Source organism: Bubalus kerabau, chromosome 14 (genome assembly GCF_029407905.1).
Source record: "Bubalus kerabau isolate K-KA32 ecotype Philippines breed swamp buffalo chromosome 14, PCC_UOA_SB_1v2, whole genome shotgun sequence".
In the NCBI taxonomy this organism is placed as follows: domain Eukaryota; kingdom Metazoa; phylum Chordata; class Mammalia; order Artiodactyla; family Bovidae; genus Bubalus; species Bubalus kerabau.
The window spans coordinates 13,989,878-14,061,966 of record NC_073637.1 but is presented as its reverse complement, the minus strand read 5'-3'; positions in this window follow the sequence as shown (position 1 = coordinate 14,061,966).

Here is a 72,089-nt window from a genome sequence, read left to right as displayed (position 1 = left end):
ATATAAAGATTAAGGATAATAATAATCCATAGAGGTTTGGAGAAGATTTACAGAGATAGTAATTAAGAGTGCTTAACATTGTAAAAGGCCTATAGTCTATATATATTAGCTATTTAATTATAGACTGTTACCTCTTACTATATTAAGCACTCAATGCTATCTCTGTAAATCCTGTCCAAGACTCTATGAATTAGTAGTATCCCTAATCTTCACATTAAATGAATGAGGCTGTGGAAGGCTAACTTACCCATAGTTAAAAAAATAAAAGGCAGGAAGGTTAGACTTTGCTGCAGATCTATATGATTTCTGGCAGGAAAGCTGAACCTCAGCTCACTATGTTCTTTTCATCTTTTTATTCACTCAGCTAGGCACAGAATAGGTCAGAGCTCCTTAGTGCTAGGCACCCGAGAAGCAAAACTGCTTTGTTATTTTCAAAGCATTATTCAAATGATGGTTTTTGGATCAAGAGTCACATTTCCATAGACCAAATGCGCTCATCAGCCCCTTGTGCAAGACAGTAAACAGATATCTAACACCTCTGCCTTTTTATCCCTGGGAATTTGTAATAATAAATCCTTTCTGTTGTTATTCAGTTGCTAAGTCATGTCTGATTCTTTGTGACCCCATGAACTGCCAGGGTCCTCTGTCTTTCACTATCTCCCAGAGTTTGCTCAAATCCATTGAATTGGTGACACTATCTAACCATCTTATCCTCTGCCACCCCCTTCTCCTTTTGTCTTTAGTCTTTCCCAGCATCAGAGCCTTTTCCAGTGAGTCAGTTCTTTACATCAGGTGGCCAAAGTATTGGAGTTTCAGTTTCAGCATCAGTCCCTCCAAAGAATATTGATTTCTTTTAGGGCTGACTTATTTGATCTCTCAGAAGCCCAAGGGACTCTCAAGAGTCTTCTCCAACATCACAAAAGAGTGAGGGTTAAGTGTGTGGCTGTTTGGAGCCAATACTTGAGTATTCCAAAGATTTATTCAGGCTCTGTTTAACTTTTAGCCTATGATGTTAAACCAAATTACAACTACCATAATCTTCAATTTATCCCCCAATATAATTTACACTAATAAAGGATAGAGGTTTAGAGGTTGTAAGATGAGAAAGGAAGTGGCAGTAAAAGCCAGTGGAAGTATAAAGCATTTAGGCCCCAGAGGCCACTTTTGGCAGTCTTCAAAAGTCTTCTAGACACAAACCCTCATGTAGCAGAGAAGTGTATCTCATATCCTGGGCTATACAACAATGTTTGGAAATTTATTTGGAATGGAGATCTAGAATGCACCCTTTCTCAGTTTCTTAAAAGGAAAGACCAAAGTTAACTATGCGTTTATAAGAGATATTGAGACCAGTATTTGCAACCAGTATTTCAAAGTATTGATTACTTAATTTTTTCTCAACTTTAATAAGACAAGTTGTTGAATCTTCACTAACCCTTATTAATGTTGTCTCTAAAAATTATTATTTTTATTGTGATGGAAAGAGATAAGACAAGAAGAATTATGAAGTGAAAGATCTAAACACCCTGGTCATTAGAACTAGTAACTCCATTGGAAATGATATTGGTCTTGCAATTTCAAGGCGTCTTCTACAATGAAATTTAAGCTGTTCCTGGGATAAAGAAAGTAGATTCAAACCCATTGAAAATGTTACAGTTTGCTGCAGAAAAACATCTCAAGTGCATGAATTTGGCTATCACAGGATTGAAAGACAAACAGAAAAGTTCTTCTTTTTTTTTTTTTTTTTCATTTCAAGGGGGAGCAAAATACCACTTTAAAATGGGCTCTTGGTCTCCAACTTCCATAAAGTGGTGTTTTTTTGAGCAGTAAGCTCATATAAATTCAGAAATATTCATTCTCTACAAGAGAGAAAATAAAGAGTTCAGGTTATTTCTCCTACCACTCCACTAAATGTAACAATGTACAAGAATAATCTTCTAGATTGCTGTATACAATGCAAAGTACAGAAAGAAGGATATGTCCTTTGCTGGGGGGGAAAAAAAAAGAACTACTGATACTGGTTCTATTGTCCTTGAGTGAAAAATATTTGTCTTCAAAATGGCCTTTAACCTTTCTAATCTATTTTCATGGCAATTTTGATTGTACATTAAAAAAAATCTCACATACTCACATTAGAACTTTTCCAGAAAGATGTATTCTGACTCTACAAAATTATATTCTAAAGGTCAAGTTGGACCATAACGCTCCATAGTCAATGATTCTGTATTTGTTCATTTCACAAATATTTAATAGGCACCTACCATTCTGGTACAGGTGCTAGAAAAAAAGCAGTAAATAAAGGAAGTGAAATCTGTCTGTTGTTGAACTTTTATCTCAGTTGAGGAAGGCAGAAGATAAACACGTACTTAACCAAGGTGAGTCCATGTAGTAGGAAGCACTAAGGAAAAAATAAAACAGCGGTGAAAGTAGAGGTGGATCAATTTCAGATTGAGCTGGGAGAGGTGTTAGTTCTGAGATGATATCTGAACAGAGATTTAATTGGTAGTTGGTGGGAAGGAGCCAGCTATACGAATGCTGGGGAAGGGGGACTAGAGCTATGAATTCTTGTAAAGGCTCTGAGGCAGAAAGAAGATTGGCATGTTTGAAGAACAGATAGATCAGCAGCATTGGAGATTCAGAAGCATTAGCGATTGGTAAATGCTTTTTCTGCATACAAAACAATACTTGATCTGATACTAGCTGATTTTCCAACCTCAGCTCTCAACACTGCTCTACTCAGTTCTCTAGTTTTACTGGACTGCTTGGGGAGTTTGGTGTGCACATACCGGGCTGTTCACGTCTCCCTTTATTAGTACATGCTGTTTTCCCTGCCTGAAAGTGCTTCTCCACTTTGTCATCTGGTAAACCTTACTCATCTTTCAAGATCAATCTTCCATCCCATCCCTGTGGAGTCACAGAGAAGGAATGACTAACTGCCTGAATTATCCAGGCCTCTATAGATATCAGAATATTCTGTCATTTCTTTTAGAGCCTGTGTTCTAATGCAGTACCCATCTCTTCTGCTCAACTTTGATCGTCATCAAATTCAGTATAACATTTTAGATTGCAGACTCCAGAAAAACATGCACCTTTCCTGTGTCTAGTGCAGAATTAAAGCATGTGTGTTCAATCACTAAGTCGTGTCTGATTCTTTGCTACCCCGTGGACTGTAGCCCACCAGGTTTCTATGTCCATGGGATTCTCCAGGTAAGAATATTGGAGTGGGTTGCCATTTCCTCCTCCAGGGAATCTTTCTGACCCAGGGATCAAGTCCACGTCTCCTGAATTGGCAGGCAGATTCTTTACCCAATGAGCCACCTGGGAAGCTGCAGAAATAGAGATTAGCACTCAAATGAATCAATCATTTCTCTGTCCTTCTTTCCTTTCAATTTATTTTAACTGATTTATTTTAACTAATTTTTACTAATTCAGTCATTTGATACCTCCTTTTCCCTCTTCCCTTGCAGCCATGTTATTAGAAAATCACACTGAATCTACCTGACAACACACGCATCATCTATCCAGCTCTGCAAACCCTCACTGTACCATCCCCCTCCTTCAAGAGAGATGACCCTGGCAGTCTGGTCTCCTCACTCCTTCTTGTGCATCAAGAAATTTCTCACCAGGCCTTAACCTTGCTCCCTCTTCAGGCCTCACACAGAGACGGTCCTAGACCACCCTGTCGCATGCAACATACTTTCCCATACTCTTTATTATATTACCATTTATTGCTGTCATAAGATGTATCAAAATACTGGATTATCTGCTTATATATTAGTTTATCATTCACCCTCCCTCATTTTACTATAAGGTCACTCACCTTGTATATTTTACTCACAACTGTGTCCAGGACCCAGCATATGTGGCACATGTACAGCTTTAACAAGTGAATGAATGAATGAACCTATACATGAGCAGCTGTAATGGGCCAGGCTCTGTATTAGATAATAGAATACAAAGAAGTTAATTCATTGACTTTAGCACAGATGCCCTCTTTCCTTCTTTGTAAGTCCAGTTTTTCTTTCTTCTGTTCTCATGCATTTTTGGAGAGAATATTTGTTTAGTGCAGTGAGCTGGAACCTTGTGATAAAGCCCTAGAGCAGAGGTCATGGCTCCCATCTGGAGGAGAACCAGTTATATGTGTTCTTAAAGGAGTCCCTAACCTTGAGAACTTACTTTGCAGTCATTTGAGCTTGATAATTAGGTGACGTGAATGGGTTAGGGGCTTCCCAGGTGGCGCTAGTGGTAAAGAACCTGCCTGCCAATGCAGGAGATAAAAGAGACACAGGTTTGATCCCTGGGTCGGGAAGACCCCCTAGAGGAGGCAATGGCAACCCACTCCAGTATTCTTGCCTGGAGAATCCCATGGACAGAGGAGCTTGGTGGGCTACAGTCAATAGGGTCACAAAGAGTCAGACATGACTGGAGCAACTTAGAACAGCAGAGCACTATGGGTGAGGTTGAATATATTTCTCTATTAGCACTCATCACAAATACTGTGGTTAATAGTTTAAATATCTACCTTTCTTACCAAATTCTGAGATACTCAGTAGCAAGCAGTGCATCTTACTTATTTTTTCATTCTCTTCATGGGGTCGCTAAGAGTCGGATACGATTGAGCGACTTCCCTTTCACTTTTCACTTTCATGCATCAGAGAAGGAAATGGCAACCCACTCCAGAATTCTTGCCTGGAGAATCCCAGGGACGGGGGAGCCTGGTGGGCTGACGTCTATGGGGTCGCACAGAATCGGACACGACTGAAGCCACTTAGCAGCAGTAGCAGTAGCAGCTTCATCTAGTACCACCATAGAAGTGCTCATTTTTCCCTAAAACAACCATCACAATAATTAAGGCACCTATTTAATCATTTTTCAGAGCATATAGGAAGCTTTAGAGATTGTGTTTCCTACTTTCTAATATTTCAGATGAGAAAATGATGGGAAAGATTATGTTCAAATTAAATAGCACACACAAAAATGTGATTTGGGTCCATGACTCCAAGCCTTGACTGCTTCTTTGGTCCAAAGTCACGTATTTATCAGAGACAAAAAGCAACGTTCTTGGGAATCATGCTGGGCTGATAAAACCTCTGCTCTCATATGGCAAGGCAGCAAACAAGTGATTTAGAAATGAGTGCTGAGTTGGCATAGAGAGCTGATGTTTCATTTACAGAAGACTCAAGGCATATGCCACTTTGGCAGCAAGGAAATTCTGAATACTCTGGGACTGTCACTGGCAAGAAGGAGCTGAGAGCTGTCACTGAATTAATATATCAGGTGATGCTGGAGAAAAACACTTCCTTCTGGAGGATGGTCTACTTGCAGTGACAGCAAAGAATTAGACCTACCCTTCGAGGTAATATCTGTTTACTGGAACATTCAATTAACCAGAACATTGCTATTTTGGAGAATTTTGAGAAAATCCTTGTTTAATTGCCTTGAGTTTTTCAAGTTACTTGAGGAGTAAAGATAAAAAGAGAGACCGTAAGCAGTCAGGATCCTAACATTCATTGAAAGCCTCTGTTGGGGATTACTGACTTCCAACAGAGCCTGATCATCATGGTGGTCTTAACTGTTTATGTAACATCTTGGGTAATCAATTCCTCATCCAAATTTTTAACGTCAATTCCCTGTGTAGTTAGATTCCGTTGATATCTCAACAGTCCATACTCTAGACTTTTTATCATCTGAGCTGCAAACATATTCCTAGGTTCTTTGTAATGTCTTTTTGATAATTTAACTACGGTTTGCACACAAAGGTTAGAGAGCAGGGCTGTAGAGACCTCTTATCTGATCTGAGCAATCCTGACTTCTCAAAAACTGTTGTATTAGCTCAAACAATGTTCATACCTTATGCAAAATGTAAAGATAAATTAAAAAGCCACTTTATTCTCTATGGGACTTCCTTGGTGATCCAGTGAGTACGACTCTGTGCTTCCAATGCAGGGGGTACAGGTTCAATCCCTGGTTGAGAAAGTTCTAAATGCTGTGTGGTGAGGCCAAGTAAGTAAATAATAAAATAAAACAGCTCTACAAATAAAGTATATAAAAATTAGGATGATCACTGGGTCTATGGGAAAATAAAGGAAGTGAAGCTGGAGGGTTTGTTACATTTGCTAGATGGACTGTAAGACCAGTCATGCCTTCCCTAGACCATTGGGTCATATTGTGTGGAAGGCACGTTGGAGTGAAGTAACCGTTTTAGAGGGAGCTTAATGGACAAGAGTCCAGCTAGAGACACTTAGAAAGGCTTAAGTAGAAAAATCGGGGGTTGAGTTGACCCAATCCCCCTCTGGTCAACTTTTCTAACATCCTGATCTTTGTGAGTCATCACTTCCCTTCACCATTTAGTGACATGCTGGATGGTTTTTTTTTTTAAAGAGTAAAAACAACTCAGAAAGATGGATGTGTGCAGCTGAGCTAAAAAATTAATCAGCCTTAAGCAGAAGAATCACTTATGGACATCTCATTCATTAGAAAACCACTAATTTGACATCTGTACTCACTTTGACTTTTATATAGTCACTCTCTATAAAGACAGCATTCAAAACATATACACTGTAGCCACAGATGTAAGAAAATGTTTAACCTCCATAAGAAAATTTACTGTATTCAGTACGATATAGTGGCAGAGTAAGAACTAGATTCTAGACCTCCCATTTCCCAATCTAGTAATTTTTCTCCCAGTTGATAGTGTAAGATGTTCTGGAAAACAAATAAAAAACTCATGCATTTCTGTATAAATGTTGCATGGGGGCTATTTGTATACAGAGGAACTAAAACAACAGTTATTTTTTTTACACAATTGATATGTCACAAGTACTTCCCTAAGTACTTCAGATACACAAAGTCATTTAGTCTTGCAAACAGCTTTATAAGGTGTGAACTACTGTTAGGCCTGTTTTAAAGATGAACAAACTGAAGCCCAGAGAAGTTAAGACTTAACTAAGGTCATACATATCCTAAAGAGTCAGGCCTGGGCTACAAATCCTGGACATTGACCCGCAAAGCACTGCACTATACAGCCATTTTTATGCTCTTGTGGCTATTGAGCATGGAACTTGGAAATTTAACAAATAGTCCCTGACTAATGATGTGCTATAAGGAATCACCTTGGCCTATTTAGGGGTGCTAAGATCTCAAGGTCTCTGGAATTTGGATGAAAGAAGGCAGATTGAGAATACTGGAGTTCCTGCTGCTGCTGCTGCTAAGTTGCTTCAGTTGTGTACCACTCTGTGCGACCCCATAGACAGCAGCCCACCAGGCTACCCCATCCCTGGGATTCTCCAGGCAAGAACACTGGAGTGGGTTGCCATTTCCTTCTCCAATGCATGAAAGTGAAAAGTGAAAGTGAAGTCACTAAGTCGTGTCCCACTCTTAGCGACCCAACTCTTAGCGACCCGACTCTTAGTGACCCCATGGACTGTAGCCTACCAGGCTCCTCCGTCCATGGGATTTTCCAGGCAAGAGTACTGGAGTGGGGTGCCATTGCCTTCTCCGGGAGTTCCTGAAGGTATTACAAAGATGAAAAGTCATCATCGTTACAAAGTGGAGTCTATTCCAGAGTACCCCTGCAGAGTTCCAAAGGTAGAAACTGGGTCATGTGTTGATACTGAATTCAGGGGTAGAGGATGAAATTGGTGCCCTAAGACTTTAGGAAGACAAACTATTTGAGTGGGTAGACTAACAATGGAAATAGTGACGGACTTTATTTTCTTGGGCTCCAAAATCACTGCAGATGGTGACTTCAGCCATTAAATTATAAAACACTTGCTCTTTTGAAGAAAAGCTATTACCCTCAACTCAAACAGCATATTAAAAAGCAGAGACATTACTTTGCCAACAAAGGTCTGCTAGTCAAAGCTATGGTTTTTCCAACAGTCATATATGGATGTGAGAAGTGGATAGGAAGAAAGCTAAGTGCCAAAGAATTGATGCTTTTGAACTGTGATGCTGGAGAAGACTTTTGAGAGTCCCTTGGAGAGCAAGAAGATCAAATCAGTCAATCCTAAAGGAAATCAGTCCTAAATATTCATTGGAAGGACTGATGCTGAAGCTGAAACTCCAATACTTTGGCCACCTGATGCGAAGAACTGACTCATTGGAAAAGACCCTGATGCTGGGAAAAATTGAAGACAGGAGAAGAAGGGGATGACAGAGGATGAGATGGTTGGATGGCATCACCAACTCAACGGACATGAGTTTGAGCAAACTCTGGGAGTTGGTGATGGACAGGGAAGCCTGGCATGGGGTCGCAAAGAGTCGGACACAGCTGAGAGACTGAATTGAACTGAGGGCTGCAATAGAATGGATATGAGGGAGAAAGAGAATTGAGAGAAGTAAGAAAACTTGCAAGTATGTAAATGAGGTAGAATGATTTCTTGGGACAAGAAGGTGCGATTGCTACAGACTTTGAGGTCATAGGCAAATATTTCAGCGGAAGTGGATTTCCACCAAAGTATATGTCAATATTCTACAAATATCACCAAGGGGCCTTGGTGTAGGAGCCAAGCCTAATTTTGAGAGGTGAGTGGAAATTCAGAGAGCTTGGATAGGCTAATTCTCTGGCTTTCCTTCAAAACTACATTTGTTACATATTGTTTCAAAGTTCATTTGGAGAGGTTCAACCTCAATCTTATATACCCACTTGAAAACACAAACATCTTGTCCTTCACCAAATCCATACTTATTATAGGGCAGTTTAGATACCATCTTCTGTGATTTGAATGTCTTATAAAGTGTATACCCCATAAAGTTTACTTTATAGTGTCTTATAAAGTGAATTCCTCCTCTTATACACCATGAAACTTACCAAAGTTTTTGTTTTCTTTTTTTTTTTTCTCAATCTTGTATAGTAGTCTCAGAAGATAGTTATAATGAATACAATTATATCTGGTGACATTTCCAAAGAGGTTGGAATTCCCAGCAAGTGCTTAGTTCAGTTCAGTCACTCAGTGGTGTCCAACTGTTTGTGACCCTATGGACAGCACACAAGGCTTCCCTGTCCATCACCAACTCCCGGAGCATGCTCAGACTCGTGTTCATCATGTTGGTAATGCCATCCAACCATCTCATCCTCTGTCATCCCCTTCTTCTCCTGTCTTCAATCTTTCCCAGCATCAGGGGCTTTTCCAATGAGTCAGTCCACACCAGGAGGCCAAAGTATTGGAGTTTCAGCTTCAGCATCAGTCCTTCCAATGAATATTCAGGACTGATTTCCTTTAAGATGGACGGGTTTAATCTCCTTGCTGTCCAAGGGACTCTCAAGGATCTTCTCCAATACCACAGTTAAAAAGCATCAATTCTTCAATGCTCAGCTTTCTTTCTAGTCCAACTCTTATATCTATATATGACTACTGGAAGACCCGTAGGTTTGACTATATGGACCTTGGTTGGCAATGTAATGTCTCTGCTTTTTAATATGCTGTCTAGGTTGGTCATAGCTTTTCTTCCAAGGAGCAAGCATCTTTTAATTTCATGGCTGCAGTCACCATCTGCAGTGATTTTTAGAGCCCCAAAAGATAAAGTCAGTCACTGTTTCCATTGTTTCCCCATCTATTTGCTATGAAGTGATGGGACCAGGTGCCATACTAGCTAATACAAGTGCATAGCTAGTATTCTGCTAAATAGAACTCTTAAAACTTTTGAGTTCTGGATATGTCCAGTAGAATCCATGTAATCTGGGCAATTTGTTTCCTGAGCACAGACCTACTACCTTCTCCATAGAGTAAGGCTACTAAAATAAGCCAGACATATAATGTATGACAGTTTCTGTGAACTATCCAGAAAGGCCAATTCATATAGACAGAAAATAGATTCTTGCAAGAGTCTGGAGGGAGAGGGGAATGAGAAGTGGCAGTAATGGGTACAGACTTACTTTTTAGGGTAATAAAAATGTTATATGGATATACTAAAAAGAAAGGGATTATACACATTAAAAGTATAAATGTTACAGTATGTGAATTATATTTGTATTAAAAAAAGGAGATACAAAGGCTCTTTCTAATGCTGACATTTTACAAATTTTCACAAATGAGGTTTCCTTTTTTTTTCTTTTCTTAAATTTATATTTTTAATTGGAGTATAATTGCTTTGCAATGTTGTGTTATTTTCTTCTGTACAACATGAATCAGCTATATGTCCCTCCTTCTTGAACCTCCCTCATACCCCACTCAATTCCACTCCTCTAGGTGAAGTGTCTTTTTTTTTTTAAATAGAACTCAACCTGGAATAGAGTACAAAGTCAAAAAAAAAAAAAATTGATGATACAATCTTCTTTTTGCTCATGGGCGTCAGACTACAATTTTTGCAGCTCCATCCAACTGCTGGCTCTCCTAGCAGTGAGAACTTGATTGTTCTTGGCAAATTTGCCAGATGGGCAGGTTCAGGAAGAAAAGAGATTCACCTGAATTGGGGCCTTAAGAAATGAAAGATAAATGTATTTATCTCAGTGGGCTTCAGTCCCATTTCAGTGAGCAGTTTGAACTTGAATTCTAGTGATTTGGCTAACATACAAATAGCATACATTATATGCAGATTTCCCAAGCACATGAACATAGTCACATTCACAGTTGGAAGAAAGTGAAACAAAATCTATATATAACTGTAGGATCACGCACTAAGCTAAAAATACCCTCTCTTTCAGGACACAGCTTTGTACTATACCCTCTGTGACACTAATGGTCAATCACAAAATTATAGCATAAAATTTTAATCTGCTCTTTCTCCCCACTTCGAGCAATTGATTCTTAAAAGCCTGTCTCCTGTTTTCCGGACTTTGAGCAAAAGTGATAATTTTGACCACCTGTTTTTGTTTTAAAATTTGTAACATTTGGGAATACGTGTGATGACACAGGATGCCTAGCTGTGCAGTTCTTATTCCACTTGCGTCTTAATGGTATCACCACTTAGCTGGAGGCTGGGAAGCCTTTATTTGTTGTTTCTGATCACCATCCATAACTGGAAATTGCTGCAGTTGAAGGAAGAGGCAGTGTTTGCTCCTTGGTGCTGTGCAAGTTGCTTCAGTCGTGTCCAACTCTTTGCGACCCTTTGAGCTGTAGCCTTCCAGGCTTCTGGGTCCATGGGATTCTCCAGGCAAGAATACTGGAGTGGGTTGCCATTTTCTCCTCCAGGGGATCTTCCCAACCTGGGGATTGAACCCTTGTCTCTTACATCTCCTGCATTGGCAGCAGGATCTTTACCACTAGTGCCACCTGGGAAGCCCTTGCCCCTTAGAGCATGCCTCAAAGCCTCCGCCGATAAAAAGATGCAGCACTGAGAGAAGAAGAAAGCAAGATGAATGTCAGGCTTTTTTCTTTTTAAGACTTCCATCACCCATTTGATTTTATCTTCCTTCTTTTGTTGAAGGCAATCAAAACAACTTTATAGCCAATAAAGTTATTTTCCATGCTGTTTTTTTAAAGGAATACTTGGTATATATGAGGGTTTAGAAATGTATGCTGCTGCTAAGTCTGCTTGTAAGTCACTTCAGTCGTGTCCAACTCTGTGCGACCCCATAGACAGCAGCCCACCAGGCTCCCCCGTCCCCGGGATTCTCCAGTCAACAACACTGGAGTGGGTTGCCATTTCCTTCTCCAATGCATGAAAGTGAAAAGTGAAAGTGAAGTCGCTAAGTCGTGTCCGACCCTCAGTGACCCCATGGACTGCAGCCTTCCAGGCTCCTCCATCCATGGGATTCTCCAGGCAAGAGTACTGGAGTGGGGTGCCATTGCCTTCTCCGTTAGAAACGTATATATATTTGGAAAAGAGTATTTTCCTTGTCCAAAACAAAAACAAAAAACTGTGAGCCTAGAAGCCTGTGAGAGTGCAAGGTAGGACGTATTGGGAGATAACTGGGTGCTGGTGATGGATCTGAGGTTAATAATATTCCTTAGTGTATTAAAGACCCTGAGAAGCCTACATTCAACTATCAGTACAGTTACATGGAAGTACATTTCACTGGTTGTCCAAAAGATCCTGTTTGGGAATGTGACCTACAGATTAAAAATATTGACTCTTGGGTTTCACTGGTAGCTTAGTGGTAAAGAATCTGCTTGCCAATGTAGATGACACAGGTTGGATCCCTGGTCTGGGACGATCCCACATGCTGCAGAGCAAATAAGCCCATGCACCACAACTATCGAGCCTGTGCTTGGGAGGTACAACTACTGAAGCCCACATGCCCTGGAGTTTGTGCTTCACAAGAGAAGCCACCACAGTGAGAAGCCCAAGCACCACAACTAGAGAAAAGCCTGAGCAGCAAGGAATACCCAGCACAGCCAAAAATAAACAAAATTATATTTAAAAAATTAACTCTTACCCTGGCCTTATCTAATGCCTTTAAAGACGTTAAAACTCAAGTTTCTTACCGTAACACACACTTATTTGTAAGAATCGTTTTCAGATACTATATTGACTTCCTATTTTCAATTGAATACTTTCCCTGGAATGGAAAAAGTTCTGTTTTTTGTGTCTCTTCTGGGTATTCTTATCAACTCTCCTAACTTGAGGATCACATATGAAGCCACATTTCCTGCATGCTGCTGCTGCTGCTAAGTCGCTTCAGTCGTGTCCGACTCTGTGAGACCCCATAGACAGCAGCCCACCAGGCTCCCCCGTCCCCAGGATTCTCCAGTCAAGAACACTGGAGTGGGTTGCCGTTTCCTTCTCCAATGCATGAAAGTGAAAAGTGAAAGTGAAGTCTCTAAGTCGTGTCCGACCCTCAGTGACCCCATGGACTGCAGCCTTCCAGGCTCCTCCATCCATGGGATTTTCCAGGCAAGAGTACTGGAGTGGGTTGCCATTGCCTTCTCCTACATTTCCTGCATAGCTCAGGTTAATTATTCCTATTTAAGCTAAAACAATCCCCAGCTTCAGTGATTTGAAACAGTGGTTTATTTCTTCCCCACATTATAATCCAGTGTGGGTTGGGTGACTCCCCTTGAGTGATTTAGCTCTTCAAGCTCCTTCTATCATAAGGCTGCACCACCTTGAGTCTCTTTCAGATTCAATATTACAGATAGAATGAGAGGGCATATTGAGATTCATATGGGAGATTCTTAGGACAGATATATGACGTCTCCTTAATCTGGGTGGGTGAAGAAAGTTCCACTTTAGGCTCTGATTTTGCTCTCTGATGAAGAAAGTTCTTTGTTCTTTGCATTTCATTGTCTGTGGCTTCACCCTTGGAGGTCTTATGTTTGCCCAACAGTCTCTTAGGGACCTCTTAAGTGGGTGTTGGAGAATAGATCATTCTTCTTAGGGGCTTGGAGACTTGCTTCTGCCTGTGATGATAGGGTCCCAAATGTTGCCTCAAATGTTAATGTCAAAAGACTTCTTGAATGAGATTGTGATTTCTTTGACAACACAATTCTTTCAACAGTTCCATAGCTTCTAATCTCTAAGTTCCTAGTCATTTCTATGTTCAGGAACCACAACGTGAATATTTTTTTCTATACATAGTTCTCAGGTCTACTTTATTGCTTTGTTTTGTAATCTCCTCACTTATTTCTCTGAAATAAAGGTAAATTAAGGTTATCAGGATTGAATTGGGTTGATTGAATCAGGATTGATCATTGCCCCCAGTCACTTCATTCTGAAGAGTTTTTCAAAGAAGAGCTTTTCTGAGACTTTGCATTTCAAAGTATTTAAAAATCTTCTATATTAGTTTTGGGAGTCTAGAATCTTTTGCAACTCTAAATTTCTGGATTTTTCTCTATTCCTTATCATTTCTGCCTGAAAATATTTAATTCTCCTGTGAGTTCATATCTTACAATATCTTGCCAAAGGCAGCCATTGGTAGCCAATACGCACTCCTAAGGTTCTGCTTTCCAAGCTTTTCTGTTAGAGCTGCTGGTTGACTAAACACGTGATCTGTACCTCAAATGTGCGTGCATGCGTGCACACTTGTAGTTGTGTTCAACTCTTTGTGACCCCATGTACTATAGCTTGCCAGGCTCCTCTGTTCATGGAATTTCCCAGGCAAGTGGGTTGCCATTTCCTTCCTCAAATAAACAAGGCAAGAATTAAGCCAAATTCTTTGCGATTTGTACTGCACCCTCTGGAGTGCTAGTCCTTCAGCCTTCTGTGTTAGCTTCCTTGATGCCTATGTCTTGCCCTTGTGCATGCGTGCTAAGTTGCCTTCAGTTGTATCTGACTCTGTGAGACCCTATGGAATGTAGCCTGCCAGGCTCCTCTGTCCCTGGGATCCTCCAGGCAAGAATACTAGAGTTGGTTGCCATGCCTTCCTCCAAGGCATCTTTCCAACCAAGGGTTCCAATCCACATTTCTTACATCTCCTGCATTGGCAGGTGGGTTCTTTACCACTAGAGCCACCTGGGAAGCCCCATCTTGTGCTAACTAATGTCAATTGTTTTTAAACTTTTTGTTAAGGCAGCCCCTGACCTGAAAGTACTGACTTTTGTATGAAGTTACATAACCAATGATCTTAAAATTGCAGTGACTTTGCTTGCAAACATGTTGAATTCTTGCTCAGACCAGAGCATTTTGCAGATTGGATGGCTTTTCCTAGGTTTTCCTCAAAGAGAAGGATCCACGATTCCTTCATGTGACCCTCATCTCTGAGTCCTTTTATTTTGTCATTTGGGCAAGTAGAAAGCATGAGTTGAATATCTTGAGAAAATTTTAAGAACTAGGTTTGGAAGCGGTGGGTATTATTTCTGTCAGGTCTCTTTGGCCCGAAGTAGTCATGGGACCAAAAAGGATTCTAGTAAACATCAGATCAGATCAGTCGCTTAGTCGTGTCCGACTCTTTGTGACCCCATGAATCGCAGCACGCCAGGCCTCCCTGTCCATCACCAACTCCCGGAGTTCACTCAGACTCACGTCCATCGAGTCAGTGATGCCATCCAGCCATCTTATCCTCTGTCGTCCCCTTCTCCTCCTGCCCCCAATCCCTCCCAGCATCAGAGTCTTTTCCAATGAGTCAACTCTTCGCATAAGGTGGCCAAAGTACTGGAGTTTCAGCTTCAGCATCATTCCTTCCAAAGAAATCCCAGGGCTGACCTCCTTCAGAATGGACTGGTTGGATCTCCTTGCAGTCCAAGGGACTCTCAAGAGTCTTCTCCAACACCACAGTTCAAAAGCATCAATTCTTGGGCGTTCAGCCTTCTTCACAGTTCAACTCTCACATCCATACATGACCACAGGAAAAACCATAGCCTTGACTAGATGAACTTTTGTTGGCAAAGTAATGTCTCTGCTTTTGAATATGCTATCTAGGTTGGTCATAACTTCCCTTCCAAGGAGTAAGCGTCTTTTAATTTCATGGCTGCAGTCACCATCTGTAGTGATTTTGGAGCCCCCAAAAATAAAGTCTGACACTGTTTCCACTGTTTCCCCATCTATTTCCCATGAAGTGATGGGACCGGATGCCATGATCTTCGTTTTCTGAATGTTGAGCTTTAAGCCAACTTTTTCACTCTCCACTTTCACTTTCATCAAGAGGCTTTTGAGTTCCTCTTCACTTTCTGCCATAAGGGTGGTGTCATCTGCATATCTGAGGCTATTGATATTTCTCCCGGCAATCTTGATTCCAGCTTGTGTTTCTTCCAGTCCAGCGTTTCTCATGATGTACTGTGCATATAAGTTACATAAACAGGGTGACAATATATAGCCTTGACGAACTCCTTTTCCTATTTGGAACCAGTCTGTTGTTCCATGTCCAGTTCTAACTGTTGCTTTCTGACCTGCATACAAATTTCTCAAGAGGCAGATCAGGTGGTCTGGTATTCCCATCTCTTTCAGGATTTTCCACAGTTTATTGTGATCCACACAGTCAAAGGCTTTGGCATAGTCAATAAAGCAGAAATAGATGTTTTCCTGGAATTCTCTTGCTTTTTCCATGATCCAGCAGATGTTGGCAATTTGATCTCTGGTTCCTCTGCGTTTTCTAAAACCAGCTTGAACATCAGGAAGTTCACAGTTCACATATTGCTGAAGCCTGGCTTGGAGAATTTTGAGCATTACTTTACTAGTGTGTGAGATGAGTGCAATTGTGCGGTAGTTTGAGACCTCTTTGGCATTGCCTTTCTTTGGGATTGGAATGAAAACTGACCTTTTCCAGTCCTGTGGCCACTGCTGAGTTTTCCAAATTTGCTGGCATATTGAGTGTAGCACTTTCATAGCATCATCTTTCAGGATTTGAAATAGCTCCACTGGAATTCCATCACCTCCACTTGCTTTGTTCGTGGTGATGCTTTCTAAGGCCCACTTGACTTCACATTCCAGGATGTCTGGCTCTAGGTCAGTGATCACACCATTGTGATTATCTGGGTTGTGAAGATCTTTTTTGTACAGTTCTTCTGTGTATTCTTGCCATGTATCCTCTATCCTTGGGAAAAGGGAGAGAGATTGGGTAGCATTATATTACTTGCTTTCATGCTCCCAAATCTTTGTATTTCTAACCTAGGTTTTTCTCTGAATTAAAAATAGATACCAAGGAATAGCTAAGGTGGGTCCATGGTAAACAATCTGCCTGCAATGCAGGAGACACTGGAAACACAGGTTCAATCCCTAGATTGGGAAGAACCCCTGGAGGAGGGCATGGCAACCCACTCCAGTACTCTTGCCTGGAGAATCCCATTGATAAAGGAACCTAGCAGGCTATAGTCCATAGGGTCACAAAGAGTTGGACATGACTGAAGTGACTGGGCAAGCACCCAGGCACATGAAATTTCAGTTTACTAGGTGCTTTCACATGCATTACACTATTTGTTTCTCAAAGCAGCCTTGTAAGAAATGCTTGTTTATTCCTCTTTGACAGAAGATAGTGGTGAAGTTCACAGATATAATTTTTTTAGCATTTATTATCCAACTTCTACTATATGTTTTTGAATTGTAGTGCTAGAAAAGACTCTTCAGAGTCCCCTGGATGGCAAGGAGATCAAACCAGTCAATCTTTAAAGAAATCAACCCTGAATATTCACCGGAATGACTGATGCTACAGTTGAAGTTCCAATACTTTGTCACCTGTTGCAAAAAGCTGACTCATTGGAAAAGACCCTGGTGATGAGAAAGATTGAAGGCAACAGGAGAAGGGGGTGGCAGAGGATGAGATGGTTAGAGAACATCACTGACTCAATGGACATGAATTTGAGCAAACTCTGGGAAATAGTGAAGGACAGAGGAGCCTGGCATGCTGCAGTCCATGGGGTCATCAAGAGTTGGAGATGACTTAGCGACTGGACAAGAACAACCGTATGCTAAATACTCTGCTGAGCATTAGTGACAAAAATTTGACCTGGAAACAATCTCTGTTCTATTGCTCAAGTTCTAATGTAAGAAACAGATACTGACTGATTAATAACATCCGTAAATGTGCATTTACAAATGACATCAGTGCTCTATAAGAATCATGCATGATTGTGCAAGAAAATGTATTTAAAAAAAGAACATAGCCTACAAAGTTTCTTTTTGGAGTAATGAAAATATTAAAAATTAGATTATGGTAATGGTTGCACAACTCTGTAAATATGCTAAAACCATTAAACTGTATACTTTGAATGAGTAAATCTTATAGTATGTGAATTATATCTCACAAAGTTGTCAAGAAAGGAAATATATACTGGAAAAAAATACCTGACCAATTTACCCATGTTATATGAGTCATATGGACTGTAAACACTTCAGACAATCAAAAGAGTGAAAAAGTACTTAGGTTTTACAATCACGTCTTCAGGTAATTTCTCTAGGCCTCTTCTTCTTTGATTAATCAGGAAATGTAAAGAAATGTTACTTAAAAGGAAAATCCATGCCAACTCATTGACTTTTTATCTTTAAATTTTGCCCTGTTCTTGGGGAAAATTATGTTAATGAAACAATCGAAGCCACATTTTCCCTTGATGACTTCTTCTGAAACAGAATTATAGCAGACTGTCTGTTGTTTTTCAGAGCTACAATAGACATTTGAAAGATAAAGCAAAACAAAGCACACAAAAATGTGGTCTAAACAGGGGTCCAAGGAGAGCTTCCCAGGAGAACTCAAACCCTGATATCTGAAAATGGATAAATGGATTGGAGTGAATAAGGGAAGAAGGAAGGACGAAGAACATCCTGCAACAAGGTGCTGTGTGTATGCAAAGGATCATTTAAGGTATCAAGAGGTGGCTTACTCATCAGGAGAACAATGCATAAGCAGATATCAGGCTGGAGGGCCCAGGGAAGCTTAGATGGTGTCAAGTTCAGACTTTTTATTCCCCTGTCCCCTAAACAGTGGGAAGCTATTGAATACTTCTGAAGAGGAGAGACAAGGTTAAATTTTTTTGCATTGATTTTTATTTTATTTATTTTTATTTATTTATTTATTTATTTTTAATTTCAGACAGTTTATTTTTAGAGCAATTATACATTTAAAATGATATTTTATTCTATTTCCAACATTCCTTATTTATTTGTGAAATTTCATATGTTTGACAGATCCAAGTTCTTTTGCTGAAGAAAGTATTTTAAAATTTCTTGTGGAGTAGGTTTGTTATCAACAGATTTCCTTAGTCTTTGTTTACTGAGTGAGTTTTTTCATTTAAAAACTTGTATGTATGTATGTATATACATAATTTCTGCTAGTCTAGAATTCTGAGTTGATGGATTTTCTTTTTTTTTATTTTTAAATTTTAAAAATTAATTAATTTTTTTAATTGGAGGGTATGCTTTACAAGGTTGTGTTGGTTTCTGCTGTGCAGCAATGCAAATCAGTCATAACTGCGCATGCGTGTGTGTGTGTGTGTATAATCTCCCCTCCTTTTTGAGCCTCCCTACCATCCCACATTCCGCCCCTCTAGGTTGTCACAGAGTGCCAGGTTGGGCTCCCTGTGTTATACAGCAGCTTCCCACTAGCAATCTGTTTGACACAATGGTAATGTATATAGAGACAAGTTTAATTTTAAGAAGAACTTTTTTTTTCTATAGCGGTCATCTCTATAAATTTCTTACCTAATTTCAGCTAGAAATAGTTGAGCTGGGCTCTGGAAATCAAGTCATCAGACTGTGGAGGCTACCAGATAGAACAAAATGCAGCTGGCACAGGTTTGTACTTGGGGAGGCCTTGGTCAGACCTGACCTACCAGGAAGCTAAGTATTCCTGGTAATGCAAGAAATATATTCAAAGTATATAACCATCAAATTTCTTTTTTAAATTAATTAATGTAATTTTAAAATTTGAAGCATAGTTAATTTACAGTTGGGTGTTAGTTTCAGGTGTACATCATGGTGATTCAGCTATATATACATACAGTTATTCTTTGGTAGATTCTTTTCTCATATAGGTTATCACAGAGTATTGAGTAGCGTTTCCTGTGTTATACAGTAGGTCCTTGTCTATTATCTATTTTACATATAGAATAGCATATATAAAAGTGTGTGTTCATCCCAAGCTCCCGATATATCCCTCCTCTAGCATACCTCCTGGAGGTATGGATCCATACCTCCTTGGTATTCATAGTTTGTCTTCAATATCTGTAAGTATGTTTCTGTTCTGCAAATAAGTGCATTTGTATCATTTATTAAAAATTAGATTCCACGTATTAGTGTTATTATATGATATTTGTCTTCCTCTGTTTGATTTACTTCACTTAGTATGATCATCTCTAGGTCCATCCAAGTTGCTGCAAATGGCATTATTTCATTCTCTTTTATGGCTGAGTAATATTCCATTTTATATATGTATCACATCTTCTTTATCCATTTCTCTGTCAATGGACTTTTAGGTTGCTTCCATGTTAAAATTTCTTGATTATGCCAACAGTATGGAGATTGGAGATTTGAGGTTGCTTCCATAGAAAGGTAGGGAGCAGAAGGTTCTGGAGTGTACTGATTATTGATTCATCATCCAGTATGGACTGTTCAATCATGAACCCAGAGCACATTTCTGAGGAAGCAGGGTGGTGTTGAAAGCTGCATATCTACCTTCTGGTATCTAAATTTCTTCTATATCCTTTTCACTGCTTGCTGGCCAGTTCAGTATTAAACTGAAGCAAAGGTAGTTTCCAAATCTACATCTCGTTCTAGCCACTACTGACAGGTGACTTGTTCAAGGTGGCATGACTGCATTGGTCATTTTCAGCTGGCATCAATTTTGACAAATTAGTGCCCACACTATAGCATTCTACTTTCACCCCTGGTCTTGGCAGGTCTTCAACCTGGAAATAATAAATAGGCTTTTTGAATTAGCCTAGCTCAGCCAGACTGTGCTAGGCCATGATATCTATGTCAGAGCATAGATACATTATTTGGTAAAAGATTCTTCTTTCTTTCCCTCCAAAAACCCAAGTGTGGACTGGCAGAGACCTCTGCCATGGTAGGTATGATGAGTAGAACAATTTGAGATGAGTGCAGAGGAAACAATGGAAATCATGTATTAGTCAAAAACCCTGAAGAACTTCTCTGAATTAAGATCTTATAGTTAAGCGTACAGTAGAGGGGATTTCCCACTTCTACCCCAGCAATCCTGGGAAATTCTCCAAAGTTGCTCAGTCACTTCAGTTGTTCTTCATGAATGAAGTCTATAAACGTGGGAACCATTTTTCCTTCACATGCAATTCAATGAAGAAGACAATTTGCCTTCTACCTATAAAGATCCCATGGTAGATACTGAGGTTGGAACATTGCATATGTGATCATATTTAATTTTAATAACAAAGCCATGTGAATATATGTTTGTCCTAATTTTGCAAATGAGAAACTTGAGTGTGGGGTAGTTAATTATTACAGTAAAGATTATGCAAGTGGAAAGTGGCAGAATGCAGTTTCAAAGCCAGATCTTTCCTAATATCATAGGACATGCTCCTTACTTATTCAACACTGACTCTTGAATATATTTTGATAAATGAAGAACCTTGAAACACAAGTTGTATATGTCTTGCCAAGATTGTAGTTCTGATTAGATATATAGCTGGGCTTCAGTTAATATCTGTTGGGTTGTCTCTTCTTGAAGAACCATTTCAAGTATTTTAAGAACAAGAGAAAGAAACTCAAGGTGAAAGTGACTGACTGTCACATTTAAACTGTTGAAATTTAAGCACAAAAGAACAGGGCTCATTTGTAAACAAACCTATCTGAACTTACCAATATCAGTGGGAACCAAGTCCTCACCAGACTAATTCTTTTGGAAATATGCCCACTTATCTCAGCAATGCTGAGTGGCAACAGAGAATAAGCATGGACTTTGAAATCACAGGACCTGTGTCAAACTACAAGTTCACCACTTTCCAACTGCTTGAACCTGGGATAAACTTTTCTCTCTCTGAATCTGGATCTAGAGAAACATGCGGTTGCATACTCATGCTGTCCTTTATAGTACTGCTTCTGATCATCTTCTTCCCTTCCTCTCACAGTCTTTCTCTCTCTTCCCTGCCTGTCCTTCCTTTATTTTTCTTTCAACCATGAGTATTCAAAGCCCTTTCCAGCCACATCTTCCCTGATATGTTTTATCATGACAATACTGTTTCCTAGCAGGATGGTGTTTCTCATCTTTGTGCCTCCTTTACCTCTTTTTTTTTTTTTTTTAATTTTATTTTATTTTTAAACTTTACATAACTAAGCAAAAATAAACAAATGGGACCTAATTAACCTTAAAAGCTTCTGCACATCAAAGGAAACTATTAGCAAGGTGAAAAGACAGCCTCCTTTACCTCTTATGGCTGGAATGGCTTTCATTTCTCATTGTCTTCATGAGATTTTACTTGTCCTTGAAGATCTAACAGAAGTATCACATTTTCATTGCCATTATTTCTATTTCCCTCTTTCCTCTTCTCCAAATACAACTGCTTTCTTCTCTCTGGTCAAAGATTCCATCTTCAAATATTGAATATTTAACATCTCATCATGTCTGGCTCATTAATGGGGCAGAACTGTTGTCAGATATCTTATAAGAAGGATTGAGATATCTTATGGAAGATAATGCAGCAGAGTAAAAAGGTCAGAGAAATAAGTCTGTTTGAGCCTTTAGAAGCAAGGAAAACAGTGTGGTGTCTACCAGGAGGCTCGATCCTACTCTCTTCCCATACCCCTGTTCCACTCATTCTTTGGTTCTAGACTGGATTTAATCAAAGATAGATTTCATCTTAATTGCAATATAATACTGATTGGTTGTACTTGCTTAGGATAATGACTTAAATGGAGTTTTGCATCTGTAGCCAAGTTTAGTGATTGATTAATGATGTCTCATGATTGATTAATGATGTCTGTCAGAATCTTAGAAAATTAAAATGGCCACACACATATGCATGTTCACTCTCCCTGGACTAGACAGCTTCTGAATATACCTCTAGTGCTGAAAGTTTATAAATAAGAATTAATCAAATCTGACCTCTATTTAATGCTTCACAAATTATTCTGATGTCTACATTATGAAGATCAGTGCCAGTGAAGTGTTAACAAAGATTTCAGTGTTCTGGACTGTTGTATAACTAGTTGTGTCTGTTCTTGTTCTTAGGCTGCTTCATATTTAGCACTTCACAGAACAGGCTTATTAACTAAAGTTATCTAATATTATTATTTTCTTCTATGCATGATGAAATCCTATCTGTTTCATTTTGGTTTGACCTGAGAGACACTAGGTTCTCTTCAGTATGAAGACTCCTAAGGACACAGATGAATAACACTGGTGACTTTACTAATGTGTTCCCCAGCATTTACAGTAAAACAGGTGTGAAAACAAATTAACAAAATACAAGGTGAGGCGTACAATCGCAGACGTTTCCACCACTGCTTTTCCAGCTTTTCCACCAACATTGAAGAGACAGATTGCCTTTATCAAAGAATCTGAAGCCAGAATCCATAATAGGAAGTCATAAGTGTAAACGGTGTCTAAGGATTCTCTATTGATATAATTTAAAAAAATTTTAAACCCTATACAGCAACGTATCTTTTTGTTGTAATTGATAGTGTTTTTCTCTTAAAGTCTTTACATCTAATTTGTGAACAAAAAAAAAAATGTGCCAGGTATTCTACATGGATTCCTGGGACTTTTATATATTTATAGGGACAAATGTATCAACACATATATGTGTGTTATAGAAAAACACACATATATAGAAAAGTACTATAGATGAATGTATTCACAAGGCAAAAATAGAGATGCAGACATAGAGACTGGGCACGTGGACATGAAGAGGGTGGGATGAATTGAGAGACTGGGATTGACATATATACACTATCATGTGTAAAATAGTGGGAAGCTGCTGTACAGCACAGGGAGCCCAGCTCAGCACTCTGTGATGACTGAGAGGGGTAGGATAGGGGTAGTGAGAAGGAGGTGCAAGAGGGAGGGGAGATATATATATATATATATATATATATATATATATACACACACACACACACACACACACATATTTATATGATACATGCATATATATGCCTATATTATTATATATGGCTGATTTGATTTATTCTACAGCAGAAACTAATACAACATTGTGAGGCAACAGTACCCTAATTAAAAAAAAAAAAAAAAGCAAGGATGATTCCAGTAGAGAAAGATTATAAAGTATACAGGAAGAAGCTATTCACCTTGTTTTGCAAAGGATAATAAGGAAAAGCTTCATCACTGAGGTCAAACCTGAGTGGGGAGCAGGAAAGGAAATGGGGAGCAGAAAATTCATTCCAAAAAAAACCCAGTTTGTGTAAAGAAAGAGATTTTAAATGACACAGTTTGCCCAGGAAACTGAGACTCGTTTTATGCTATTGCATATGAAGTTTCCAGATTGAGCAAAGTGTGAATAAGTCTGGAGAAAGAGGGAGGAGCCAGAATGTACAATAAGCAATTCTGTTAGGAACATTACATTTTTCTAAATATGCATTTTTCATTAAATTTATAATTGCTCTTTTCCTTCTTGCTTAAATTCCCACTCACAGACCGAAACCCAGATCAGGTGAAAGCATTTTTTCCTTATTTCATTCACAAACCGTACTTCAACATCAAATCATCCGTGGCCAACCTCTGTTTGGCCTTGGCCGCCTATCAAAGTCCCCCTCTCACGCGTGATCAATGGTCCTTTCAGCCCTGGAACTGAGCCAAAAGGAAACAGCCCATTGATGAAAGAGTGAGGTAGCAATGCAGTGAGACCAAAACGTTCTGACCAGAGAGCAGGCTGAGTATTTCTTCTTAATAAAAAGCTTTCTGCTGGCATAGGGATTGTTCATGAAATGACCCGCAAAGGGGTGGCAATGTCCTCAGAAAGTCATTAATAACCACCTTCTATGTTTAACCTCCAGATCCTTTTGAAGAAATACTTACAGTAGAAAGATGTAGCAATAGGTGTTGCTGCAGAAAACCAGCTTATTTTGAGGGTCTGCAGAACCAGAAACCTTTGAAGATGACCTTCCAGCATCCTTTGGCAGCTTGCCATAAAGGTACCCTTCTTATGTACTGGTCCTGGTTCTCAGCAGAAAGAACTGGACGAAATCTTCACATGCACAGGATCAGAAGCAATGATATTTATTTTCCTGAGAAGCAAAGGGATTTTAACTAATATTTGTAATGTGCATTACCTTTGAAATCCCCTGTGAATTTTTCTCAGTTGGAATAATGGACTGTATTTCCAAATTCTTTTGGGTAATGCTTGTATCTTATGCAGTCTTGAGATTATTTAGTCAAGGTGGTGCTGAGAGTAATGGAAATTGTTAGTAAGAGGATTTCTGAAGTATCAATACCTTAAACTACATAATACTAGCAAGAGCTACTCAGTTACCACACCTTGATCTCCAACTTCCAGCCTCCAGAACTGTAAGGAAATAAATTTATGTTATTTAAATCACTCAGTCTATGGTGGTTTGGTGTGATACTCCTTGCACACTAATATAGCTCTCATTTACTAATCTTAAAATATGTAATTAATTGCCAAATTGTGTCATTTCTACTCCTTAAAAACTTCATGAATTCACCTACTTCTTTTGGTCCATAAGGTTGTGGTCATTTCCAAGATTATTACATGTTTTTTCTTACCTGGACAAGAGAGAGTCGCTCAAGAGGTCAGGAAGCATTCCATCTCATGTCCCTACAATTGATTCTTTCTAGTAATAATAAGATTATTTAAAATCCAGCAACAAAAACTTACAGGATCTAAAAAGTCTCCTTAGACTGAGATCTTGACTGAATGATGTAACATAGCTTTTGCCTCCATCTCCCTTTCTGATTTTGTTTCTCTCCAAAGGCCCCCTTGGTCTCTGTGCTGTATCTTCAGGATTCTTTTTTCAGGCCCTCTAAGGGCCATATACTTTCACTCTTAGGTCTGCATTGCAGGAGAGCCAGGTTTGATTACTGGGTAGGGAATATTCCCTGGAGAAGGAAATAGCAACCCATTCCAGTATTCTTACCTGGAAAATCCCATGGACAGAGGAGCCTAGCGGACTATGGGTCATGGGGTTGCAAGAGTCGGACATGACTTAGCAACTAAACCACCACATCAAACTTTGGTCCATTTTCTCTGCCATTAGAATTTCTCCATCCCTGAACCTCACAATGAGGTTAGTCTATTGTATGATATACTTCCAGGACATCTTTTGTCTCCCCTATAATAATATTCATGATATATTGTTGTAATCTACATTCAGTGATGATAACCTTAGCCTGGCTGAGATCCCAGAAAACAAGGAAGTTATCTGTCTTACTCACAGTTGCATATCCATTACTTACAGTGCAGTGCCTAGAGCATAGAACATATTTAAAAAGTATAACTGAATGCTGTTGGTTGAATCATTTAACTTGGATTTTAAACCTCACTAACTGGACCTCTTCTCTATACATGGTTCTTGTCTTTGTTTCAGTAGCACAAAAATCGAAGTCAGATCTAAAAAAAGGTCAATAGAAATAGACAGAGATATAGATAATGAATTTATCAGTTCAGTTCAGTTGCTCAGTCATGGCTGACTCTTTGCAAACCCATGGACTTCAGCACACTACGCTTCCGTGTCCATCACCAACTCCCAGACTTCATGTCCATCACATCAGTGATGCCATCCAACCATCTCATCCTTTTTCATCCCCTTCTCCTGCCGCCTTCAATCTTTCCCAGCTTCAGGGACTTTTCCAATGAGTCAGTTCTTCACATCAGGTGGCAAAAATATTGGAGTTTCAGCTTCAGCATCAGTCCTTCCAATGAATATTCAAGACTGAAAATATATATATATATATATATATATATATACACACACACATATATACAAACACACAAGTTTAACTTGAGAATCAATACAAATTCAGTTAAATCCACTCTATCTACCATTTGGGTGCTACAAAACCATCACCAACAATTTAAATGATGAACCTGAACAGATACAGAGAGATTCCCTGTAGCCTATTCTCGTCCCAAATGGAGATTTGGTCAAATGAAAGGTGACCAAAGGGTGAAACCTGGGAAAAATAAATAATACTATGGCCTGAGGATTTTCTGGGAAAGTGAGGTAAACCACAAGAGTCAAAAGGAGTCTGTGTTCTCTTTATGATGAAGTGGCCTGAAGAACATTTCCCTTGGCCCAAGGAGTAATAATCTGTGATTTTGTTTTCAACAATACATCATATTATGATTGTTTATAATTCTGCCTTCCAGGGTCTAGAACTTTCTCGCTGTGCTTTTAGATCAAAATTACAATCAGTCATTCAGTTGTTCAAATAAGCAAAAATTCTGATGCTCTATTTTTGTGTCAGGAACTCTATAAGGAATAGAGCAATAAATGAAAGAGACATGATCCCTGGGCTCTGGGGAATTTACTCTTTATAAAGCATTTTATAAAGGTATTGTTTTATGTATTCTTCAAACTACCCCAGTAAGCAGATGTTGAAAGTGAAGCTAAGACAATTCAAGTGAATTGCTCAGGATCATAAAGATATGTAATGAAAGGAGCTACCGGAAGGCAATGGCACCCCACTCCAGTACTCTTGCCTGGAAGATCCCATGGACGGAGGAGCCTGGTGGGCTGCAGTCCATCGGGTCGCTACGAGTCGGGCACAACTAAGCGACTTCACTTTCACTTTTCACTTTCACTCCTTGGAGAAAGAAATGGCAACCCACTCCAATGTTCTTGCCTGGACAATCCCAGGGATGGCAGAGCCTGGTGGGTTGCCCTTTATGGGGTCGCACAGAGTTGGTCACGACTGAAATGACTTAGCAGCAGCAGCAGCAGCATCTACATGAAGTTCTTCTGACCCAAAGTCCATGTTCTTTCCACTGCCCTCTGCCTTTGCATAAGTGAATTCCATCCTTCCTGAGATTACAGTGATTTCCACCTCTGCTGAAAACCAGAGAGGAGGAGTAATATGGTGAAAGATGCTAGAGCATGGATTTAAGTGTGACATTCTGAAGAATCAGAACCAGATCTGGCTCTCTCTCTCTTACCAGTCAAAAAAAAAAAAAAAAAAAAAAGAAAGAAAGAAAGAAAAGCTCTAATTTGTAATTCCTGGAAACTTAAGAAAAACTTTTGGCAGTTAGGTTGGGACCAGGAGACTAGCTGTGTCTAGTGGGGCTGAAAGGGAGAGTGACAAACGATATATCCTACCGTAGCAGTGTCCTGAAGAAGAACCTTTAGTGGAGAAAGAACTTGCTTTGTAAACAGAATAACCATAGCATCAGCTATTATCATAGAAGAAAATTGACAGGGGTTATTATAACCTAGATAGTATATTGAAAAGCAGAGATATTACTTTGCCAACAAAGGTCGCTCTAGTGAAGGCAATGGTTTTTCCAGTGGTCATGTATGGATGTGAGAGTTGGGCTGTGAAGAAAGCTGAGTGCCAAAGAATTGATGCTTTTGAACTGTGGTGTTGGAGAGGACTCTTGAGAGTCCCTTGGACTGCAAGGAGAACCAACCAGTCCATCCTAAAGGAGCTCAGTCCTGGGTGTTTATTGGAAGGACTGATGCTGAAGCTCTAACTCCAATGCTTTGGCCACCTCATGAGATGAGTTGACTCATTGGAAAAGACCCTCATGCTGGGAGGGATTGGGGGTAGGAGGAGAAGGGGATGAGAGAGGATGAGATGGCTGGATGGCATCACCGACTCGATGGACATGAGTTTGAGCGAACTCCAGGAGTTGGTGATGGACAGGGAGGCCTGGCGTGCTATGATTCATGGGGTCACAAAGAATTGGACACGACTGAGCAACTGAACTGAACTGATTACTAAAATCTGTGAAGAACTTTTGAAAATATACATCTATTAATAACTGAGTATAGGAGCCAAGTCCTTAAAATATTCATGCCAGGCTGGGCTTAGCAAAGTGAGGTTGTGACTATGGTGGAAATATTTCCAATTTTCTAAAACTTTCTTATTCAAAATATACATTTAATGTATAATTCCATCAGGTATAGAGTCAAAGCATTTAATATTTGAAAGTACTCTTGTTACATAGAATAGGTAAACACAAGCTTTTATGAAGGAAATAGCAAGTAATTACTTTTACCAATAGGATACTCGTTTTGTGAGCACACAATTAAATTTTTTTAATTAAGCTTTAATTTTGAGATCATTGTAGATTTACATTCAGTTGGAAGAAACAGACTCACAAATATAGAAAACATACTAAATGTCTAAGTGTTAGTCATTCAGTCATGTCCCACTCTTTGCTATCCCATGGTCTGTAGCTTGCCAGGCTCCTTCCTCTGTCTACGGAATTCTCTAATCAAGAACACTGGAGTGGGTAGTCATTCCCTTCTCCAGGAGATCTTCCCAACCCAGGGATTTTATCAATGGTTACCAAAGGGGAGAGAGATAGGAGGAGGGGCAAATTAGGGGTATGGGATTAAGAAAAACAAACTACTATGTATAAAATACATAAGCATTAAGGATGTGTTGTATAGCACAGGGAATTATAGACACTATCTTATAATAACTTTTGCGTAGAATCTGTTCACTGTGCTATACACTTAAAACTAATATAATATCATCTATACTTCAATAAGAATAGATAAATCAAATGTATCTCACGTAGCTGTTACCAAGTTATCTCATTTGTAATCACTTGAAAACTATAGAAAAATATTAAAAATACAGTATTGACATTGGTACAAATACAAAACATTTTCATCATCGCAGGGGTCCTTCATGACTCCTTTTTATAGTCACACGGATTTCTTTCCAACTTTCACCCAGTCCTTAATTTGTGGCAACCACTAATCTGTTTCCCACTTCCGTAATTTTGGAGCACCAAGGCTCAGGTATATTTTCCTGCTTGAAAATACTTCACACATGTCACACATCATTGCTGGGAGGATTAAATACCTCCCCATGCAATGTCTCTAGCAGGAGATACTTGCAAATTTGTGTCTGGTTTCCCCTGGAATTTGTCCAAGTACCTTTTTCGTTTTCTGACTTTTATCTATATCCATTTGCTATAATACACTGTAATGGTGAGTACAACAGTTTTCCTGAGTTCCAGTGATAATCAGTCATGAGGGTGGTGTTGAGAACCTTAACATAGTAATATTTTTATTTTATTAAAGTCAGTGTATTTTAAAAATTTCCCCAGAGACTTCCTATTTGATTCATGGATTATTTAAAAGTATGCCGTTGAGTTTATATGTACCTGGAGATTTTTCTGTTATCACTGTTTTGAATTTTAATTTCATCCTACTGTGGTCTGAGAACAATTATTTTCAATTTGTGAAGTGTGTTGAGTCTTTTTTAAAAAAAAAAAAAACTGTCCCAGGGTATGATCTATCAAGGTATGTTTTCCGTAGATAATTGAAAATAATGCATATTTTACTTTTGTTGGATGGTGTGTTCTATAAATGTAGACTAGATTTCAGTGGTTGGTGGTGTTCTGAGTTCTTCTATAATCTTGTTGGTTATTGGCCCAATTATCTTAATAAGTGGTGAAGGAGAGGGTGTTGAAGTTATCAAATATAACTATGGGCTTGTCTATTTATCCTTTGAGTTTCAGTTTTTGTTTCATATGCTTTACACTCTGTTTTTTGATTCATGCACATTCAGGAATACTGTATCTTCTTGGTGGAGTAACTCTTTTATCATAACGCAATGTCTCTTTCTGTCTCTGATAATTTTCTTTGCTCTGATTATACTTTATCTAATATCTATCTAGTCACTTCTGTTTTCTTTTCATTAAAGTTAGCACAATATGTTTATTTCCATCTATTTACTTTCAACCTCCCTAAAAATTTATGCTTGAAATGAGTTTATTATAGACAGTATACAGTTGGATCATGTTTTTAATCACCTTGTCATCTTTATCTTATAATTGGTATATTTAAATCATTTACATTTAATGTAGCTATTGATTTGTTAGGGCTCAAGTTATCCATTTTACTCTTTCTTTTGGTTCTTTTTAACTTTTCTGTTTTCTTTCTCTTGCCTTTTTGTGAGTTGCTTGAGTATATTTTAGAATTTCATTAAGATTTCTTTATAGTGGTTTGAGTGCATCTCTTTGGATAGCTACTGTTAGTGGCTGCTCTAGTTATTACAGAACTTGACACATACACATATCATTACTTAACAAAGTTCCTGATGTTACCAGCTAATCTGAAGTGGAGATATCCTACCCTCTTTTATAAACTTTATCTTCCCCTGTTTATAATATAATTGTCTTAATATTTCCTCTACATACATTTAGAACCACCTCAACGGTACTGCAGTTTTTGCTTCCACCATCAAACCCAAATTGGTTCCCTAGCTGATCTGTCTTCTCTTCACCTTTTCAAGTAGACTTGGGTTTGTTTCTGTATGTGACATGCAGGGGAGTGGCGTGTGGTTTGTTGTTGTTGTACTTAGCAGGAGGAATAGGGAAGATATACAGCTACTCCACCTTCCCAGAAGTGGCTTCACACCATTTATTTTTATGACAAAGAGGTTATCAATGTTTTTTTTTTCTTCCTTGCTTAGTTTTCTTTTTTCTTCCCTTTCCTTCCATTTTTTTCTCCTCCCCTTTCTCCTCTCTTCTTATCTGTTCTTTCCTTTTCTGTTTCCCCTGTGCTAGTCATTCTTTATGTTTGCATTTTATATTTGTTCTCTGTATCAATCTTAAATTTCATTTAAATACTCATTTTGTAACTAGCTAATCGAATATCTAAGCAGAGTCATTGGTGGTATTCTAGCTCTTTCTTCTTCTTTGCCTCAATATGTATAAAACTGAGTTGCTGCTTGGGGAGCCACAACCAAATTTTTTTTTTTTTTTTTTACAAGCCTCTGTTGGTGTTCATTCCCTTCTTTGAGATGTAGTCAGAACATCTTAGGTTTCTTTTCCAAAGCATTCTGCAGAAGCCTTCAGCACAATAATCTTTTCTGACATGGTAGAAAAAAAAATGGGTTTTGGATTTATATTGTGCTGGGTTTGAATTCTGGATTTATGATTTTTGTGTGTGTGTGTGTGATTGTGGGCAAGTTATGTAAAATCTTGGTTAGATTTCTTCTCAGTAAACTGGATATTTAGTGAGATAATGATGGCAAATGATAAAACACAACTCCTATTACATAGTAAGTGTTCAATAAATCTTGGTTAAGTCTACAGTTATTCATTCTCGGTGCTCTTCAGCCCCCAGAGATCACTTTACCCACTTTGGCTATCAACTTTATTTCTCAAGGTCAGTATATATCTCTCACTATCTTTGTTGTTGTTATTTTTTTTTTTTTGGAAGGGTTGTCTGTGTGTAGGGTGAAGAAGTTTCTGAGATAATTAGAATGTATTGACCATCCTTATAATCACTATGATTATCTTCATCCAACTCATGCTCCCATCCTATGACAAACAAGTTCCTCCACAAATATTTACTTGATTAATAAAGGGGTACTTCTTAAGCACATACTCTTAACCTCTCATTTACAGTACCATGACTGTCATCAGATCCAGTGTTAAATATAGCATTTTTTTATCATGGCAATTTTGCTCTTCATTTGCTTATGACAGAAAGACTGCTCAAAGAAAATCTAGATAAGTATTGATTTGAGACAAAAATCACTTTGACTTTTATCACTTCATGAGAAAAACAGCTTAACTAGGGATTATTTCAGAAAATTAGCTCCTGGGGTTGTTTATCTGTAATATCAGTTCATTCTGGATTTGATGAGTTCTGTGCAAGAAAAAATACAAAGCTCACCTTACATTTGAAAATACACGGAAAAAAGGTTTCATTGTATTTGAAATCTAGTCACAGATGATGAAAGCAAAGTTCATTTCAGTCAGAAAAGGAATTTCCAACTATCTTCCCCAATAGTTTTCACAAATTACTTTTTATATTTGTATTTTAACTTATAGCTTTGTACCATGATATTATTTTATTAAAAATGCAAGATGTTTTAGATAAATACAAATATAAAGCAGAAGCATTTCCCCCCAAAAGTTTTTCCTGTTACGCATATTGTCTCTTTGTCCTGCAAGTTTCTTTTTTTTTTTTTCTATTTTTCTTTTTTGGTCTTTATATTCCAAATTGGACACTTTTTTCAATTTAATGGTAATCCTTGGCTGTCCGTCGATAATTGAGAATAGGTGCTATAAAGCTTATGGGAAGTTCTGTGCTGGTTTTGTCAACTGCTGAGCTGTTGCATAAGATGGCATGGCAGGAACCAAATTATGTCATTGATGTTTACCCAAATTTGGCTTCCCTGGTGGCTCGGAAAGTAAAGAATCTGCCTGAAATGTGGAAGATGCAGGTTTGGTCTCTGGATCGAGAAGATCCCCTGGAGAAAGGAATGGCAACCCACTCCGGCATTCTTGCCTTGAAAGTTCCAAGGACAGAGGATCCTGGTGGGCTACAGTCCGCGGGGTTGCAAAGAGTCGGACACGACTGAGCAAGTAACACGTACCCAAATAGCTGTAGTTGCAAGCTTAGGGGCTATTTTGTTCCTCCAGACAACATTCTACTAACCTCCTGCTTGAGAAAGAGATGGCTCAGAGTGTGGAGAACTGGGGAACAGTAGTGGTAACAAATTCCACCCAGGTTCTTGGAATCTAGCAAGGAAGGGGTGCTGGAAGTGTCTTCATCCAGTCTTTTTTGTTCTTGATCTTCATAATTGTCTCTATGGGTGTGATATTCTTGAGTCTGAGGCCTCCCTGGCTCAATTTATCCATAGAATGACTCTTCTACTAGATTGAGGTAGAAATTTTGCCTGAAGTTGGAAGTAAAGATACTGTTATATTGGTGTCTAATAGCCCTGGTTCAGCCTGTCAATGAACCCTGTCTGAGACTTATTATTTATTCTAATATTTAATGGCATGTGGTACTGCTAATTTTTGAGACATTCTACATTCCAAAACATAAGTTACCTTGGTACATACACTTCAGTGACTTTTCTCTGTATAGGTACTTACTGTTCAATTTCTCTGCTTTGCTGTTTTCTTCATCTAGTTTCATTTTATCTCAAATTCATTGACAGTTCATTTTTTGAAGTTCTCTTCTCTTCCATTTTCTTTGTCTTTAGGGTTCATAGCTTTGTTTCAAAACACAGCAGATAATTACACACATTTATTCATCTATATAGAGCTTTAAATCTTTCTAAGTTGTTAAAAGAGAACTCTTGTTAATAACTCTAAGATTACCAGGGTAGATATTGGGTTAAAAGGAATATGCATGCATGCTATCTACAGAAACTTGGCAAAGGTCAATGATGATATTCTGAGAAATTCTTCACTCTAGGTTGACTATTGAAAATTTCTGGATTAGAGCATCTTTTAGTGTGATATCTTTTCCCTTTAATTGACCTAGAAACCTAAAAATAGAATTTAACTCAAAACAGTGTCAGAATTTTAATGTCATGGCTGGTATCATCCTCTCTTTTACCCCATCCAATCACAAAGCTAGGTTGATCTTTCTTATATCTTGACTCTGTTTCTTACTTTCACCTGCACAGCCGAGAGTGAAGTCCAAGTCCCCACTGTTTTCATTTATATTTATGTCACAGCCATTTAATTGAGTGGCTTTTCCTTTTTACACCCATTTTCACTTGGTAATCAGAGCTATTTAAATCATTAATACACACATCTTTTAATCCTAGAAACAAACATTCCTGGCTGCCATTTCTCTGAGTATAAAGACCAAAACTCTTACCACAGCCCATAGGGTCCTATGTAGTCTGAAGTTCATCTGACCCCTCTGGCTTTGCTGAACTTCTTTTAGCTCCTGCTGTATTATAAACTTCTCCTCAGCTCAGAAATATTACTCAGTTATTTTGCCTGGAACTACTGAATTCTCAGAAACTCTATCCTTTGCATGCTGGGCATTTAGGGTCATTACTTGGTAGAGTAAGAGGTCAGGTGCAGGGAAAACCCTGAAACATTTGCAGAAACTGCTCAAACTTCATCTCCTAAGAGCCCATCTCCAGAGCTCTTAGGGGGTCATTTATTTGCTTATAATGGGTAGTTAAATAATGGATGTAAAATATTTATCACAGTGCCATGTAAATAATGTTTATTCTATACATATTAGTTCTTTTCTTCTTTTTTTCCTTCTGTTGATGTATTGATAACTGTTTGGTGAAGGTGAAAAGTTTGGAGCAAGTTTTAGTTACAATAAGAAATATCATGTTAATACAAATACGTCTCAGCGTTAAAATATTTAAAAAATCAATTTCAATAAAAGCAATGAATTCTAAAATAAATTACAGAAAGAACTATTTTTGACATTCTTTTAAGAACTGTCCTTGTTTTTCCCCCCTCTGTGTAGATTCCTAATCAAGTATGTACCTTTAAAGTTTTTGAAGGCAAGTTTTCCTAAATGTGAGGTATTCCGTTTAGAAGGTAAGCAGAAAATATTAATGATAATGACAGTTCTAGTGTTGACTTTTACATTTATAGCCACATTTCTTTTCAAAGCACCACTCTATCTTTCTGTAAAGGTAAGGAAAAAATTAAAGTGAAAATTTCTCAAGTATGATTGACTGCACATTCATATCATGGAGAATAATGCCTACGTGTGGATTCCTCACAGGTGGAGGGGCCCATTATTTCACAGAAGCTTTTGTTTTATTCATTTATCATGAGTCTGGCTCAGGAAAATGTCTGCTCACTGAGAAATTTCCCCAGGCAACCCCAATACTTAAGGTAACTCATCCAACAGTACTCTCTATAATTCTTGGCCGAAATATAATCCTTGTCAAAATTTTTCACTTCTTTAAATTGTAGTATATCACATTCCCTAACTGCAAGTGTTGACTAAGGTTTCTGTCTTTTCTTCTACCTTCCTTTCAAAGGTGTCATGGTACCAGCCATTCCTCCAAACACTACCGAGTATGGTGGGCCATCAATAGGAAAAAAAAAAAAAAGGACCTGGATCAATTTCTTTAGATTTACTTCTCCCATTTCTAGCCTTTATAACAATCTTTACTTGACCATACAACCCAAGTCCCCAAACTCTGATCCTAGAATTTTATTTTAGCTCTTTTCCAGAAATATCTATGATGTGAAGACGGGGCACTGGTAAAGAATCTGCCTGCCAATGCAGGAGATACAAGAGGCACAGGTTTGATCCCTAGGTTGGGAAGATTCTCTGGAGGAGGAAATGGCAACCCATTCTAGTATTCTTGCCCAGGAAATCCCATGGACAGAGGAACCTGGTGGACTACAGTCCATGGGGTCACAAAGAGTCAGATATGACCGAGCACACACACACACACACACACATACACACACACACACATTTATTGCACACATCTTATTACTCTTGTTTTTTCCAAACCCCCACTTGCTTGTTTATCCATTCTCAGAGCATCAGTCTGTAGTTTTTTTCAAACTATAAAATGACAGAGGTGCATAATTCAGATTGAGCTGATTTCAGTGGAAACCATGTATAAACTATATTCTTTGTTAGTAAAGGGGTTTTTGCTTTTTTACTTTTCTATTTGAAATAAAATATACTATTTTAATAATTATTATATCATGTAAATTTTTATTTAAATCTGAATTTAAGATTTTCAGTACTCTTCTTCCCCAGGAAGAGGATGGGATTTCCCAGAAAAAGGTTAAGAATTTTGTTCCATTAGTATTTTGGATAATTTCCCATTGTCACCATTGGTATGCAGAAAACATAAAGTAATTTTCATTGTGTCTTTCAATTCAGTGCAAGGAAGGCATCTGCAATGAAAGAATAGGTTTCAGAGGTCTTCCAAATTTAAATTGTGCTTCACTGTGGATTTTTAAATTGTCTAGTGTTTTTCTTTTTTCTCCATTGATACTTTAAGTATTCAATAGCCCCCATTACCCTGAAGGTGGTAGGAGAGTGTAAAGACAGCGCAGGGAGATACAACATATGATGTCTTCAGGACCCAACAGGAGGGCCTCCTAGCCAACCTCCTCCTTCAGCAGATAATGATCTGGAGACTCAGAGATGGGGCAACTGACTATTTAAGGTCTGCAACTCTTTTTATTTGGGGGGGCCTTTTACACTTTTTCTTCTGACTACTGATTTTCTCTTGAAGTACCTTACTAGTCCTACAACCGTTACTATGTGAAGATTTTTAAAAAAAAAAAATCTGTTTTCAGGCAACAGAGCTGAGAAGAATCTTGATCACTGCATTCTCATCTCTCATTCTCTTTGAACAGACCTGAAGATGCAATTCAGCAGAACAGAAAGGTTGGGGAAAACCCACTCTGAACTTAGAGCAGTATGAAGAAGTAGGCTCAATTAAACTGAAATGAAAAAACTAGGGAGTGACAGAAAATCTCACACACATTGTGAAGATTACCCACCAAGTTAAAGGGTGTTATATTCAATTAAGCCACATAATTATAGTCCATGATCTTTACAGGGGAGCAGACCCAAAGAGGAATGTATATTATTAAGGTATTGGTCTATGGTGAGGGGTTGTTAACAGATACATTAACAGATGTGTGCTTTCCTACTGTTAACAGTTAGGTCCTCTCTGAGCACCAGGAACCTGCTTAAAACCCCAGAGGGTTTAATTGGCTCAGATCTCACATCTGAAAGTTAGTAAAAGTGGTTTCTTAACTCAGGTCCTAAAGGAACAAAAATAAATATTTTGTTGATAATGGCACTCACCTCATTTACTAAACACTTATAGGTGACAAAAATTATTCTACGCACTTTGTGCATATAATCTCTTTTTATTGTAACCACAGTTCAAGAAATTTAGTGTGCATGCTCAGTGGCTCAGTTATGTTTGACTCTTGTGACCCCATGGACTGTAGCCCATGAGTCTCCTCTGTCCATGGGATTCTCCAGGCAAGAATACTGGAGTGAGTTGTGATTTCTTGCTCCATGGGAACTGCCCGATCCAGGGACTGAACTCCCATCTTTTGTGGCTCCTGCATTGTAGGCAGATTCTTTACAACTGAGCCACCAGGAAAGCCTAAGAAATCTAGAGGTTGGTGTATTTATCTTCATTTTATAGTTGGAGAAATTGAGTCTTGTAAAAGTTGTCATTTGTCTTACTAATTAAAAAGGCAAATTTCCAAAATTTTCCAATTTTCTATACTCTCTACATTAACACATCCCTAGTGTCCAGGTATATTTGAAAGAGGTCTGGTATTAATTCATAATTCCTAGCCACTAGAAAATATCAGGGAAATGAAATTTTTCTTTAGTTCACCTAAAATTTAGGTGAGTAAGTTCTGAGCTTTGCACAGAGGGAAAGAGATAGATTAGAGATCTTAACTTAAAGGAGTACATGTGCTATGCTGTGCTTAGTCTCTCAGTCATGTTCAACTCTTTGCAACCCCATGGACTATAGGCCACCAGGCTCCTCTGCCCGTGGGGATTCTCCAAGCAAGAATATTGGAGTGGGTTGCCATGCCTTCCTCCAGGGGATCTTCCCAACCCAGGGATCGAACCCAAGTCTCCCACATTGCAGGTGGATTCTTTACCGTCTGAGCCACCAGAGGAGTTCATAGTATCATCTTAAAAATGGATGTGAAAATCTATAACTTCATTCTAATTTGGGAAATGCAATGAGAGTGGTCTGGGTTTTACCTGTGACTGGCTCTGATTTTCTATATGATCCTTGGGGCATCAGTCTTGGCCACTTCTGTATTGCAGCTTTCTATTCCTGAAAGTTAATTGATTGAGTACATTTACTGACTGAGTTACTGTGCAAGACAATAAGAGATACAGAAATGGCCAAACCATCAATTGGTCTGGTGCTTAGTATCCAGAGACTTGAAGATCTCACCAGATCCATTGGATCCACTCAGACTGGCCAGTTTCTTCTGTATCAATGATGAATATTCAGAGAGATTTCTATGATTCTATATGTTCAATTTACTCATCTTTAAAGTTGTCTCCATTAATTATTGTCATAGTTAATTTGATTCATTTTTTTTTTTTGGCTCTTCACAAATACTCAAAAATGCTGAGGGTAGGTATTAATATTTTCCTTGTCTCCCTATTCTGAGAAACTGCTGCTACAACATCTATCTTTCCTCTGCAATGGTAAGTATTTTGTAGACTTCCTTTGCTTTTTGCCCAGAGAGGACAACTTTTATCTGAAATAGGCTTCCTTGATTCCCTTCGAAGCACCAAGTCTGCTATCAAACGTCTCCCAGGACAGTAATTCAAATTAAGAATTATCTTCTGGCAGCTTCCCTCAGATCTTGCTAATGTACCGTTTCAATTCCATTTGTCTCTGAAATGTACGAGCAAGACTCTGTTTTTTACTCCTTAATTCTTTTACCAGATATGAATCATTTGGTTAATTTACAAAATGGCAAGGGTGCCTCATATTTACTAAATAAATAAAATGTGAGAGGAGATTATTCATTGTAACTTTCTTTTTTTTTTTTAATTTTATTTTATTTTTAGACTTTACATAACTGTATTAGTTTTGCCAAATATCAAAATGAATCAAAAAGGAGTTTTCCTTGGAGTGTTCCTTAGAGATGGGTCTGTGTATGGTATCTCTCATTTGAAATTCTGAGCTCTGACTCAGTGACATTTTGCTACATAATCTTGGGAAGGTCATTTTAACTCTCTTGGCCTGCCCATTTTTACAATGAAGTTTATAGATGAGGTATTTTTATTTCAGCTGTAACATTTGATTATATTGTTTGAAATTAGGGATCATTTCTTAGGAAGTTTTCTGAAAGCCTACCCTGCCTTGCAGCAGTTCGCAGCCAACATAGATTAGACACAAGTAAGCATGAATTTGTAAGGTGTCAAAGTCTTCAAGTTCAAAGAAGTGTCAAGATCGTGCAGCCCAGCCCCCAAGGGGACACCTGAATACCTTCTGCAACATCTCCACCATGTGGCCAAGCTGCCTCCAGGTAGGCACCTCTATCAACCCTCACTGCCTCCCAAGTCAACAAATTTTTTTTTTTTCTTTTTCTGTAGGCTATTATGAAATGCTTGCTTGAGTGCTTCCAAAATATGTTGCCATGCAATTTTCACTATTGGGTTGGACTTCTACTAAGAAGAATAATTCTTTTTTTTTTTCTGAACAAGCTTGACTCAGTTCTAGTGAGATGGATGAACCTAGAGCCCATTATACAGAGTGAAGTAAGTCAGAAAGAAAAAAAAAACAAATACTTCATCATAATGCATAAATATGGAATCCAGAAAAATAGTATTGATGAACCTATTTGCAGGGCAGGAATAGGGACACAGACATAGGGAACAGACTTGTGGCCCCAGCAGGGGAAGCAAAGGGTGGGATGAATTGAGAGAGTAGCATTGAAACATATATATATATATATCTCACCTTATGTAAAATAGATAGCTAGTGGGTAGTTGCAGTATAACACGGGGAGCTTAACCTGGTGCTCTGTGACAACCTAGAAGGGTGGGATGGGGGTGGGGGTAGATTCAAGAAGGAGGGGACATATGTATACTTATGGCTGATTCAAGTTGTTGTATGGCGGAAACCAACACAACCTGGTAAAGCAATTATCCTCCAATTAAAAAAAAGTATTTCCTTTTTCACATAAAAATCCTTTAGGTATTTGAAATGATGACACAAATACCCTTGTCTCCAGGATAAACAAACCCAGTTCCTTAAAGCATTCCTGCTGTGGTATGGTGCTGAGTGTGCTCCTCAGGAAATTTTGATCAATTTCCTCTTAATCTGACCCAGATTGTCAGTGCCATTCTTACTGGCCTTCAGGTCCTATCAAATGTCCATGGCCGTCTTTGATAATATAATTTGAAAACGGACTTTTAAAGAGAAAGAAAAATAATCTGATGTGAGGTTATCATTGTAATTTGAGTCAAAAGTGACAGAGACCTTGGCAAAGAGGGAAAGAGGACACTAATACGTGTTAAACATTGTGTCTTTTGTTTTAAATATGTGATCACAAGCAATATAGTCACTGAGCCCTTCCATTTTAGAGTTTAAGTTACCTTTACAACACTAGTATATGATAGATCTGGGAATCCAACCTATTTTCTATGATTCAAGTATCCAGTAGTACCGCTTAAGAAGGACTTCCCTGGTGGCTCAGTGGTAAAGAATCTGCCTGCCAATGTAGGAGACATAGGTTCGATCCCTGGATTGGGAAAATCCCTTGGAAGAAGAAATGGCAAGCCACTCCAGTATTCTTGATTGGAAAATCCCATGGACAAAGGAGCCTGACAGGCTACAGTCCGTGGGGTCACAAAAGAGTCTGACACGACTTAGCCTCTAAACAACAACAACTGCTTATCTGAAAGATTTCAAAGATTGTATGAGAATTGCACCTCAACAAATAGAGGGACAGGATGGAAAAACTTGTTCCCAAATTGATTTTCCAGAGGAATTGTTTTGGAAAATGTTGTAGGTAAAGGCAAACACCACACAGAAATGTCAAAAAAAAAAAAAAAAAAAAAAAGGCAAAGTGTTTTAGGCCCCTTGTACCCTTGTAGAGATTAGAATGAGTTCTGTGTGTCTGTATACAGTCATTTTTCTCATAGGAAAGACAAGTCAAAATTTGAACACCTTTTCTACATCAAGCACAGCAAAGCCTGCAGTCTCTAGGGTTGTGCTCTACTCTCCGATCAGTCTTCAAAAGAACAAAGAGACAGGCTTGAATTAAGGAGCAAAAAGAACAGTATTTAAGATGACACCCAGAACAGGGTGGACTTGGGCTCCCAAACATAGCAGATATATGATTTGTGATGTATGATTGAGTCATACCTGTGAGTAGCTTCAGAGGATCAAGAGGAGTATTAAGTGAGCTAATAGATACAAGTACTTAGAATGCTAACTGGTACTGAGTAAATGTCCAATACATGGTAACGATGGTCACAAGAAATTGCTATTGGTTCAGAAATTTCACTTGTGGAAAAATTAAAATTATCTTGGTTATATGCTGGAGGGGTATAGATTCATTGCCATGTCTTACAGTTTCTAAGCTCCATCCTCTGTTTTTTAAAAATTTTATTTTTTATTGGAGTATAGTTGATTAGCAATGTTAGTTTCAGGTGTACAGCAAAGTGACTCAGTTATACATATACATGTATCTATTCTTTTTCAAATTCTTTTCCCGTATAGGTTATTACAGAGCAGAGCCCCCTGTACTGTACAGTAGGTCCTTGTCAATTACCTGTTTAAATATGGTCGTGCGTATATGTCAATCCTAAACTCTCAGTTTATCCCCCCGCCACCTTTCCCTTCTGGTATGATGCGTTTGCTTTCTATCCTCTCGTGAAATTTGATAATGGACACTCAGACTGAGACTGACCCAATCCTTTGCAGTGAAGAACCGTGCAAGTATCAGGATTGTTCCCTAATTTCAAACCTTCACTGGCTTCCTTTCTCGTGCAGGATATAGTCTAAACCCCCAGTGAGAGTAAACACACACAGCGTATGTGCCTGCCTGTCTCCACACCCTCAGGCTCCCTGCATCCTCACTTCTCACTCTTGGCCCTTGAAATACCGCCCCTGGACGCAGAGCCCCTCTGCCACTCTGTGTTTTGCCCATCTTGTTCCTCATCCTAGAGAAATAACACTATAGGCCAAAGGACGAGCTGAATCACAGCATTTCATTCTCACATGACGTGGGGCCATCTGTTGATGGTTTGTGAAATATTCAGTGTTTGTGTTGGCCTAGCTGAGGATCACATGATCACATGATTTATTTCGCAACCATTTGTGAATTGCCTTCTGTGTGCCAGGCAAGGTGCTGAGATGGAAAGGTAAGATAGGACCCCTATCTTTAGGAGGTTGTGTGGAGAGATAAAATAAGTGTGGGGTTAAATATCACAGTCAAGGTCAATATAGAAAGAAAGCTCAGCTGGGAAGCTCTGGATTAACCCCGAGTGTATCAGGAAGATGAGAGTGCCTGGGCTTTGTAGAAAGGGCAGTTCACCTAGCAAAGGAATGAGTGGGCGAGCATCCCCACAGAATGAGAAGTGTGACTGGACTTGATCTATGAGGTCTATGTCTTTAAAAGAACCAAGTTTCCCAGGGAGAAGAGTTTTGCTCGAAACATCCAATGGTCAGGGTTTATTATGATAGCTCCCAAACATAATACCTCAAGGAAGGGAAGTGGGAGATGTGAGACTTCTGAGGCCATCTTCAGAGCAAGGTTGTGAGCATCTTTAAGAGATCAGAAGAAGAGGATGATTTCACTGGGAAAGGCTTTGTCAACTATGAGCTTCTGCAGGTGGAAAGAAGACAACACAGGGAGTTTCCACCTTGGTTTTCTGAGCATCCCTCTGAGTCCGGTATGATTTAAAAAAAAAAAAAAAAGAAGAAGACAAGCTCCCCAGAAGGCAGCCACCGAAAATTTCAGTCTATCTGAGTTCTAGTCCAGAATTTAAATTCTCAAATGCCTGCAGTTGCTGACAGGTGGCAAAAATTTGTGAGCCAGGAACGGTGTAACACAAAGGGAGGAAATTGCTTGAATTGGCAACCATTGACCCCATTTAGTTATATTCTCTTTCAAATAAATGCCTTGGGACCCAAAGGAAACAAACAAACAAACAAATGACCCCTCCGCTTCCTATCAGTGATCCCTTTCCAGGTATTCTTTTCCATCTCTGTGTTCCCATCACTAAACCCATACCCACCTGTATCTCTGCCAAACAGAACCACGTGATCATGAGTACCACAGAGAGAAATACAAGGAGTGGGCTTTGGAGTAAGGTATCCATGGATTCAAAGCCACTTCCGACCTGTATAACATGATTCAACTTCTCTGAGTCTGGTTTTGTTTATAACTCCTACTTTGGAGTGTGACTGAGATTTGATACCATGTAACCTGCCAGAGTGAAAAATCAGCAGATAGATGACAGCTCTGAAGACAGTTATTTCCACTACTATTATTTCTACTTATGTGGAAGGAGCAGGCAATGAGCTCTAGACTTTGGGCACTAGGATGAAATATACTGGGTTCTCTGGGTCAGACGGTATGTATTTCATTCACTGATGATCTGACCCATCAACCCCTTCAATGGCACAGGACATGAGGTGCATCCTGCCCAGTAGCACGTCTCTCCCCCCACCCCTCCACACCCCCAGAATCTAGAAATGCCACCTCACCTTGTCTACCTTCCTGAAGCCAGGGCCCGCAATCTCTCTAATCTTTAATTAGAGATGCTGACCTCTGAAGGCCCCTCTAAAAATACATATAGATGTGACTATTTTAACACCCACCCTCACATTAGTACAAAGGAATTTGATGGATGCCCAGAATGAACCAGTTTTGCAAGAAAGTGGAGGTGGGGAAGGAGGAAGGGGAAGACCCTGGCAAGGTGCAAAATGACAAGGAGGATGTGGTCACTGGATGGGCAAGAAGGGCATGAGGCAAGGAAAGCAAGTGATCCTTCGGGTGGAAATGGGGTAGTTCTCTGTGGTGAGTCACCTGGCCCGGTTCCCCCCAACCATACTCAGTAGAGCCTCTGTGTTGTGAGCCCTTGAACACAGAGGCTGTGTAGGAACATGGATCAGAAATTCTGACTCCTCCATCCTCATCTTGCTCACCTGTTGTGAGATCCCAGACCTGGGATATTCCCTGCAGGAGCCCATTTCCTCATTTGTCCATGGGAGTGGGTGTGTGTTTGGGGAGAGAGGGTTATTTACTTCTATGATTCTGTCTCTTCACTGACAGAAGAGGAACAGAAAGTGAGACTGAGAAAGGTGATGAGAAAGAGGGAAACCTGCTCAAAATCTTTCCTCCTTCAGTGGGCTTGGGCTGATGAATACGGAGATGAATTCAAAATCCTCCCATTCTAGAGCCACTTGTGGTCCAGTCAGGGAGGCAGTTAAGAAAACAGGCAACAGTCCTGGGACATGCAATGAACACAGTGTGCTAAACGCCAGGGCCGGGAGAGCCCAAGTTGTGGGTCCTGTGCATCTGACCCAAGGCAAAGGGGAACCAAGATGCTGTCAAAACCTCTGGTGGCCACACCCCTGCTCTGGCTTCCTTCAGATCCTGGGTGCAGCTGTGCCAGGTGGTGGGGGTGGAGATAGGCATAGACCTTTTCCTTCTCTTTACTGTGTAAATTTGCATCCCCTCTTGAGCAAAAGACATCCTTCATGTGACAAAATGCCATAAATGAGAGGATCAAGATATATTCCTCAAAGAAACACCACAGAACTTAGTGAGATTCTGAAATTGCTAGAAATGTGAAACCCGTGATTTTTATTTCTTGCCTACTTTTTTATAATGATGAAAGAAGAAAGGGAGGATGATGGTGCTGACGGCAACAGTGCTGACTATGATGATGATGATGATGATGATGATGATAGCGACGCTAACAGCTAAGATTTATCAAGTCCTTGCTATATACCAAGAACTTTGCGTGCATTATGTGAAACAGGAGATTTATTATTGTGTCAGCTTTGCAGATGAAGAAGTTGATACACAGGCTTGCTGTGTGTGCTAAGTCACTTCAGATGTGTCCAAATCTTTGCGAACCTGTGGACTGTAGCCCGCCAGGCTCCTCCGTCCATGGGATTCTTCAGGCAAGAATACTGAAGTGGGTTCCCATGCCCTCCTCCTGGAATCTTCCTGACCTGGGAATCGAACCTACCTCTCTTACAACTCCTGCATTGGTAGGCAGATTCTTTACCATCAGAGCCATCTGAGAAGTCCATATAGGCTTGGCTAAGATCACACAGTTTAATAATAGGAGGGACTCTGTTCAAAGTCAGGTGCGTCCAACTTCAGAATATGAGATCTTCACCACTCTGCTTGCTCCCTGCATTGCTTTCTGGTTTTACACTCTTGGTCTTGTGTGCTGGTCTTCCAGGGAAACAGGAAAGAGGGTAACTGGAGAGGTAAGGCTCTAGTCTAACAAAGGGATGCCTGAATGCAGAAATTGGGAATGATAGCTGTGAAGAAGAGAGTGAAGCAGTCTGAAGGACTAGGGTCAGCCAGGAGAAATTAATGCATCCCTGCAGAGAAAGCTATGACCAACTGGGATGGAAGCAGAATTTATCCAGCCACTGTTGCACAAAGCATGAAACAGCTGCTAATAAAAAGGAGGTGATCTGGACAGCTAATCCCCATGCATTGGTCTACTCCTCCTCCTCCTGAGAGGGCAAAGCGGAAGAGGAAAGGCTACACTTTGGAAGGGTCCTTCCTAGTGCTCGCAACCTACATTTTAAGGACTCAGTTATCTCTCCAGTGTTTGTGGTTCTACTTCCCCTTTGGAGATATCTAGTAGCCTCACCCACTGTAGAACTCAGGTGACTCTTTCCAAAAGTCAGTAGCTACAAATGCCCAACCTCGCAAAGCATCTTTCCTGTCTCACTGGCTTCACAGGTGCAGGTGAGTTTGCATTGTAGGCTCAACTTCCTTCTGCTCAGCTCAAGAGAAACAGGCAGGCAGCTTTGCCACCACCTGTCCTCAATCTGGTCCTGTTACACACCTTCCTTCCAGAAATTGCTTGGGCAATATCATTATGAGGGCTTCCCAGCTGACCAATGATAAAGAACCCACCTGCCAATGCAGGAGCCTCAAGAGACTCGAATTCGATCCCTGGGTCAGGAAGATCCTCTGGAGTAGAAAATGGCTACTCACTCCATTATCATTGCCTGGATAAATTCCAAGGACAGAGAAGACTGGCGGGCTACTGTCTTTGAGGTCCCAGAGTCGGACATGACTGAGCACACGCGTGAGCACACACACATACACACACATCATCCTGACCTCCATTTCATGACATCTCTTCCAAACATTGCTTAATGAGAGCCACCCATAAGGGAGGTTGATCTATAACTTGAAGAATTTGGAGCTCTGTGGAAGCTTTGGGGTTTTTTCTGAACAGGAGTGCTATATATAGTTGTTGCTTTTAAGTTCTTATCTACAGTGAAACAGAGCTTCCTCCTTTCTCTGTAAAGGGTACTTGAGCTCACCCAAAATACCTGTATTCAGCTTAGCATGGTTTACCTTTTAGAAGGCTGCAGGCAGGATTGGTCTTCTGAGGGGGAAAGTGGAATTCTTTTTCCTTCCAATGCTTTTCCCTTGCCCTGTTTAACCCTCACACCCCTCCCACATCCAGATTCTTCCAGCCTTTCTCTGAATTTTTCTTTTAATGAAGGAGTTACAGAGTGTTATCTAACAGAATGAGAATAGAATTAGTACCTGACCTCCTGCATAGTTTCTGTTAAGCACTTTTCTAATGTTGAAGACCCATAGTTTCACTGGTTTTGAATAAATTCCTGCAGAGTGAAGAACACTGGGCTGGCAGTGAGATGAAAGAGCGCTTGCATTCCAGCATTATGCTTGAGCTTTGCAACCTTGGCCAAGGTACTTTTGTTTCCTCATTTGTATATAAGGCCACTGGAAGATTTAAAAATCACTTAGAAGTGATAGCAATAAGTAACTTGTTGTGAAGGACTTGGAGTTGGTTGCACATCATCAAAATCTTTCCAGATTTTATGCCCTGGGTGCTGAGGGTAAATATTGCTGTAAACATCATAGTCATGTTTTTCATGCATCTTTTTTTCAGAACATGTAATTGTCATGGGTGCCATAAAAGTTCTTGAAGTAGTTGAATCTTTTATTGAAGTAGATTTTTAATTTTTTTAAACCAGCTGCTGGCAGTGTTAACTTTGATCATTTGATTAAGATGTGTTTGCCAAGTTTCTCCATTGTACAGTCACGTTCTTTCCATTTGCAATTATTAAACAGCTTGTGGAGAAAACATCACCTAAAATGGGAAGAACTGACATTATGTGAGTCCTAATGAGATGTACTGACATCACTTGGTGTGGTGGTATTTCTCCAAAGTGAGTCAAATCATTAGGCAATATCAGCCAAACCCAACTAAGGTGTTGTCTAGACAGTTAGTGACTGGTGTTATTCAAAAGTGTCAGTTTTATTCAGCCATTAAAAAGAATACATTTGAATGAGTTCTAATGAGGTGGATGAAACTGGAGCCTATTATACAGAGTGAAGTAAGCCAGAAAGAAAAACACCAATACAGTATACTAACGCATATATATGGAATTTAGAAAGATGGTAACAATAACCCTGTGTACGAGACAGCAAAAGAGACACTGATGTATAGAACAGTCTTATGGATTCTGTGAGAGAGGGAGAGGGTGGGAAGATTTGGGAGAATGGCATTGAAACATGTAAAATATCATGTATGAAACGAGTTGCCAGTCCAGGTTCGATGCAGGATACTGGATGCTTGGGGCTGGTGCACTGGGACGACCCAGAGGGATGGAATGGGGAGGGAGGAGGGAGGAGGGTTCAGGATGGGGAACACATGTATACCTGTGGCAGATTCATTTTGATATTTGGCAAAACTAATACAGTTATGTAAAGTTTAAAAATAAAATTAAAAAAAAAAGAAATATGAGGGAAAAAAGGAAGAATATAGTGTTTTACATAAGCATTAAAATAATCTGGATGTAAAAAAAAAAAAAGTGTCAGTCTTATGCAAGACAGTAGGCTGAAAAATAATCCTCAAAAAAAGAGACCAAGAGACATGGCAACTAGAAGCAATATGTGATCCTAAATTAGATACTGGACCAGTAAAAATGAATATAGATAGTACTATCAGGACTGTCAGGCGAGTATATGCTCCTCGGTTCTGTCTAGTCACAACAAAGATTTGGAGCGACGGACATTAAAGCCCTCGGCGCGTCACAGCTCTCAGGTCTTGGACAGACCATGTTATAGCTCTGAGATCTCAAACAGACCGTGTTATAGCTCTTAGACAAATCAGTGTTACAGCTCCGTGTTACAGCTCTATTTTATTTAGAAAATAGCGGGGAAATCCATCCTGGAGGCGTGAGGGCATGTCGACCCAAAGACGTGAAGAGAAGAGAATAGGGGAGTGCACCAGCGCATGGGGGGGAGAGAGAGAGAGAGAGACCCCCGGCCCTTTGGCTCCTCTTTTTATATGTCTTTTCCTCTCCCTGGGCCTGCCCTATGTAAATTGAGCTAGCCAGGAGTGTCATTTGTTCTACCTGAGGTCCTCACTCCAGTCCTCAGACCTTCCTTTGTTCTATTTTTTTGGGCTTTTCCCTTTTTTATCTTTTAGCCACCGCCATTCTGGACTCCTGTTTCCTATTCTAACTACCTAACAGGACGATTGATGAAATTTGACTATGATCATAGACAAATTAGTAATATTGTGCCAATGTCAAATTTCCTGAAGTTCATAATTTGTATCACAGTTTTGGAGGTAACACTCTTGCTCTTAGGAACTACAGAATAAAACATTTACCAATAAAAGGACAAGCTGTCTGCAGCTTACTGTCAGTAATTTAAGGGACAAGGACATATATATATATATATATATATATACACACACACACACACACACACATACATACATACATATACGCCTGGTCAGGACTGGGTCAGGAAGATCCCCTGGAGTTGGGCCTGGCGACCCAGCCCAGTATTCTTGCCTGGAGAATCCCATGGACAGAGAAGCCTAGCAGGCTACAGTCTATAGGGTCACGAGGAGTCGGACACAATGGAAATGACTTAGCACACACGCACATATATACATGCATATATATTAGAGGGAGAATGACAAAAACAAGTGTGGCAAATTTTAAAAACTGATTGAATCTGGATGAAGTGTATATAAAGTTTGGTTTTGCTTAACTTTTACAAATTTTCTGTTAAGTTTGAAGTGATTTCATTTTTTTTTTAATGAGACAATCAAATTAGAAACCAGTATTTCAGAAGAGAAAAGAAAGTAAACTGCAAAATCAAAGTCCTACATTCCTCAAAAGCTCAAAGCAGTGGGGCCTGGTTTCCATTAGTTCTGTTGGCTGACGGTTGTGATTTTATTGTTGTGATCATCCTCACAGGGAATATATAATCATTGCTTCTCTGTCACAGATGGTGACTGAGGTGGGGTAAGAATGCAGAGAAAATTCAAGCATTCTATTTGAGCTTTGTTGGTAAACTTTTGAACAAAGTCGCCTAACAAGATGTGATTCAAGCATTTGGTCATGAATGTCCTCAAGATTTATTGAACATTTATATTTTGCCCCTATGCTAGGTTCTGGAACAAAGATTAGAGTAGTATCTTTTCCTTCACACAAGGAGCTTGGAGTTCAGATGGGAAGAGAGTAACATCATAAGTAGCAATAGTACAGAGCTGCAATGATTTTAATCATTGCAATAGATTAAAACATAGAAATAAACCTAACATGTTATAAAGCAGCAAAGAACTAGTAAAGTTAAAAAATCTTAATCTGTATGTGACATTGATGTCTAAGTAGAACTATAGCAGCTGAAGAAAAAGATGGTGGCCTGAACAATCGCAGTGTATCTGCAGCAGGTACCTCACATGAAGTTGATGGACTCTAGCAAATGGAGTGAAAAGTAAACATGTTGGAAAGAGCTCTGTGCAAAGAGTGTTGTTTCTGTTGTGCTAGAGGGCTTAGGTGATTTTGATACTCTGTTTATGACCCAAGGACCAGGCATCTGAGTGTCTCGCAAATCCTACAGTTGACGGTAGTTGGTCATTTTCCTTTAACACTGAAATAAATAGACTCAAGCTTCTATCTAGATACACTGAAGAACCTGGCAATAATACATCCTCCTGTTAAATCTGCCTGGATTCCTGTTGGGGAAGGTCACAAATTTCCCGTTCTTCCCTTGTTCCTAGTTTCTTTTCTGGATTCTTGATCTTACGAATGACTTGCCACTTGTGGCTTTTATCCTCTTAGTTTGAGTCAACCCAACTGCAGAATCTAGTCTTCTTTCCCTGTTTTGATTCAAGATTCAGACAGAGGAGAAGGAAGGAAAGGGTTTTTTGGTGGCACTATGCAGAAAAACACGAGAAATTACTAACAAGACGTCCACTCCCAAGAATTCTATAGATTAACTCCTCACAGGGCTTTCTCATTGGCTGGAGTTTTCTTTATGGATTTCCTGGCTGTCACATTAGCCAGACTCCATTTCCTTATATATTCCACTCTTTCTCTCCCATTCCTGGGCTCCTCTTTACCTCTGGTTTGGACTAGCTGAAAAACCTTCTCAGAGTTTTTCCTTTTTAATGCACAGAATAATTTATTTTTCAACCAAATCTCAGCTCTGTCCATCTTTAAAACTATGAGTTATTAGATTTTTCTCCTAAGTAGTAGGTCATCACTCTGAGGTTTTCTACTTTTGACAGCCAAAGAATTGGTGGACTCTTTGGCACTATAATCTTTCCTTTTGTATGATTCAGCATCTGGATGCAGTTCCACTTGTATTTGTAAAGAAGGGAACTGTATAAAGATATATCCTCCCATTAGTGTGTGTTATTCTACTCCATGGAGGACAAATGTGGTTATAACTAATTATTTATTAAAAGGACTAATTATCTTTATTTTCACTTCATTTCACTTCTGAAAAGAAGAGATGTTGTAAGAGAAAGTTCATGGACACTGGAGATAGACAAATTTGAGTTCTTACCTGACTTGCTCTAGTGAGTTAATCGAGGTCATGCAGATTTACCCACTTAGGGACTTAGTTTTTTCATCTGTAAAGTAGGAGCAGAAATTTGTAGGAGAGTGATATCAGCAAAATTGCTGCACAGGAATTACTAGTGCCTATCCCCTCCCAGAAACATAAGTTGAAAAACTATCTGTGCACAAAAATACCTCCATGGGAGCTAAGAATTCCAGGTAAGAGAATATAGCACCTAGATGAAGCACAGATATAAGAAAAGACACACTGAAGAGGGCAGGGAACATGGAACCACGCTTCCCCTGTCTCCTCTGTTTGAAATCCAGGCGGCTCAGTGTGGAAAGAAACACCCTCCCTGCAGGAAAAGGGGAGTGAAGTCAGCACCAGACTTCACAGTGGACCCCAGCGCTGGTCTGCCCCAACACCAGCACCACTCCTGAGGGCTGGTGGCTCCTGGTGGGATCCTCTGAAACCTGCCCCCAGCCCACGCAAGTGTCAGCCAGTTCGTGAGGCCCCAGGTCATTCCAGGCCCACAACCAGCCCTCATGAACCCAGGCTCCAGGTGGGAACTTACAAACCAGACTCCCAGGTGTGCTCAGTGCCAGGCCGGTTTCCTGACCAAGTCTTTCTACCCACCCAGCACCAGGCCAGCTCCCGTGGGCCCAGCCTCAAGACCAGCTCCTAGGACCGCAGGTTCCAAGACCATCTTAGTACCAGACTGGCCACCACAGACCCAAAGTCCATGCCAGCCCCTAAAGCCCCAGGCTCCAGAGTGACTCCCAAAACCTGAGGTTTGGGGCTCATCCCATGGAAGAAAGGAAGAGAAATCTTCTTTGAGAAATAATGGCTGTGAGTGCATGTGTGCTAAGTTGCTTCAGTTTTGTGACTCTTTGCAACCCTATGGACTATATAGCCCGCCAGGCTCCTCTGTCCATAGAACTTTCCAGGCAAGAATACTGGCTTGCCATGCCCACCTCCAAGGGATCTTCCCAACCCAGGGATTCAACCTGCGTCTCTTAAGTCTCTTGCATTGGCAGGCAGGTTCTTTACCACTAGCACCACCTGGGAAGCCCAATAATGACTGAGAATCTCCTGAATCTTGGGCGAAATTTGGACATCTGAGTTCATGAAGCTAATCAGTCACCCCAAAATTTAAATTCAAAATGAATTATATACATATTTGTTGTTGTTTAGTCACTAAGTCATGTCCAGCTCTTTGCTACCCCACAGACTGTAGCCCTCTAGGCTTTGTTGTCCATAGAATTTCCCGGGCAAGAATGCCTTAGTGGCTTGACATTTCCTTCTCCAGGGGATCTTCCTGACTCAAAGATTGAACCAGCATCTCCTGCATTGGCAGATGGATTCTTTACCATCTGAGCCACCAGGGAAGCCATATATGTTTACCCATCATCTATGGCTGTTTTCTCTTCAGTATAAGAGTTGAGTAGCTGCAAAAGAAAACATACAGTCCACAGAATAAAATAGATTTCCTATCTTGTCTTTTACAGAAAAAGTTTTTGATCCACTGCTGTGAATTATGCAAAGTTGAGGAGTTATCACTTTCAACTCCAGGTTTCAAGATCAATGGTTAATTTAAATGTATTATAAAGTCTTCAAAATTCTCACCTTATTACAATTTTTGGCTTATAGTTCTTGAATCCACAAGTCTATTCAACTCTAAAATTAATTTATGCATGTTTGTGTGCATTAATAATCATCAAGTATACTTTGTATGTGAATGTGTATATGCCAAAGTCAGAGCTATATATGTGTAGATTTGTACCAAGAAATGAATTTGAATGTAGAATATGGCCATTTTAGATCTCCCTGAAAAACTGTGTGCATTGATGACAAGGTTGAATAAAATTACTCAGCATAAAATGAAGACTGAAACTATCAAAATCATTTGTTTTTAAATAGATAATCAGATGCTCATTTATATTTTGTGGTACTTGCTGCTACATGTTCATTTTCTTAGGTAATTTCTTAAGTGCATAAGCATGGGTTAGGGCTTGTTTCACTTATGATGTGATCTCATGGGTGACTCCTATTTTCATTTTATTCCTATGATGCAGGTTTTCTTGCACTCAGAGAAGTAAAACAATTTTAATTTCCGTGCCACTTTTAAGATGCAGTTTGGATTATGGATGTGTACTTGTGTGGGCCTCTTTATTAAGATAATGGCTTTGTCAAATGTCACAGAATTCTCTCAAGGATAGGACAAGTTTCCTATTTCAGTAAACTTTCAGTGGAAAGCCAGTCTAGCTCTGTGAAATGACTCAGAATCTAAGTCAATTTAGAAAAAATATATAGATCCTTGACTTCCATGTGCAGGAAGAGGAAACAATGGTGTGTACTTCCCATCAGAGGGGTAATGTGTTCTTACAAGTAGGGAAGGAAGGAGCAGAGGAGATGGGTGGAGGGAACACCAGGCAGGAAATGGGATACCAGCCTCACTCCTCTTTGGCTGCAAACCAACATGGGGACTTTAGCACAGCTTCTTAATTGTGTCTTCATTCTCCCCTTTTAAAAATCAAGGACTTAGTTCAAATCAGTAGTTTTCATGTTTTTTAAAGCAGTGAACATGGGTGAAATGATATCCCTGACCTGGTGGAAGAGACGAGGTGCTGGACTCTCGTTCGACCCCTGCACATAGCTCCAGAAGCCCCTCTTCAGAGCTGAGGACTCTTTAGAACAGCCTGACAACTACAGGCCGTTTACCAAATTGCCCTTTTCTTCTCCAAATCACCTGTGCATCCGTGGATAGACGTAACCATGTGCCTTGTTTGTAGATGCATTAACACATTGCATTTGCTGAAAAACAATGTGTTCTCTTAAAAGATAAAGGCTTCTTATTGCAGGTATATTTTCATTACTAATATGGTATGCAAATCCTGCAGACAGAGATGGAGGTTCAGTCATCTCAACCCCATGTGCTATCAATGGAAGTCACCCAAGCACAGTAATTGCAAAAGAGATTCAGGGTGTTCAGGTTGTGTGACTTACCCTGAACTTTCATGACTGTCTCTCCTGTTATACCCAAATTCTATGAGGTCTATGTATTAATCCTCTTCTTTCACCAGTGATTAGCAATTGAAAATGCCCTGAAGTTTTTCAATAAATGAATAAACAAACGTGAGTTTCTAAGTTCACCATACAGATTGTCAAACTGATGCACCACTAAGAATGAATCATCATCTAAAAAAAGCAAAAGCATAGGAGGAAAACTTACCCATTGGAAACTGAGGATTAAAGTCACTGAGCGGTAAGAACCATAGGCCAGAAGTTCCATTCCAACATTAACTTCGCATGTCATCTCAGATACCTATCTATTAATATCAGTCTGAGAGAGATAAACCACACAATCTCTAAATTTCTTCCCAACACTGATATTCCATAAAGCTATGATTCAGTTGACTCAGAAAATAATCCTTTTAAAGTATTTCTCATAAATTATTCAAGTAATTACTATAAATCTTCATGTCCTGAACCCTGCCATCTGCAAACTCCATGGATTCTCCCTAGTGCAGCCTTTCAAGGACCGTGGTGGTTTAGTCACTAAGTCATGTCCGACTCTTGTGACCCCATGGACTGTAGCCCACAAGGCTCCTCTGTTCATGGGATTCTCCAGGCAAGAATACTGGAGTGAGGTGCCATTTTTTTCTCCAGGGAATCTTCCTGACCTGGGGATCGAACCCAGGTCTCCTGAATTACAGGCAGATTCTTTACCCATTGAGCTACACAGGAAGCCCAAGAAGCCCAGGAAGCCCATGTTTCCCCCAACATGGGGAAACATCAAACGATCTCAGACCCACACTTAAGACATTGACCCTTTATGCTGCACCATCCAACAAGCTCCCGCTGCTACCACCTCCAAATGTGTACCCAAATTTCCTGTTCTGAAAAGTTCAGGGACAGGGGAACACACAAAACATTAACACCAGATGTCCACTGTGACCTTAAGCTGTTAGAGAAGCCCTCCACTGTATGTGGCACCAATGTGGAAGAGGACCACAAAGATGACGAACTGCAGCTATTTGTAATATTTTATCAAAGCAAGTGTATTGCATAAATAACATCAGTAGCTGTATCAGGGTTGTCTGGGGACAAAGAAACAAAAGCCTCCTCTCTGTAATGTAGCTACATCACCAATTTTACACTGTACCTCAGGTATCCAAAAAAAATGGAAGGTTTCTTATTTCTGTATAACTCATCTAGAATTGGTTCTGATACTCAAATCTTCTGGACAGGAAGAAAAAAAATCTTGCCAGCTAAGGATATTTCAGTTTTTTTAGAATACAAATGGGATTCCTAACAGTTCCAAAGCATCTTTGGGAAGTAAACTATCAATATTTTCACCCATTTCTCTTTCCTCCTCCCAAGGTGACACCTAGATATATTACAAAACTCTCTACATTTCTGAGGGAGGAAGGAGTCTTTGGATCAATGTTCAGGTCCTTATTTCACTCCAGTCCTTGCTGGCTTTGATGGAGATGATGCCTCTTTTTCACTAGTCCTTATTTGCATGGATGCATGCACTGCAGAGGGGCTTCCTAGGTGGTACTAGTGGTAAAGAACATGCCTGCCAATGCAGGAGATGTAAGAGTTCAATCCTTGGGTCAAGAAGATCCCCTGGAAGAGGGCATGGCAAATCCCTCCAGTATTCTTGCCTGGAGAACCTGTTGGACAGAGGAGCCTGGTGGGCTACAGTCCACTGGGTCACAAAGAATCAGACATGACTGAAGCAGCTTAGCACACATGCATGCATATGCTGCAGAATGAAAGTTCTAGCATGTTTCATAATACTTGGTCAGCATGCAGCTGATTTAAATACCAGATGAACCATTTCATAATCATGCAAACTTCTTAATCAAGTTGTTTGTACTGTCCTTAATTTTTTTCTTCTGTAAAGTGGAAAGTATTTTGAGGGTTCTGTGGGATAATATATGTTTGGCATTTAGCACATAGTCAGCACTAAATAGGGGCTTCTCTTGTGCTTCAGCTGGTAAAGAATCCATCTTCAATGCAGGATTCAATCCCTGGGTCAGGAAGATCTCCTGGAGAAGGAAAAGGCTACGCACTCCAGTATTCTGCCCGGGAGAATTCCATGGACTGTAATAGTCAATGGGGTCACAAAGAGTAGGACACGACTGAGTGACTCTCACTTTCATTTCACTTCACTGATGGCTCAGTGATAAAGAATCTGCCTGCCAATGCAGGAGACGCAGGATCCCTGGATCAGGAAAATCCCCTGGAGAAGGAAATGGCAACCCAGTCCAGTATCCTTGCCTGGAGAATCCCATGGACAGAGGAGCCTGGCGGGCTGCAGTCCACGTGTGTGTGCTCAGTCTCTCAATTGTATCTGACTCTTTGCAACCTTATGGACTGGAGCCCACAACGCTCCTCTGTCCATGGAATTTTCCAGCCAAGAATACTAGAGTGGTTGTCATTTCCTTCTCCAGGGGATCTTCCCGACCTAGGGAACAAACTCCTGTCTCTTGCATCTCCTGTATTGGCAGGCAGAGTCTTTACCACTGCACTGCCTCCACAGGGTCACAGAAAGAGTCAGACACAATAACTACACAACAAGCATCACTTAATAAATGCTAGTATTATTATGTAAATTATACAGATGCTAGGCACAGCAAACTGCAAATTTTAGGCGCAAAGTGGGATGGAACTGCACGTGAGTTATTGTTATTAATTCTAGTTTTAGAGTCTAGGTCTTCTGGTTTCAAGGTTGGACTCAAGCACACTAGCCCATCTTTAGTGAGCTATGAATATCTCCAAATATTAAGCACCAGCCTAGTTACTTTTCTCAAGATTTTCTAACGTCAGGCATTAAAACCAGTAACTAGACAGTTATCCATAAACAATCAAGTCAGTAGTTGTTGTTTTTTTTTTTTTTTTAAAAAAAAAAAAAAACTCAAGAAAGAAGGCACTTTCATCTTTACTCTGTCTGGCTTTCAATCATTTCCTTATAGATTTGCAAACTGACACTAATTTCATAGCATTAAAGTGTGAGAAAAAATCATTCCAATAGTGACTGTTAAAAAAAAAAAACAAAAAAAACCCTACAGGGCTTCTAGGTGCCGGGCCATTGTACTTTCTAAATTAATCATTTTCAATGTGTGTGTATCTGCATTGGTGGTTTCATTGACCAATAAGTGCATGTTCCCTTACCAGGAGCTCTGCGGCTCTTTTTTGCTCACTTAGTCATTCTGCTCACAAGGATATCACATTCTTAGTTTTGAAAGATCTTGGCCTTTATTCTTATTAGCCCTCCAGTCAAACAGCTCTTTCATTTCTTGTGGGTATTTCATGAACTGTAGCAGGTAGTTCACTAATAATAACTTTAATCTTTCAAAAAAATTAGTGGCGTCTGCAAAATGATGGGCTTTGTGTCATGAGCTGAGAATGAATACAGTAAGAAGCACAGCCTTTAACTCTTGCCTTGACCAGTGGGGGGTACCATGATGGAGTTTTTGAGTTGAATGGGTTCTTGGAAGTCATTTGGTTCAACTGGTGGTAGAAAAAAAAGATGCCTTCTACATCATCTGGATCATTTCCGTGCAGCTGTTGTCCCAGTTTTCTTCTATTCTCACCACATTTCTGTGTATCTTGCTCTACTTTCTTCCCTCCCACCCCATTTTAGCTTCTGCTTCCATCACTTCTGTACTTCTGCTTCTGTCATTTATGGCAATGGCTGTCCATCCAAAAGGTCTCAGCAATATCCAAATATCCAGTTTCGGGCAATCTCTGCACCTAACACTTTTACTTGACATTTTGGATATTTGGAAATGCAATTCATTTATAATTTTATTTTTATTGAAATACAGTTGATTTACAGTACTGTGTTAATTTGGGGGTATATAACAAAGTGAATCAATTTTACATATACATGTATCTACTCTCTATTTTAGATTCTGTTCCCATATAGGTCATTATGGAGCGTTAAGTAGAGTTCCCTGTGCTATACAGTAGGTCCTTGTTAGTTACCTATTTTATATAGTGATGCATAGACAATGTTGACCACCATTTTCTGAAGGCAGTCCTCCTTTCCTGACTGGTGCAGTAGTCTTCTGTTTCAACCGGCACCTTTGATCCATCACTCCTTCTCAGAGCCTTTTACAATTATTATTCCTCCACTAAATAGATATCAAAAAAACTCAGGGTTCCTCATGGCCATCTTGCTGTCTCAGTTTAGAACTTCTCCTTAGGTCACATTTTCTGTGCCTATGGTTTCATTACGGCTTCCCTTGTAGCTCAGCTGGTAAAGAATCCGCCCGCATGGCAGATGACCCCAGTTCGATTCCTGGGTCAGGAAGATCTGCTGGAGAAGGGAGAGTCTACCCATTCCAGTGCTCTTGGGCTTCCCTTGTGGCTCAGATGGTAAAGAATCCACCTGCAGTTTGGGTTAACACCTCAAAGGCTATAACTTTCACATCAATATTTCCCATTTGAATCTTTTTCTTTTCCAAGCTCTAGACCTTGACCAGAATGTCAATTCGCTGATTTGACATTTCAGCCTGGATATTTCACAAGTAAATATAACACTGTTGATCTCAGAATTTTTTTCCCAGAAAATATACTCCATCCAGTGGTCATGTATGGACGTGAGAGTTGGACTATGAAGAAAGCTGAGCACTGAAGAATTGATGTTTTGAACTGTGGTGTTGGAGAAGACTCGTGAGAGTCCCTTGGACTGCAAGGAGATCCAACCAGCCCATCCTGAAGGAAATCAGTCCTGAATATTCATTGGAAGGACCGATACTAAAGCTGAAACTCCAATACTTTGGCCACATGATGTGAAGAATGGACCCATTTGAAAAGACCCTAATGCTGGGAAAGATTGAAGGCAGGAGGAGAAGGGGGCGACAGAGGATGAGATGGTTGGATGGCATCACCGACTTGGGCATGAACTTGAGTAAGCTCCAGGAGTTGGTGATGGGCAGGGAAGCCTGGTGTGCTGCAGTCCATGGGGTCACAAAGAGTCAGACATGACTGAGCAACTGAGCTGAACTGATAGTGTTTCCTATCTCAGTTTGTGGCACCTGCAGCCTCCCATTTGCTTCATCATTTTGAACATATATCTAACAATATTCAAGTGTAGGCAAGACCCTTTCTAATTTTTTTTTAACCCAAACATGTATTTATGTCTTGATGGTCCTAGTTCTAATCCAACCTACCATACCTTACTCATAGAAGCATTTCAGAATCTTTTAACAGGACTTAATCCTTCTCTTTCTTGTCCCTCTTTTTCCTAGTGTCCTGACAAAGTAATCTTTTAAATGCCCTTTTGACCTTGTTACTGCACTCATCAAAACCCTCCCATGACTTTCTATTATTCTTATAATATTGACGAGCTGTAGTATGACTCGGTTGTAGTTGCATGTTCTGGTCCCTCCCTAATTCCACAGCCTCATCTTATGCCTCTTTCTTCCTCTATCACATCCTCTCAATCATTTGGCTGCTCATTCACCCTCAGTACTTAAAATCCATCCCAATTTACTATTCCATCTGCCATTCCTCCCTTCTAGCTAACTATTACTCATCTGTTATGTCTTGGCCTAAATATTTCCACAGTGATGCCAGTCTGAATACTCAGGTCAAATTATACCACTGTTTATATTCTCTCATTTTATGATATATTATTGCAACTATAAATATAGATCATTTGTATGATCATATGTTTTATTCTGTTTTTCTGGTAGACTATAAGAGCTATGAAAGCAGAGGCTATCTATATTTTTTTCTATCTTCATCACTGGTAGTCTAAAGTTATTTACTGAATAAATGAAACAGTTGGACATACATTTCCTTAATGTATGTTAAGCAAATGTATACATTTGCTTAAGTGTTTTAGGTTGCTAACAAGAAACCTAGTATTTTTCTCACTTACTTTATTCTGTGTCCCTTTATGTGTGGTGAATAATACCTCATTGGTGGTATTGTTGTAATGAGTAAATATATTTCACATCTCTAACTATGTTAAATTCTACAAGAGCAAGTATTTAGAGCATATAAGCCAATTGAATTGCAAGAGTGCAAGTGGGCAGGGGGTTAACTTGATTCTGGAGTACTTTGAAATCTTCTACTTATTTTCTGAAAGGAGAACCTTGGTTACAAAGTTGATAACCTCAGCATCAAGACCAGAAATAAATGGAGGGTAATTGTGGATTAATTTCAATATGTTCCTATAGAAGAGTATCACATTTACTAGTGATGTACTCTGGGGAGAAGCTCAGCTAAATTTCTGAACCTTCTCACCCTCATTGACTGAGTCAAGCTCACAAGACTATTTTCTGAGGTCCAGAAATAGCATAGACTCTTGAGCACAGGAGGGAACCACTTGAGGTACTCAGCACATTTGTTTGGTCAGGCATGGCTCTAGAGAGACAAAGACACATCTTCAACACCACCACCTTTACTGCGTTTAATTCACTTAAAGTCATTTCCTTTTCAGGGACTGTGGTGAGGACCCACAGGAGAACGCTAGATCAGGCAAACCTCAGCACATCTGGGGCTCTTCCTTTCACCCCCGCAGAGAGGGAGGGCCAGGTGCCTTTCTAGGAAACAGAATTTTCTGAATTGTTCTATTGTTATGTATTATCTAATAGTGGAAATAGCCAAAAATAATTTGAAGAATCAGGTTATAAATAGCCACCCACCTACCTACTTACCTAAAACATAACTGTTAAGAATTCCCCCTTCCACTAATTCTCTCTCCATTTCCCTCCCTTCTTCCTCTTTATTTAAAAAAAAATGTTTAATATCTGTTTATTTGGCTGAGCCGGGTCTTGGCTGAGGCGTGTGGGGTCTAGATCCCTGACCAGGGACTGAACCAAAGCCCTCTGCACTGGGAGCACAGAGTCTTAGCCACTGGACCACAGGCAAACTTCCTCATTCTTTTCCTCCCTCTTTAAAATGTATCGGTTTTATACATGGATGCACAAACATCATCCTCACCACCCTCCACCCTCACTCTGAGCCAGTAAGCAGATTATTCAAAGTGAATTTAATTTCAAAGAAAAGTAAGAGACAAGACAAGGTAGTATAAAACAGGACTTGTGAAAGTGAGGCTTAAGTCAGATGGACCACTTTTGAATCTGGGGGTGTCTGGCAGGCAGTGTAATCTTGGACAAGTTGCTTGACATCTTCAGGAACCCTGTCTTCAGTAATATAAGTAGAACTATCCCTATGGCTGAGTTGTTTTCCATCCAGTCACGTCAACCACTTAGTCCAGTGTCTGAAACATATTAAGTGCTGAGAAAATAATAACAACTTCCTTTCTAATTATTTTGCTTTTGCTAGTTCAACACTAGTTGTTAGTTAATACTATGCTAGCAAGCAAGGGATTCAGATGCTTTAAGCAGTCATTTATTATTCTAGGACTCTCTTTCCTCAGCTTTTTTCCTCACCCACTCACAGTCACAGAAACTTGGAGAAAGAAAGAAATAGATGAAACAAATTCTACCTTTTGTAGACATCCCTGGACGACTCCAGAGAAAGCTGCAATTGCAGAGGGCTTGGAGGCTTAGGAGAAGCAGAGCTTGTTTCATCAATTTATTTCTACCTCTGAGGTTTGATGAGTCTTTTTCAGCTGTAATTCTGAAGAACATATTATTGAGTGTTTACCAGATTAAAGGCCCAGACTGGGATTGAATTGTGTCCCTTCAATATTCATATGTTGAAGTCCTAAGCCAGTACCTCAGATCATAATCTTGTTTGAAAATAAGGTCGTTGCATGAGCTTCCCAGGTGGCACAGGCAGTGAATAATCTGCTGCCAATGCAGGAGTTACAGGAGACACTGGTTCAGTCCCTGGGTCAGGAAGATCCCCTGAAGAAGGAAATGGCAACTCATGCCAGTATTCTTGCCTAGGAAATCCCATGGACAGAGGAGCCTGGAGGCTACAGTCCATGGGGTCACAAAGAGTGGGATATGACTGAGCGACTAAGCATAAACACACACGTACACACACACACAAGGTCATTGCATATGCAGTTACTTCAGATGAACTCATTAGAGTGGGCTCTAACCAAATATCACTAGTAGATTTATTTAAAAGGACATTTCAACATAGAAACACATTTGTGGAACAACGTCATGTGAAGGTAGAGACAGAGATCAGGGTGATGCTGCTAGAGATCAAGAAATGCACAACTTTTCAGAAAACCAACAGAAGCAAATGAAGAAGCACGGAAAGGATTCTCCTTCAGAATTCCCAGAGAGAATGAACCCTGCTGCCACCTTGATCTTGGACATCCAGCCTCCAGAATTTATGGAGACAAAACATTTCTGTTGTGTAAGCCACTTAGTTTGTGACGCTTGATTACAGCAGTCCAAGCAAACTAACGCAGGTCAAATATATTACATGTCAAATGTATTGCATACACAAGAAATGTCATTAAGTTGTTGCTCCCACTGTGAGGGGATTAAGTCTCATCAGGGATGCTCTCATTGTACTTCCCCAGTGGGTTCACATGCATTTATTGCTGGAGGCAGTTTTTCATGCCTTCTCATGCTCACGAACTTCCACAACACACTATTTGAATCTTTTATAGCACACTGACTTGTAATGTGTGTATTGCTCCCCAAGGATATGGACCATTATTTATCCCTTTTATCCCTACACAATGCTCTTGAAACAGAAAAGAGCCAGAGAGATGAAGGAAGGGTGGGCGTGGGGCAAGATTAAGAGAGTAGAGGGGAAACAAGCTCCTTCAAATGGTGGTGACTCAGCTTCTTCCCAGGAGTGTTTGATGTGACATGTCACTCCCAATTTTCCCATCTCTTAAGTGCCCTGAGTTCTAGAAAGTTGCTTCTAATTTTGAACTAAAGTTTGTTTTTCTGAATCCTCTGAAATGTGAGTCCTAGTTTTTCTTTTTAGAAAAATACACAAAAATTTATCACCCTCTTTCTTCCTTTCAGTCCTTCAGATAATTAAAGATCAAGAACTAGTGACCCAGAGACTTCTCTCCTAGAGAGTCTATCAAGCTGCAGATGGAGGTGGTTTCTGTTTCAGTTCATACTGATTGAGTGTCTAATATGGGCAAGGTTCTCTCATATATACCCATTTCAACCTTAGGGCATACTTGCAAGATAGGTGCAAGTTCCACTGTAGAGTAAGGAATGTTAAACTGGGTGAGGCAACGTGATTTGCTGGTTACACAGTTGAGAGGGGTTTCCAAGGTGGTGCTAGTGGTAAAGAAACCACCTGCCACTGCAGGAGACTTAAGAGAGGCTCCATCCCTGGGTTGGGAAGAATCCCTGGAGGAGAGCATGGCAACCCATCCCAGTATTCTTGCCTGGAGCATTCCATGGCCAGAGGAACCTAGAGGGCTACAGTTCATAGGGTTGCAAAGAGTCAGACACGACTGAAGCGCCCGGGCAGTTGAGAAGTGACAACTGTGTAATTCAAACACTGCTCTGTGACATGAACTCAGTTTCTGGTTCCACGAAACCAGAAAAATACTTTTTTCAATGGTGATTCTCTCTCTCCGACCTTAACTTTTGCATTAAGAAGGGGACTGAGGTCCTTGACTACATTAATAACAACTGGAGCCTTACCCTTCTCAAACAAGGTCTGTTCAACAAGAGCAAGCACCAGCTGGCATATGGCATTGGGTGCCAATAGACCTGATGGTGCCAGGCAAAACAGCCTTGATTGGCAGCTGTTCCTTTGTCCAGCTGTCCAACAGATGGGGAGATGAGCTACAGAATGGCCTAGCTGGCACCAAATAAACCTGTTCCTGTTTTTATGCTATTTGAATGTCAGAGCAATGAAACTGATGAGTGATGTTGTCTCTAAAAGAGGGAAAGGCCTACATAACTGTTCAAAATCTGAACCTGCCCCCCGCCCCATATTATGCAGTAGGAAAGAAATGATTTCAAGGTGAGATGTCTGGGATTCACCCCAGATCTGTCATTGACATGCTATGTAAACAACAGTTTCTCTCTTGGATTCTCTGGGCTCAGTTGTCTTATTTATAAAAAACCTCCACAATTTTGTTTGATGATAAATGCAAGGGAGTATTTGAAAGTTATTTAAAATGTAAAAAGTACAAGGAAGTATAAACACACAAAAATTTTAGATAATTTCAGATAACTACAGTTCTGGGGGGCGATGGAAGGAAAAATAGAGCATTTGTTTAATATGACAAAAGAAGAACTTCACAAAATTTAACAGAGCAGGTCAGAGGACTCATTGTCCTATGCAGAGATCTGGAAACCACACATCTACATAAAAGAGCAGAGCACTGAGCTTCTATGAAATTGATTTGTCACTTGTTCTGCTAGTATTTTCAGAAAATACAGAATTATTTTTTTCACTTTGACTCGGTTTGTTTTTCCTATTGTGCACTGGACTTCAACTGTAAAAGTAAAGCCCTTCTTTATAAACTTTACACCAAGGGGATTGGTGTCATTTCTAAGGAATAAATAAGATGTATTATAATTCAACAACTATTTTGATGAAACAATGGATTATTTCTGAAAGATATTGAGGAATAGTTTTGACTCACTTGTGTTGGAAATCTTGATGCCAATTAGGTGCTTATGCTGTAAGCATAAAATACTAGAATTTGGTGGGACACACCAAATTATATAGTCCAAAATTCTTATTATAAGGAAAAGACACATATTCAGAGAAACAAGATGGAAAAAGATAGCAAACATTTATGTAGCATCTCGGAATTTTTTTGCTTCCTATAGTGATAGTGATAGAGTTAGTCACTCAGTCATGTCTGACTCTTTGCAACCCCACGGACTGTAGCTCACCAGCCTCCTCTGTCCATGGAATTCTCAAGGCAAGAATACTGGAATGAGTTGCCATTCCCTTCTCCAAGGTGTCTTCCCAACCCAGGGATCAAACCTATATTGGCGAGCAGAGTCTTTACTGTCTAAGCCACCAGGGAAGCCCCCTTGCTTCCTATGACTAAATGTGATTTGTTCATCTTTTAATTTCCCTTTGGAATTTGTCCATTTCCTTCCTATGATACTCATGTGTGTGTGTGTAAAAGCCTTCATTTGGGCACAGTAGAAAATCTTTATATTGGAAGACTGGATTTGGTGCTCTTCAGGCTGAAACCAAGAGCTTTTTCATCAAGACCCTAAAGTCAGCACTGATGAGCCTGTGATGGAGCATGGGTGATGCAGAGCAGTCGGGTATTCTACAGGCAAGTTGGGGATTTCTCTTGTGATATTTATCACCATGTGTGTGTCAGTCTCTCTCTTTAAGTAGAACATTCTTGGAGGTAGACTTGCATTCTTGCTCTACCTTTCCATCTATAGTTTTCACATTAGTTATATGTGCTCAGTAATATTGATTAAGGTCAATAATGCAACATTTAACCAGAAGTTTCATTTTTCTTACAGAAAGTCAAGGATATTAAAGAAAACTCTCCCACTTGGAAGCCAGGCTTTGGCAATTATTGGGAGATAATTTAGAATTTACTCTCTTCATTGGAGGAGAGTCATGAATTACACAGATATGGGAAATAATGGACAAAGAAATAAAGTAGAGAATGTGTAATAGATGAAACTTTGTGTTGTAAAGATGGAAAAAACTGTACACTTTATAAAGACTGAATTTTGTTCTGGGCAAAGTGAGACTTTTTAAGGAATTTTTACATTCAGCATTGACTGGTCTTAAATGAACCATTGTGAGACAGCATCAAGCTTGTCAAAGGACAATGAATCAAGAACAAAATGTGTAGAAGAAAGGGAAAGAGAGAGAAAGGCAAAAAGAGAGGGAGAGGGGAAAGGGGTGGAGAGAATTGGGGAGAGAGAGATGGAGAGAGCAAAAGAGAGTCAAAGTTTTGGTATGTAGCCTGTGATGGCCTCAACAATTTCTCACATCCTGGTACAGACTCCCATTGCAATGTGTCTGCTGTTTCTTCCATCAGTTTGCAATATCTGTAATACCTGGAATAGGGACTGGTCCTATAATTGCTTTGGCCTGAATGTGTCATACGTGACATTGTGCATCTTGCAAATTTCAGTTTCAAGAAGTTCACAGTTTTTGTTCTTGTCCTTTGGGAATACTTGCACCATCATTGGAAGAAGTATTCATGGTGAAGAATCCTGGGCTAGCAGTTTGGAAGAAAAGAGGGTATGTGTGGCACAGACAAATTATCTCAGCTCTTGGACCAATTAGTCAACAGCCAGAATCATTTGCCAGAAATGTGAGTGAGGCCATCTGAAAACACCTAGCCTCTGCTGAGCCATCAAGTATGACAGTGACCTGAGGTAAGATAAGCTGAAGAACCACCCAGCTGTTCAGTTCAGTCGCTCAGTCATGTCCGACTCTGCAACCGCACGAATTGCAGCACACCAGGCCTCCCTGTCCATCACCAGCTCCCGGAGTTCACTCAAACTCACATCCATCCAATCAGTGATGCCATCCAGCCATCTCATCCTCTGTCACCCCCTTCTCCTCCTGCCCCCAATCCCTCCCAGCATCAGAGTCTTTTCCAATGAGTCAACTCTTTGCATGAGGTGGCCAAAGTACTGGAGTTTCAGCTTTAGCATCAGTCCTTCCAAAGAAATCCCAAGGCTGATCTCCTTCAGAATGGACTGGTTGGATCTCTTTGAAGTCCAAGGGACTCTCAAGAGTCTTCTCCAACACCACAGTTCAAAAGCATCAAAAGCATTCTTGGGCGCTCAGCCTTCTTCACAGTCCAACTCTCATGAAAAACCATAGTCTTGACTAGACGAACCTTTGTTGGTAAAGTAATGTCTCTGCTTTTGAATATGCTATCTAGGTTGATCATAACTTTCCTTCCAAGGAGTAAGTGTCTTTTAATTTCATGGCTGCAGTCACCATCTGCAGTGATTTTGGAGTCCCAAAAAATAAAGTCTGACACTGTTTCCCCATCTATTTGCCATGAAGTGATGGGACCAGATGCCATGATCTTCATTTCTGAATGTTGAGCTTTAAACCAACTTTTTCACTCTCCTCTTTCACTTTCATCAAGAGGTTCTTTAGTTCCTCTTCACTTTCTGCCATAAGGTGGTGTCATCTGCATATCTGAAGTTACTGATATTTCTCCTGGCAATCTTGATTCCAGCTTGTGCTTCTTCCAGCCCAGCGTTTCTCATGATGTACTCTTCAAATAAGTTAAATAAGCAGGGTGACAATATATAGCCTTGATGTACTCCTTTTACTATTTGGAACCAGTCTGTTGTTCCATGTCCAGTTCTAACTGTTGCTTCCTGACCTGAATACAGGTTTCTCAAGAGGCAGGTCAGGTGGTCTGGTATTCCCATCTCTTTCAGAATTTTCCACAGTTTATTGTGATCCACCCAGCTGAGACCAGTCCAGTTTGTTCGACCTCAGAATCATGAGCAAATGATTGTTATTCTAAGGGATAGATTTTTAAGGTGGCTTTTACAGAAGTGTATAACAGATATAACATGATCCTTCAGAATAAATTCTTCATCCTAATGCAGCAAGCACCTACTAGTTCTATGGACACATTTATACCCTAATCAGGAGATATTGATCATTATCACTAGAAATAAGTTTTAGTTTTTCCTGAAGATTATATATCCTGTTATGGAAGTAAAGTAACTCTTATTAGTCCACAGTTACAAAGGTGGATATGCAGGAGTATATAAACAATGGACAATTTTTCCCTTTCATTGATTAATTTCTGTATTTTTTCTCCCAATCATTTTTTAATAACCAGGTAACACTTCTACACTTCTAGTAAAAGAGAGGCTTCTATTTAAGTTAATACTACCATTATATATGGCTATCCCTGGTGTCTCAACAGTAAAAGAATCCACCTGCCAATGCAGGAGATGCAGGTTCAATTCCTGGGCTGGGAAGATGCCCTGGAGAAGGAAATGGCAACCCACTCCAGTATTCTTGCCTGGGATATCCCATGGACAGAGGAGTCTGGTGGGCTACAGTTCATGGGGTTGCAAAGAGTCAGATACAACTGTGCCACTGAGCACACGCAACAGGTTACCTTGTATCCCAGTGGTCTAGGATGGCCTCACTTCTAAGTCTGGAAGTTGGCAACCTGTCGCCTGGAGCAAGTGATGGAGATGACTGAGTCTTTGCTCCTCAGCACTCTGCAGGCTACCTTGGTCTTAATTCTCACAGTAGAGATTCCAAGAGCATAAGAAGAAAGAGGCATATGATGTGTCTAGAGGATCCAGGGTGATAAAAGAGTGCTCCAAGTATACCACATTCAAATACTCTCCTCTGAACTACTTCCTGTTGCGTGCTGTATGAAACTCATATTTATAACCTTGACATTCAGTGCCTACGCAACAGGCACTGGATAACTTCCATTATTTTCCATTGCTGCTCTCCCTCACTTTCTAATTTAGACCTTATTATGTAGCTGAAGATCACTGTTTATATACTTCCAAATAGGGCTTTCCCTTCCCTTTGGGTTTTCTCATGCCAGTCCCTCCATTTAAAAATGATTTCCTCTGACCGTCTCTTGTGGAACCTCTGCCACCTTTTTAAGACCCAGGAAAAATGCAAATCCCACACATATTTTAAAATTTGTTTTGTAGCACTTGTATGATATTCTCATTTTGGAACCTTCTAGCACATTTTGCATGGATCATATAACTCTTAGTGTACATTTCCTGCACAATAGTTAGGCTGTTCGTTCTCTTGAAGGCAAAAGTATGTTTCCTTTTATTTTGCACCTCCTGTAGTACCTAGAATAATGTCCAAAACACACTTAGCAAAGGGAAAAAACGTTTGCTGTTCTCTGACTTGAATTGAATTGAAAATTCAAATTACTTAAGAGGGTATTATTTTCATGCTTTTGAAACTAAGATTGTTATCATAATGTATCTCTCCATAAGGGTCTTTGACTGTACTTTTAATAACAGCAAAAACAATGAGTGTGAAGATAGCATTTTCCATTCCTCCCTCAAAAACAGAGTTTCAAGGCCATTTGTGAAAGAAGGTAGGAGGTAGGAGGCAAAATCATTTGCCTGCAGTTGTAAAGGTGCTGTCCCATTTCCCTGAAACCACAGGACTGACTCACTCCTGTTCCAGATCTTTGGGCCATCATGCCCACCCATGCCAGCTTGCCAATCAGCAACTGCCCTTGAAGAGTCTCCTCCTCCTTCTAAACTAATAGCAGTACTTGGTCTTCATTGATTTCCTTCTTTGAAAACTACAAGGAGCCTTACTGTTGTTTGAAAGTTTTGGCAGTTAGCAGTATGCTCCCCTAACCCCAACACTGTAACTGGGTCTAAGTTGAAGCTATTGTTTTTACTACCAGCCATTTACCATTTTGGGGCATTGCTAGTGAGTCTCAATATATTCAAAAGTTTTCCTTAACAGTTGAAGAACATTGGACATTGCCCATGCACATGTACACACACACACACACACACACACACACAAATCAAACACATATTTCATTTATAAATATTTTCTATAAGCACAGAAAGTATTAAAAATTAAAATTTACTGAAAAAAATTTCCCACTCTGAAAAATCACAGAAGATGCTATATTGCCATGTTTGCTTTAAATTTTACTTACTATAAAGAAGAACAGTTAAGATAAATTTGAAGTCTTCTTCACATATGCACTATTGATGTGCTTAGTTGCTCAGTCATGTCCGATTCTTTGTGACCCCATGGACTGTAGCCCACCAGGCTCCACTTCCCCTGGGGATTCTCCAGACAAGAACACTGGAGTGGGTTGCCACTTCCTCCTGCAATGAGCTATTAATATTATGTCTAAAACAGACAACTGATGTGAACGTACTGTATAGCACAGAGAACTCTATTTAATGCACTGTGGCAACCTAAGTCCAAAAGGGAGGCGATATATGTGTGCATACGGCTGATCCATTTTGCTGCACAGCAGAAACTATCACAACATTGTAAAGCAACTCTACTCCAGAAGAAATGAATTAACAAAAGAAGTTTGAAGTCTTCTTTATTTTCCTCTCCAATCACATGGCCTTCTCTCCCTCTCATTGATATAACAACTGTAAAGAGTTTGGTGACTTTCCTTCCAGTCCTCATTGTGGACATTAGTTTTCTGTATACGTGTCCACAAAAAGCATTACTTCTTAAAGGTTCATAAATGGCATCAGATTGTACTTAAAATTCTTCAACTGATTGCTTTTTTTAACTCACAGGAATTTGGGGTTGACTCTTGCTGTTACACTTAGATTGAACTGGTTCATTTTAGTGCACAATATAGTAATTATTTTGCTAGATTGCATTAGACTAAGTTTTCATATATTTACTCATATTTATGTATATTTTTGGATTATGTCTTATACTTTTCTGCTATTATAAACAATATTGCAATGAATGAAAAAAATGCTGTACTGTGTATGTTTTTTTTTTCTCCCCTAGGATGTAAACTCAAAATGGAATTATTAGATTCTTGGTTATTTTAACTCCATTTGTGACTCCACATAGTCAGAAAGATGTGATACAAGTTCCTTAGTTTGATATCCAAGACCCTTTGTGATGTAGTTCTGTCTACCTTTCCAGGCTCATCTCATTCATATTTTATCCCCTAATGATATTGAAATATTTCTTTTTCCACAGTGGCATAATGAAGTACTCAATTTTTAGCTTTTGACAAATTTCTTCCTCTGTTTGGAATTCCCTCCTTCTACATTCTTGGCCTCATTTCACCCTTCAAAACTTATCCTAGGTTGACCTTCAATAGTAATGATAATAATAATAATAAATAACATTCATTATGGCTATGTGCCTGAATTTATCCTTTGCCAACTTCTCTTCCTGTCCAATACTAGGTCATCCCTTATTTAAATATCATCCCAAAGGTTAAATACATCTTCCTCTGTTCCCACCTTGTTATTCCCCCTCTCATGCATATACATATAGAAATATGTGTGTTATTAGATCTATAATAACCATGTTAATAATCATCTTTGTGTGTGTGTTAGTGGCTCAGTCGTGTTTGACTCTTCGTGACCCCATGGACAGTAGCCCACCAGGCTCCTCAGTTCACGGGGTTCTCCAAGCAAAAATGCTGGAATGGGTAACCATGCTCCCCTCCAGAGGATCTTCCCGAACCAGGGATCAAACCCAGGTCTCCTGCACTGCAGGCAGATTCTTTACCTCTGAGACACCAGGGAAGCCCCAATCATTTTTATGGTTTTCATTTGTTAATTGCCTGCTCTCACCAGTATCCTCACTTTAGTTGTATTTTCTTCATTTAAAGCCACTTGAAGCAAGAATTATTACCACTAGTCATCACTCCAACTTACAAGACACTGAAGTTCTGAAAACTTCATGAATTGTCCTTTTAAATTCTGCCTTTCAATGACTGGTTTACATATCCACTTCCCCACAAGTTTAGAAACAACTTGAGGGGCCAACTGCACTGCAGTGTTCCTAATGCTTAGCATTGTAACCCTAGTACTTAGTGTAAGGTAAGGGCTTATCAAATATTGTTAAATAAGTAAGTTAAGTATCCTAGGTAATGAGGCATCTTTTCTTTTCCTGGAAGTCATCATATAAGACAGAATTTGCAATGAGTTCTGAGCTCTTCTCTTGTCACTATAGATTGTGGTAAAGGCATTTTGCCAAAGATGAGTTAAAAGCCACCTTTTGATGTTAAAACCACTCCTTAATAACCAAATCATAAAGCCACAAAGGCTTCACACATTTCATCCCACCCGTTTCGCTGAGAGATAGCATCTTTCCTTTCCCAGGGTTTAATGCTCCCTTGACTTGGTCAATTTCCAAGTTTTAGAATTCACTGGTAGCCCAAAAAGAGAGAGTGGGTTAGTTATGCTAGCTTCTCCTGAACCTAAATATTACATGAACTTAGAGAAAATGAAATACCATCTCTGATTGTGATACAAAGGGGCACCATCAAGCTCCTGTAGGAGAGACTCTTTCATCTTAGTAAAGCTGAGCTACTTTCCCAACTGTGGGCAAGAAGAAGAGTGAAGATATTTTATCAGATGTGAGTAGATCATTTAGTGCAGACATACATGGAAAAGCCCAGTGGATTTGGGATATCACTAGGAAATATCAGAAATCTAAATACATTGATCATTTCCCAGCTGGAATCCTTGACAGGAAGTCTGTGAACTCAATAGAGAAGGGAGACCTGGCAACAAGCAGTAGGGATAATCCCTGGAGAAATAAAGTTGTAAATTTTTGATCTTGTGATTTCTTCTTGTGCAAGAGTCCCTTTCAGGGAAGACATTATAATGCAGGGTCTGCAGCCAACTGGAACACATAAGCAGAGACACCTGTGTTTGCACTTTGTAGATACACCTTATGAATTAATTGATTTGTTGTTTTAGGAATCCTCGACAGTGTCCTTCTGAAAACTGATACTCAAAGAAAATATTTGTCAAATGGAAATATTTTATCATCAAGATTTTCTTGAGTTGGTGGAGAATC